The sequence below is a fragment of the Pongo abelii genome, chromosome 11, assembly GCF_028885655.2.
Source record: "Pongo abelii isolate AG06213 chromosome 11, NHGRI_mPonAbe1-v2.0_pri, whole genome shotgun sequence".
NCBI classification, from domain to species: domain Eukaryota; kingdom Metazoa; phylum Chordata; class Mammalia; order Primates; family Hominidae; genus Pongo; species Pongo abelii.
In genome coordinates this window covers 125,371,681-125,443,769 of record NC_071996.2, presented here as the reverse complement: position 1 = coordinate 125,443,769, position 72,089 = coordinate 125,371,681, and the positions used below count along the sequence as shown (strand labels likewise).

Here is a 72,089-nt window from a genome sequence, read left to right as displayed (position 1 = left end):
TGCATAAGATTAGATGAGGTTACCCATTAATTCATGCTATTCAGTGTTTAATGTAGATAAAGTATTTTGGAGCCATAAAAATTCTTTTTAAATAGTAAACCTAATTCAACCATCAGGATCGTTTCCTCTGCTGTGTTAAAAATCAACCTGACTATTCATGCATGCCTAAAGTCAGAATTTATGACATCCCAGATAAACATGGAGATACAGAGGAATCTGTTAAAGCCTTCCTTAGCTTGTACATAATAATATCAGAAATAAGTTTGTATAAATTTTAATTATATAAAGTTATATGAAGAGTGAGACTGTTTTTCATGTGAGAAATATATCTATATCCAAATAGAAGTATTTATATACTATTCTTAATTACTTTCTGATAAAGTCAGCCTAGCAGGTTTGCCTTACACAATAGTTTGCTGATCTCTTTTTATTTTTTTGAAAACATATTTAGTTTGCATACCCCTTCTTCCTCAAAAAGGCAAACACTTTGTGTGTAATGAAATTTCACTTGCTATGGGAAGCTAAAGTTCTATTAAAAAGCAAACTGGAGAAGATAACAAAATGTATTTTCTGAGACTACATTTCATTTCTAAAAGGAACATGATTTTATCAAAAGCTCCATAATCAATTTTGATAAAAATAAAACACTAGAGATTAATTCACCTGACACTTAAATCTGGAAATCAAATAAATTTTTCCTTTTTCATTAGGACTCTGCATAGCTCAACATGTTTGGGAATACTAAATACTACTAAGCATCAAGAGAATGAGAAGACAAACCATAGAGTGGGAGAAAATATTTGCGAAAGACACATCTGATAAAAAAAAAAATCTGTTATCCAAAATATGCAAAGAACATTTAAAACTCAACAATAAGAAAACGAACAACTTATTTAGAAAATGTGCAAAAGACCTGAGCAGGCACCTCGCTAAAGAAAATATACAAATGGCAAAGTGAGCATATGAAAAGATTTTCAATATCATATGTCATTAGGGAATTGCAAATTAAGACAATAATATGATATAACCACATATCTATTAGAATGGTCAAAATCCAAAACATTGACAATACTGTGATGGTTAATACCGAGTGTCAACTTGATTGGATTGAAGGATACAAAGTATTGATCCTGGGTGTGTCTGTGAGGGTGTTGCCAAAGGAGATTAACATTTGTGTCAATGGGCAATGCGAAAGGCAGACTAATCCTTAATCTGAGTGGGCACAATCTAATCAGCTGTCAGAGAGGCCAGGATATAAGTAGGCAGAAAAATGTGAAATGAGAAACTGGTCTAGCCTCCCAGCCTACATCTTTCTCCCATGCTGGATGCTTCCTGCCCTCGAACACTGGACTCCAGTTTCTTTAGTTTTGGAAGTTGGACTTGCTCTCCTTGCTCCTCAACCTGCAGATGGCCTATTGTTGGACCTTGTGATTGTGTGAGTTAATACTTAATAAATTCATATATATATATATATGAGTTTAATATATATAGATACATAAATCTATCTATATATATTAAATCTATCTATCTATCTATCTATCTATCTATCTATCTATTCCATTAGCTCTGTCCCTCTAGAGAACCCTGACTAATACAAATACCAAATGCTGTCAAGTAAGTAGAGCAATAGGAATTCTCATATTGCTGATGGGAACCTGGAATGGTGCAGCACTTTGGAAGACACTTTGGCAGTTTCTTACAAAACTAAACATAATCTTATTATACTGTCTAGCAATCATGCTCTCTGGTATTTACTCAAATGAATTGAAAACTTATGTCTACACAAAAACCTGTACATGCATGTTTATGGTATTTATAGCAGCTTAATTCATAATTGCTAAACTTAGAAGCAACCAAGATGTCCTTCCATAGGTGAATATAGAAACTGTGGTACATCCAGATAATGGAATATGATTTAGTGCTAAAAAGAAATGAGCTATCAAGTAATGAAAAGACATGACGGAGACTTAAATGCATATTACTAGATGACAGAAGCCAATCTAAAAAGGCTCTGTACTGTATGATTCCAACCATATGACATTCTAAAGAAGGCAAACCTGTGCAGATAGTAAAAAGATCAGTGTTTGCTAGGTTTGAGTTAGAGGAAGAAATGAATAGGCAGAGCACAGAGGTTTAGTGCCCCCAAAACATTAATTTTAGGGCAGTCAAACTGTTTTGTATGACATGACTATAGTGGATACATCACTATACATTTGTCCAAGTCTACAGACAGAACACCAAGAGTAAACCCTAATATAAACTACAGGCTTTGGATGATGATGTGTTAATGTAGGCTCATCAGTGGTGACAAATGTACCACTCTGGTGTGGAACGTCAATAGTGGGGGAGGTTATATGTGTATGCGGACAGGAATAGGGTATGTGGGAACTTCCTGTACTTTCTTCTCAGTTTTACTGTGAATCTAGACCATCCTGGCTAACATCGTGAAACCCCATCTCTACTAAAAATACAAAAATTAGCCAGCCGTGTTGGTGGGCGCCTGTAGTCCCAGCTACTCGGGAAGCTGAGGCAGGAGAATGGCGTGAACCCGGAAGGCAGAGCTTGCAGTGAGCCGAGATCGCGCCACTGCACTCCAGCCTGGGGGACAGAGCGAGACTCCATCTCAAAAAAAACAAAAAACAAAAAACAAAACTGCTCTACAAATAAAATGTATTAATTAAAAACAAAACTATTAAGCTGATTTTATTTAAAAACCTTCTCTTATGTACATCTATTATGTATCCATAATAATTAAAAATAAAAACGCCTTCTCTTGTTGAGAAAAAAGAGTTTATAAAACAAAGAGCAGTGTGTAAACATCATGAATTCTACTTGTAAGTTAAAAATAACATTTTTTTCTTTTTTTTATTATACTTTAAGTTTTAGGGTACATGTGCACAACGTGCAGGTTTGTTACATATGTATACGTGTGCCATGTTGGTGTGCTGCACCCATTAACTCGTCATTTAGCATTAGGTATATCTCCTAATGCTATCCCTTCCCCCTCCTCCCACCCCACAACAGGCCCCAGAGTGTGATGTTCCCCTTCCTGTGTCCATGTGTTCTCATTGTTCAATTCCCACCTATGAGTGAGTAAACTGATAGACTGGATTAAGAAAATGTGGCACATATACACCGTGGAATACTATGCAGCCGTAAAAAATGATGAGTTCATGTCCTTTGTAGGGACATGGATGAAACTGGAAATCAACATCTCAGTAAACTATCGCAAGGACAAAAAACCAAACACTGCATGTTCTCACTCATAGGTGGTTTTTCCTTTTAAATGGAGATAATGATACCTCAGTCATTGACTTGTGAGAATTTACTAGTGTGAAGAAATGCACAGAAAGCCTCCAGTCTGTGTCTGGCACACTAGCAAATCCATAGGTGAGTTGCTGCTGAGAGCAAATCTTGTCAGCAGGAAGCATGGCAGTCAGTAGTTACAGACGGTGCATCACGACCCCGGCGTCATCCAGCAACTTGCTGGATGGAGATGTGGATTAAGGGCTTTTGCTCATTTGCTAGTAACAGCAGACCCTTGGAGACCAGCTGTGTGTACTGTGACAAGCCATTCACTTTGCCGCAGGGACCCCAACGCTGAGAGGGCACTTTCTCAAGACATCTCATTTCAATGGCTGTGTTTATTGGAAGAGCCCATGGCACAGCCTGCTGAACTGAACCAGGATAAGACAGAGCCCTGGACACTTCAGTGACTTTCACTGCTTTCCTGCTGTTATCTTTCTTTGTTGACTGCCTGAGACCTTCACAAAACACAGGAATTAGGGACTCAGATGTAAGGCATAGTGGATAAAACCTCAGTTGCCTCCCTCTCTGTCTACACAGCAACACTCACCATCTTGTTTATAATGCTCCAGCCACATGTTTTTTTCCCATTCCTTGAACACCCCAGGTTTTTCCCTCCTGATATTTACTTTCACTCTTCCTTCCACATGAACACTCTTTTCTTGGCTGTTTGCACTCTCAAATCCTTCTATCCTATAAATCCCATTAGAGATGTCTTCCTAAGAACCTCAATTATGGGGCCAGTGCCCCTCATTTGTTATTCTCTAACATTTCACCCCTTTTAAATTTCTTTCTTTACCTTTGTTAATATCTGAAATTATCTTCATGAGGCCAGGGATTCATATCCGTTTTGTAAACCACCCCAAATGCCAGGGGGCAGTGTTTGGCAATTGATAATTGTTGTGTAAATGAATGAATGGATGGATGAATGTGTTGGTTTACCTAGACTCTACTCAACTTATTTTCTCTCACTTGAATGTAAGCTCCTTGGCAGCAGGACCTTATCTGTCCAGTTCACTGCTATCCCTGAAAGCCTAAAACAATGCCTACCACAAGGTAGAAATGTAATAAATATTTTTAATAAATCAATTAAGCTTGGACTCCAAAACCTAGCAGGCTTACAGTTCACATTATTGGGGTCCATGGTAAAAGTACAAATGGATACCTATGTATCATACATCTAAATATTTATAAATCAAGCTAACATATTAAATAAAGTATGGTTTATTCTCCTATCTTGAATGATAATCTTTTGTAATAATCTAGAAAAGCTGAATTTTGGATTTTGGGACTCCTCAGAGTTCCAAAGTTATGTGCTAGAATGCAGTGGCCGGGGCAGTGTTGGCCTAGCCTGCCATCCATGCTTGTAGCCCACACTCTCCACCCCCTGCTCCATCTCACACCTCACGGAGCTTAAATAAGCACACGTTTGCACATTTTAGCCTATATGTTTGAGCTCTGTGTCTATCCTTCCTGCAAATCGTTGCCTTTTGGATATTCCTCAGGCCTGAAGTTTTGCCAACAGAAGCATGGATGCAGAGAAGAATCCCTGCACAGATCCTGGAACTAGACTTAGGACTATGTTTGAGCGGTAAACTCTAGATTCCTGGACACCCGGAGCATGGTCTACAGGTAGTAGTTCCAGGCTCTGGGTGGGCAAAATCTCTTCACTCTATGGACTCTCCAGCTGGGCAGAGGGGCATAGCTGGAAGGACAGAGCAAGACTGCCTAAAACTCCTGGCTTTGATCATTGGGCAGCAATGTACGTGAGAGTAGAGGATGCACTGATCTAAATTTCAGCAGGTACAGAGAATGGAAGGGAGGGAAGAAAGAGGAGAGGCTGTCTAGGATGGATGTGTGGCTACTTAGGCTGCTATGCCCATCTCCGTGTGTTTATGATTCCTGTCTACGGCTGGAAGACAAATGTGAGGGAACGTAATCACCGAGAGCAGAAAGAGGCAAGATGACAGGTTGTGAGCTGAAAGGTGATTGGCTGGTTCAGGAGCATCATTCCATTAACATTATTCAAGTCATTCCAGAGAGGTGAGTAATGCTGGTGAATCTCCTCAGTTTATTTCTCACTAAAAAGAAATGGATGTTAAAAAGAACTCTGTATTATATGATGTTTAGTGAACACTTGAGGGAAGAAAGCTCATGTAAAAAATGAGCTATGCAATTGAATGTAAAACTGAAAACAAATATTCGTAGTGCACTTTTGCAGGCCCATTCTACTTAAGAGTTTTAATGAGAAGACTTTACACAAAGCTAATTCAGTATCTTAATTTAAGTCCACAGTTTTGTTTTGTTTTTTTTCATCTTCTAAGTGTCATCACATGCTGGGCACTGGAAGGCCAAAGAGGAACAACTGGGGAATCTAGCTTTTAAAGAAGGAATATTAAGATGATCTAAATTAAGATTTGCTGGCCGGGCGCAGTGTCTCAAGCCTATAATCCCAGCACTTTGGGAGGCCAAGGCGAGTGGATTGCTTGAGTCCAGGAGTTAGAGACCAGCCTGGGCAACATAGTGAAAACCCCGTCTCTACTAAGAATTAAAAAAATTAGCTGGGCATGGTGGCACATGCCTGTGATCCCAGCTACTCAGGAGGCTGAGGCAGGAGAATTGCTTGAAACCAGGAGGCCAAGGAGGCTGAGGTTGCGGTGAGCTGAGATTGCGCCCCTGAATTCCAGCCTGAGTGACAGAGTGAGACTCTGTCCCAAAACCAAAACAGATGTGCTGCATGCCCTTCTAGATGTATGCCTGCATCCTTTGCTACTTATTATTTTATAAATAAAATTTTAAAAACATTTTTCTTTACCTCCTAAAAGCTTTTAGATATCAAAGAATAGGTGGAAGTTTAGCGCAATGAAATAATTTAACTTTTTAAATAAAAGTCCTACCAATGCAAATATTGAGTCTCTTTCATTTTTATTAATTTGACTTAAAGGGTCTTAAAAAATGCATTAAGGTTCCACAACGTTTCACTCTAATTGTAATTTATATTTCTTTCCTTCTTTAACCTTTATCTTTTAGGCTTTCTTTTCACCCTTTATTTTCATTTTACCTCATCACAGTGTTACAAGCCATCACCTTTCTCAGTAACAGGGTCTGTGACAGTCAATAATTATGTGATTTTAAAAAATGATAAGTTCTTCTAATTGCTTTAGCTAATAAAATGGCATAGGACTGATAAGCTTGAATAATGCTACTTAATTGCTTTTGCTAAAGATAGAGTTGGCTGACATTAGTTATAGTCATTTAACTTTGAAGAAGCAATACATATATTAAAGAAAATGACTACACATCCTCGGGGAAAATGGTGGTTGAATTCTCTTTTTGTTGGTAGGAAAAAAATGTAAAAGAATCTTAGATACAACTCAGTGATATGACTCCATAGTTTCATAAGAGGTTATTCTTTTCTAAAAGATAATAAAACACAGCCATAAAATAAAAAATAGATAATCAGATATAATCAAAATGAAAAAAAGTCTTTTGTACTTTGAAGTACACCATCAAAAACGTGAAAAGACAACACACAGAATGGAAGAAAAAATTTGTAAATCATTTTTCTGATAACATACTTTCATCTAGAATGTAAAAAGAACACTTATAACAACAATAAAAGGCCAATAATCACATTTTAAAATGGGCAGTGGATCTGGACAGACATCTTCCTCTGAAGGAAATGTACAAATGGCTTGTTAGTGCATGGAAAGATACTCATCACCATTAGCCACCAGGGAAATGCAAATCAAAAACCAAAATGAGACACCAGTTCACACCCACTAGGCTGGCTAGAATTAAAACAAAAAAACAAAAAGACCCCAGGTAATAACAGGTGTTGATGAGAATGTGGAGAGATTGGAAACCTCATACACTGCTGATGGAAATGTGAAATGGAGAAGCTGCTTTGGGAAATAGTCTGGCAGTTCCTCAAATTACAAAGTAAGACAAATGATTAAACATGTAGTTAGCACGTGACCCAGCAATTCCACTCCTGGGAGTATATAACCAATAGAAATGAAAACAGATGTCCACGTTAAGTTCTACATAACTGTTTATAGTAGCATTATTCATAATGGCCAAAACCTGAAAACAACCTAAATGTCTATCAGCTGCTGAATGGATAAGTAGATGTGGTATATCCATACAATGGGGTGTTTCGTAATAGAAAGCAATGAAGTTCTGATATATGTAACAACATGGATCAACCTTGAAAACATTATGCTAAGTGAAAGATGCCAGTAACAGATGGTCAAAAATCATATGATTATATTTATTTATGTATTATTTATTTATTGAGACAGAGTTTCCCTGTGTCACCCAGGCTGGAGTGCAGTGGTAGGATCTCGACTCACTGCAACCTCCATCTCCCTGGTTCAAGTGATTCTTGTGCTTCAGCCTCCTAAGTAGCTGGGATTACAGATATGTGCCACCATGCCCAGTTAATTTTTGTATTTTTAGTAGAGATGGGGTTTCTCCATGTTGGCCAGGCTGGTCTCAAACTCCTGACCTCAAGTGACGCACCCACCTCGGCCCCCCGAAGTGTTGGGATTACAGGTGTGAGCCACCACACCTGGCTGTATGATTCTACTTAAATAAAATGTCCAGAGTAGGCATATTCATAGAAATATGAAGTAGATTAGTGGTTGCCCAGGCCTAGAGCAGTTGGGGAGAAAAAGGCAGTAATTAATAATGGGGATGGGGTTTCCTTTTGGAGTAATGAAAATGTTGTAGAATTGGATATGGCAATGATTACACAACTCTGTGAATAACTAAGAACTATCAAATTTCATATTTAATTGTGTAAGTTGTATAATACATAAAGTATATCCCCAAAAGCCATTACAAAATAAGACAATGATCTGCTGTTTAAATTTTGTAATCTTGATTTCTGTGATTCAGAGCCTCCTTGGAGCTTTCTAAGGTAACAGATGCTCTTTTAACTAGACAGCTTAACATAGTTTTACTGTTTCTACTGTAGTATATGTTTATATTTTTTACCCTTTTCTTTCTTCTAAATAGCAAAATATAATTGATTCCATTTTAACTACTTTATTTTACGATAAGCTCCATAAAGTAATCATAACTCTAAGATGACACCTTTTTAAATGCCACCTGAGTATTTAATGTGAGTGCTTATTCTGTTTGGTTTGTAGAAGTTCTGGTAAGAATTTCAATTTGAAGCCATCTAAATTCTCCCCATCTGCTCCGCCACTCCCTATTCTAGCTTGCATTATCTTTTTCCTGCATGTAATAGCCTCCTAATAGACCCCCACATCCTCTCTGGCCTCCTTCCAATCACTTTTCCACACTGACGCTAGAATTTTTTCAAAATGTAAATAGTATGTCATCCCCAGTGAGAAAGCTCTTCAATGCCTCTTGATTGTTCTTAACACAAAGACTGAAGTCTTCTGGGGGCCCACAGGCTCTGCACGCTGGTGTCCTACCTACCTTTCCAGCCACATCTCACACCATTTTCCTCCCTGCTCATCCACTCCAGCCACATGGGCCTCTTTCTGTTCTCAGAAAACATACACCCTGCCATGAAGCTGCTGTGCATGGCACTCCCTGCCCCGGGGGTCCTGTTCCTCCCTCCACTTCTCCTGCCGTGTGTCAGGTCTCAGTGCCATCTCATTTCGGTTTCTTGGCCCTGTGTTCCTTTCTTCCATAGTCCGTATCATGATTTGTAATTACACATTCATTACTGAACGAGTAGCTGGCAGTCCAAGACAGAGACTACACCCCACCCATCGCACTACACTACCTCCTCAGCACATCCAAGTATGCCCTAAACAACAGGAGATGGCAGAGTGGGTAGTGACTGACTTGGGTTGTGGAGAATGGGAAGGTTCCTTAGGGGAGAGGACATGTTGGCAGCATTCTGGAGGGTGGGTTTTGCTAACCGGGGAATGGGGTGAGAGAACCTGGGCCAACGGGCACCAGTACAGAAAACAAGTGTGTTTAGGGAAAAGCCAGAATTCATCATGGCTGCCACCTGGACACCAGGGCAATGGGTGAGCGCTTGGTGAGGTGAGAGACAGGGCAGAGCAGCAGTTGGAATCTGAGGTTAAGCCCACATTAGACCAAAAGGTCTTATGGACAATAGAAAGTCACTGAGTATTTCTAAGAAGAAAGTGATTTGAATAGGCCTTTGTGCTTGTAGGATGACTGTGGAAGAAGGGTAGGGGATAGATAAAAGAAAAAAAGCCCCAAAGTGGGGTGACTGGTTCCAACAGGGGAACAATTGGGAACCAAAAGACCCCAGCTAGGACTGCTGGTAGCCGTGGGAGGCAGGAACGATCAGGGCCTGGCTGTGCAAGAACAAAGTGAATTCACTTTCAGAGTGCAGTCAGACCTGTGGGTGAATGTCCAAATGCCTTTTAGCTATCCTATGAAAAAAGAAGGAAAATGTCTCCTTCTATTGTTAGGTTTTGGGAAATGTCTATCTTGATTTTTACAATGCAAAAACAGTATAGTACTTGCAGATAAAGATTAAATTATACAGTTCAATTTTCTTTATCATTTTATCTTTCTGTCCAAGAACACTGTAAGACAAGGTGATGGAATTAATCTATTAAATCTATGCAAAGGTTTTTTCACAAGTCACCTTGCTGGTGGTCATTACAATGATAATCTAATTCATATATGTATATAATTAATCTGTGTTCATTCATACCTGTATATATGAATCCATTAATATATGTATATAATAATTATTTTGAAAAGTCTCAAATCATAAGGTAAAGCATGAAATGTTTGTCCCCCTTAATAATTGCCTGCAATAGTCTTTGTTTAATCCACCTTTCCCACTGGGTAGAAAGTACTTCTAAGGTCAAATTAATATAATTCCATACTTTTAATCATTTCAATTATTAAAACAGTCTACTCTCAGATATTAACACTTGGTTCTGGTAAATTTCCAACCCTGTGCTCTGTTTTTCCAACACAGGCTGTATATGTGGTTACAGATGGCAGCTAAGGAGCCAGAGCTGGCGGCTAAGGAGCCAGAGTTGGTAAGTGGCCCTTCAGTCCTCATTTCACAACTCCTTTGGCTTTTCTGGTGCTGGAGACAAGAGAGCGAAAGGGATGGGGATCACCACTGATATACCTCATGGTCTATAGGCTCATTGTGGATGAGTGCAGGACCAAAGACTTCACAGAAGAGGGATGCAGCTCCAAGAATTTTCCCTGGGTTGCTTGTTGAACTCAGTCATATCTTTCTTTTGACACTCAAGTTGGCCTCCCACCACAGCCCTGAGCTGCCCTAAATTCTTTGATTCCAGGTTGTGGTGGTCCTTATCAAATTTACCCCATTTGGTCCAATTATGGAAGCTAAAGATGTCTCTGAAGTGAGAAGATGGCCCTGGATCCCTCTGTAACATACTGTACCCTAGCGCCATCTTGGCCTGTGATCTTCCGTTTTCTTCCATAGAGCCAGTGCAGGAGATGTAAGCCTGGTATTGAGTAAACTTCTCAAGAAACAAAAGGTCAAGTCCTTTTCTTGCAGGTACAAACAGATTTTAGAAAAGATGAGTGTGGGGGCCCTCTCTCCTGGCACTGGGTAAAGAAGTGTCCTCACCCTCCTGGGAGAGAGAAGTCTCATTGCAAGAGCCATTGTGTTTTGACATATTGTGGTCATTGTCTTATATCTCTCATGGTAAAGCTGTCAAATTGCGTGCCTCACACCAAGGCATGTGGGAATCTCAGGCAGAGAATGGGGATCTTTTTTGAATTAGATTCTGCAGAATTTAATAACTTCATTCATGATGGGAAGCATCCCCACTATAGCCCTACCATGTTTAGTAACCTCAGAGGAACAGATAAAGGTCTGAATCAATGTCTCACACTGTGTGTAGATGTACCCACTCCCACTCCTTTCTGTAGAGATGCCGTTTCTCTGATCTAATGTTAATCTTTCCAAATTGCTCTTTTGAGCGGGTGGATTCCTAAATATTTCAGAACTAGAGTGAGGTCTTGTTCCGTCTGTTAGTCCTTCCTCTTGTATTTTCAACTTCCATCTTTCCTACAGCTTATAGTATACTCAAGTCACTTTCAGCTTAAGAAGGAAAGAGAGAGAGAGAAAGTCCCTTTCTTCACTCTGCATCTCCTTCTACCTGCTTTTTATTTTATTTCTTCTCTTCAAAGCAGAGTTCCTAGAAATAACAATAGTCAGTATTTTCTGCCTTCACTTACTTCTCACTTGCTTTAAAAAACTGTATTGTTTAATATATTATGTTTTATTCTTTAATATATTTTCAGCTATATAAAATATACTTTCATTGAGAAGTTTTGAGAAATACAGAAAAGCATAAAGAAAAATAAAAATTTCCCAGAATTCCAGCATCATAGATCATCACTTTTTAACATTTTGAAATATTTCCTGCTAGTCTTTTTTGGGGTCACCTTCCAAGATTCACCCTCTCCAGGAAGTCTGTCTTTGAACCATTCCTTCTGGTCTCTGGCTTGATCCAGCACACATTGACCTGTACACATACCGACCTCACCTAGTTCTCTATCTACTTCCCTCACCTGTTTACAAACTTGTTTGGGGAAAAAACTATGTTTAACTCATCTTTGTATCCCCCTCATTTAGCACAGTGCCTGAAACACAACAAATGCTTAAATTTTCAAAATGTTAAAGATATGCTGATGTATTTATTATTTAATAAAATAAATGTGCTGATTTAATAAAAACATTCAATTTTAATAATTTTATTTGCAATTAAAAATTGTGTTCATTCTGATGTAGTAGGGAAGGAAGTATAGTCATCATTTTGTGATGCCTTCACGAGACAGCTGTGTTGAGAGGCACTGGTGCCAGTCTTTGAGAGTGATTAGCAGTCTGAATTCAGAGGGTTGGGAGATCTCAAATAGCAGCAAAGTAGAACTTAATACTATTCTTAAAAATATGCCATTTTGACCCATGCAGTGGCTAACTCCTGTAATCCCAGCACTTTGGGAGGCCAGGGCGGGCAGATCACTTGAGGTCAGGAGTTTGACACCAGTCTGGCCAACATGGTGAAACCCCATCTCTACTAAAAATACAAAAATTAGCCAGGCGTGGTAGTGCACGCCTGTAATCCTGGCTACTCAGGAGGCTGAGGCAGGAGAATCACTTGAGCCTGGGAGCCGGAGGTTGCAGTGAGCCAAGATCACACCACTGCACTTCAGTCTGGGCAACAGAGCAAGACTCTGTCTCAAAAAAAAAAAAAAGCCATTTTATTATTTCCAGGTGGACACTCTCCCTGTACATAGGCGAAGTGTGGCCCAGTAGAGGATCTCCTTCAATAGCTAGATGAACCATTTGTGCTGGGTATCCAAGTAGTGTTGGTCTTTACATGGATGGTAACTGGACTGTGTAGAAGTGGGTGTCTGCATGTTTTCTGGAGTGCTTAGGCACTCCTTTGGAAACCCTATGTGTACTGTCACTTCACAGATTTGTGAGTGTGTGTGTGTGTGTGTGTGTGTGTATAAATAGTAGAAAAGTCAACAATGGTCCAGCTCCTTCTTGAATTACAGCAAATTCTAAATAGAATTAATGAGGTTTATTATGTATCATTTATTTATAGAATTTCATCTCCTTTTGATTTGTTGAACAAATCTCTGTACTTGGTGCTTATTTTCTTCATAAATGCCTGTGCTAGTGTTTCTTGTTTTAGAGTGAAAATTCCTAGGAGTCACGAAGATCATTGTTTTAACTTTATACACTGCCATGGGAGGTGATTGACAGCAGTGGTTAAACACATGGGTTTGGGAGTTTCACTGGGTGTGAAACTCCACTCCATCCCTGACTACCTTGGGCAAGTCTTTTAATCTTTCCAAGCTTGATTCTTTTTTATCTATAAAAATGTTAGTAAGGGTGACTAAGATCAAATATGTGAGGTGTTTTTTCATCTTAAAAAATTATAGTACCAACATATAGTAAATGTTAGGCGTGTTTGAATAGCAGCATTAGGTCAACCTGTTATACTAATGTACATATAAGCACTTGCTAGGTATTGTATGATTAGGATGAAATAGAAGTAAAATAGCAATTCTCAACCGGGGTTGATTTTCCCCACAGGGGGACATTTGTCAATGTGGAGGAATTTTGATTGTCACAACTAGGAGGCTAGAGAGCTGCTACTCACATCTAGTAGATTAGAGGCCAAGGATCCTATTAAATAGCTTGCAATATACAGCATAGTGACCAATAACAAAGCATTGTCCTGCCCAAATGTAGATAGTGAGAAATGCGGTAGTGAAGGTATGGGATCACTTATAGGAGGCATATAGGAGTCCTGAAATATACAAATGTATCTAAAAGTAAGGTGTTTTGTTGTTCTTGATTAGTAATAAAGGTTAACAGATTATTACTGCAAATATGTATATATGTATATACTACATATATGCATATATGTATAGATATATACATATATACTGCATATACATATACTGCATATTATGTATATAGATATTTCTGCTAGTAGGCACTGTATATTTCTAGATGTCTCTGTACCAAAGACTCATTTTGTCCTATTGCTTTCTGGGTATACAATGTGTTTCTCAGCCATTCTGGTGGACTCAGCCATATGGAGCAATATTTTTAAATAAAGTCGCTAGGCCTAGAAAATTTACTTTATTTGATATTATTCATATTTGTTGTGAAATTTTGATAATTACCAAATTGCCCATTTCCAGGCAATCAAAGAAGAGAGAAAATTATTTGTTTATGCCTATTTGTTTTAAAGCAGGCCCAAGTCACATAAAAAGTAGAATCAGGTTTCTTAAAGTGTGAGGCAAAGGCTCCTTGCTCGGAATTACCAAAAATTCCAGTGCCAAGAGAATTCCTGTGTTCCACTTGAGATATAATGAGTCAGAATCTTCAGGGATAAGGACAGGGAATCGGAATCTGTATTTTCCAAGTGTTTCAAAGTGATTCAAAGCATTCTAAGGTTTGAGAAGCAGTGGAGTACAATATATAAGTGTCAAAGGGTAGCAGGCAAAGCTGTGGTCCTGGGGTTTTATATTTTGGATCAGATTGTCTGTGAACCTGGATTAGAATGGATAGATCCCCATAGCTGTTTGGTTTCGCATTTTCTTTTATTTTGCCTTGAAAAGGTCTTCAAAATACTCTGCACCCGAAGATATAGTTCCACTTTCAATAAAGGAACCTACTGTTTGCGCCCTTGGTAAAACTATTAGAATGGAACAGCTGTGAATAAAGGCAAGCAGATTCTATATTTAGAAGGTTTTGTGGGGCTGAGTCTATGACACATTCATTCTTGTTCCTTTTAGAATGGCCCTGGTTTGTAAAGGAGAGAGCGGTTTACAATATACTAGCTCTTCAAGCTGGGTAAAATTTAGGGTAATTTATGTGTCCCTTAGGAAGAACGATATATCTAAAAGCACATTTCTCTTCCTTCTTCACATATCAATTCTAAAGTTAAAATAACATCACACTTTTAGTTCTTATTTTATGAGTTGGTACACCTTTCCAAGTGCCAGTGTAAAGTCTACTGATGCTAATTGCTAATAGGAATTACATGTTTTGAGGGAAGAATGGGAGGAGGAAGCAAATTAATTCAAACCTAATTTGCGTTCCCTTGCCAAGTTTGAATTGGGACCAATTTGCAAACTGAATTATCTTTCTAGCCTTTATAGAGTTTATAATAATGCTGAAAGTTTCTTAACTCATGGTAGTGCCTTTTTAATAAAGACACATTCACAGCTGCAGTCTTGGTGCCTTGTAACATATTGCTAATAATTGGGCTAATAAGATTTTAAAGTTAATTAAAAGGAGAGGGAAACCCATAAAGTCTGATGCAGCTCAAACTGGTTGGTGTATAACAGGCTGACCAAGCAAAACTGCAAAGAGAGGATAATAAAACTTATTCATCAGTGATTTACTAATGATGATTTTTTGGGTAAAGTTTGCACTTTTGCATTTCTCTTAAAACAACTGATAACCTTTTAACAAGAATTATTTCGTGCCCTTTATCTTATTTCTTCTTATGGAGTTCCCTAAGACAGCTGAGGAGGTGACTCCTAGGAATTTTCATTTCGTAATGTTGATGGTCCATGGGAATCTGGGGTGGGTCCAGTACCATCTCCTAGGCCAGAGGGAACTTGAATGTTCTAGCCTGGCTCTCATGGAGCAGTTTCAGTGCTCACAGAATCTCTTCATACTAGAACTCCAGGAGAAACAAGAGCGATGTTATTGTGATTTCTGCCTGATTTTTCTAAGGCTCTTCAATCTTCTCCATTACAAGCCTGCCTTCTTGCATTTCTTGTGTGTCCTTTTTCAAAGAGCAATTCTTCCTGCAGCTTTATACAGAGTGGTAACCCTGGTCATGCTGGTGTGCTGAGGTGCAGGTGTTCTATAGCGTTAGGAGGTTAGAGCCTTTGCAATGTGTGCTGTTTTCAATATGGGATCTGGAAGCCGGATAACAGAAGGGACACATCCCAACTGCTGTGCTGCCTACCCATTTGTAAATGGTAAATTTCTGGTGCCTCTGCCTGGAGTTTGAGCTGATTTAAATGGATACTGGTCTTACAGTCCCTCAGAATATTATCTTTTAGTCTGTTATAAACGAGTATATGATATGGGATTTTGAAGTTCTTTTCTTTTTGGAATGTTCAAGGTAATTCTTCTGAGCACTACACCCAGGCTCTTCTCCCATGAGTCACACTAGATTCAGTTCTGATAATTTCTAGTTTTAGTATTCTTCTTTGATGACTGGTATCATCAAAAGACGCATACACATAACACAGTAGTATGAGCTTTACTTGAACTTAGAGATCATATACATGTAAAAATCCCAGCTTCATTCCCTGCCCCCATTGTCGTCCTATGACCATGAAATTGTTAGTGGGTCAATAAAGACATTTGCATGATAATCCATACCCACTTCTCACTTACTGTGTCCACATTCTGTTTCCTAACATCAGATTCTGATTTGGGCAGCTTTTGGTGCCATTCTAGTGACATAATAGTTGTGACAGAGGCAGCTAATTGTCTACCTATGACCATTCTCCTCTAATATAGAAATATTTGTGATAGAACCTCTAATTTTAACCTGGCTTAAGGCTGCCTGAAATAAAACCTCCCCTACAGCTAAGGATTGCCATGGCACTAAGTTCTAATCAATATAGTGTAAGTTGAGGCAGGCTGTTTAACTTCTGGAAAGTGTCTTTAAAGGGAAGCAGCATTCCTTCCCCTGTCTCTTTTTTTCTTCCTGCCACCTGGAATGTGGATGTGATGGCGTGGATCTGGAGCAATAAACTCAGATGGAGGTAACCGAGGGAATAGAATAAGGAACTGAGGAGCAACAAGGGAGAAGGAACCTGAGTTCCTGACACTGCAGAGTGGCCTACCAGCTGTGGACCAGCCAATGCCGGCTTTTTGGAAGAAATAAGTAGTATCTTGTTTATTTTGGGTCTTCTGTTACTGCCAGCCAAATTGAATACTAAGTAATTCATTAGTGTTCCTCAATTCTAAAAAATTCCTTCACAAACCTGCTCCTTAATGTTCAGGATTCGTTCAAAAGGCCTAAAGCCCACTGTCTCACAATTTGTTAAAAGAATTAGTGAAGAGGAGACTCTTAGGCATTATAGTAGATTGACTAAATATTCACTAAAGGGTGAATGATAACCCCAGATAGTGCGACCTTCTTCTTTATACCTGAGGCTGGGAAGAAAATGGATCAGAAATTTGTCAGGTTCTAGACCTGTTTTATGGGTACTAGGTATGAAGGGGAGAGAGGACAAAAGCAAAAGTGCTTAAATCTTTCTCAATTTTGGTCAAATCAAAAATTCTATTACTCAGTGGATTTCAGATAGTTATTGAGTATTTTCCCATTCAAGAGTCCATGCAAGGTTCTGTGTGGGGCAGGAAGACAGATGATCTGTTTTTGAGGAAGTAAAACTTTCATCAGGGAACGTCTTCACTTGAGTCCTCCAAAAAGCAGGCCCCAAGATAAGGATTTAGGTACTGGTAGTTTATTTCTGAGATAATCCTAGGAAACATGGAGAAGGAGGTATCTTAGTTTATTCCTGCAGATATAACAAAATATCATAAGCTGGGTAATTTACAAGTAATAGAAATTTATTTCTCACAGTTCTAGAGGCTGGAAAGTCTAAGATCAAGGCTCTGGCACATCTAGTGTCTGGCAAGGGCTTGCTCTCTGCTCCCAAGATGGTGCCTTGTTGCTGTGTCTACTGGAGAGGACAAATGCCATGTCCTCACATGGTGGTGGGGATAGAAGGGCAAAAAGGACTAGGGCACTAATAATAAGGTCACTAATACCATTCATAAAAGTTCCACTCTCCAGTCTTAATCACCTCCTAGAAGCCCCACCTCTTGATACTATCACATTTGTGATTACATTTCCACATACGAATTTTGGAGGGGACACATTCAGACCATAGCAGAAGGGAAGGGAGATGACCAAACAAGTCCTTATCTTGGGCAACTAGGCTCAATCCTGTTAAGGATTTTCTGGGTACTATGTGGAGCACAGCTCAGGATTTTTGCACCAAGAGGTGAGGAAGCTGGGGTATTAATCCACCAACTCTCATCCTTCATTGAGGTTTGCTTCTGAGGGTGTTAACTCACTGACATTTCCGTGCATAGGCTGAAAGATAAGAAACCATTAACATATGGGAACTGGCCTGTCAAGCTGAAAGTGGCGTCCAAAGTCAGTCAAAGGCCTATGAGGAAGGCACCAACATTTGATACAGACCATTCCTTGCACTGCTCAGATGTACTCCTGTGTTTAGCTCTCTTTGTCCTGTTACATGAAGAGATAGCTGCCCACCAAGGCCATATAACAAACACTTGATATTGGTATAATCTTAGACTCTCTGAGGAAGGACAGATCTCTGTGGGCCATAGTGGTGAAGGAAGAGCTTATATTTGAAATGAAAACCACTTTACCCTTGCAGGCTAGCCATGGTTTAAATAAGAGGAGAGAAGAAGAGAAAATGGATGCCAGGAGTGAGGCATACCATGGGCAAGGGCTTGGATGTAAAAACGTGAAAGGTACAATCTGGTAGTTGGTGGCGGAAATCAAAGGTCTACAGTGGGAGGTAAAATTGAAAAAGTATTAAGGGATTTTTTTTTTCAGGCACATTATAGTTCAGACGAAGTGTTCTGGCTTGACTTCCTGCCAAGGCATTCCTTTCTATTTAATGGGACTAAATTCATATATAATTAAAATTTTGAGTCCCAATTTAATGGAAAATATTACACGCTCTTACGGGATAATTTTAAAGTAACTGTTCTCAAACTTTTAAATTCTATCATTGTAGACATAAAAAATGATGTTAGCATGCAGGACACATCCCATAGATAGGATAGTTCTAATTTTCCATGTGTTAACTTTACCTTTTTTTCTCTCCAGTTCAAAGATCAAAGATGCATATCAGAATGCAAGTACACAACACTAAAGGCGTGATCACGATCAAAAGCAATGTAATTAGCTAAAAAGAAAATAATTGGCAAATGTTGGTCCTTTAATGTTTCTGGAATAACAAATCATTTGTGATACACTTCAAAACTGGTTGTGGCATAGCAGTGTCTCTAACAGATGGCTGACAGCTATTGCTTTAAACCCAAGCTTGCAAATGGGTGACCTTCAGGTGGAAGCCACAGGCTGACTTGTGATTGTCCCACTGTGTTAGCCTCAAAGGGTAAGGATGAGAGGAGCTCCCTGTGATACAGGCAAAGGACAGCAAACTCACTCCTTAGAATCAGTAGTCAAGAGATGAGTCAAAACCCAGGGAGTTTTGTCAGCTAAGCTGCCAATATGCTAATATCCCTTCACCCCAATATCCCCACATGGAAATGAGCTGGAGCTGAGTGGCTGCCCCCTTGGAAGGGGCCTGCTCTCTCCAGTTTATTCTTCCAGGCCTTCTTCCTGCTTTACTCTAATGGTCTGTAGGCATTTGAGTGTGAAATGCCACCTTCAGGGCATAAAAGGAACATGTGGCTGCTGGAGGTTCCCAAGGCCAGTTGGTGCTTGGCTTTGGAGTCTCAGAACCTGCCTCCTTTACTCAATTGCTGGCTAATCTTAATTATAGCTTTTCTAACTGCAATGGTGTTTGTCCCTTAGTGAAGACTAGTAAGTTTATATTCTTGTTGGAGCTAGTAAGTTTATATTCTTGTTGGAGAAGCGTGACAATGAGCATATCAATACTTAATGTGCAAATTGGTGAAAGTACTAGGAAGAAAACAAAGTAGGGTGAGAGGAGGGTGGGGAGATGAACTGCCTCATAGAGGATAGATGAAGGCTTTTTTTGAAAAGGTGATGGGTCAGAGCCCCAAAGGCTGAGGGAGAAGAGCATGCAGAGGTTTGAGAGAAGAATGTCTCAGGCACAGAAAGTGCAGTCTTGAATTGGGAGTGTGTGCATGGATTTTTTTTTTTTTTTTTTTTTTTTTTTTTTTTTGAGGTGGAGTCTCGCTATGTCACCCAGGCTGGAGTGCAGTGGCACGATCTCGGCTCACTGCAACCTCCGCCTCCCAGGTTCAAGCAATTCTTCTGCCTCAGCCTCCCAAGTAGCTGGGACTACCGGCACGTGCCACCACACCCAACTAATTTTTTGTATTTTTAGTAGAGATGGGGTTTCACCATGTTAGCCAGGGTGGTCTTGAGCTCCTGACTTTGTGATCCGCCCGCCTCGGCCTCCCAAACTGCTGAGAATACAGGCGCGAGCCACCGTCCCCGGCTGAATTTTTTTTTTTTTAAGAACTAGCAAGAAGGCCAGTGTGAGTGGGGCTCACTGAAAAATTAATAGGAAATTATATTGGAAAATTGCCTAAAGGTCAGATAACATAGGTTTTGAAGGCAAGAATAATGATTTTGGATTATATTCTAAGTGGGTGGGTTTTGAGTACAGGAATGACATACTCTGATTATTTAAAATGATTACTCAGACTTCTATAAGGGGATAGTTGGATGAGAGTGGATATAAAGGGACCAGCACAAAAGCAACTGCAATATGATGGCCTGGATTAGGGTAACAATGGAAGTGGTGGGAAGTGGGCAGATTGAACATAGAGGAAGAGCTGATTGATTTACTGATCTGAGGTGTGACATAGACACAAGCATCAAAGATGACTCCAAGTTTTTGGCTGAGTATCTGCATGGCTAGACTCTAAGACCAAAAGGACTGCAGGAGGAGTTTTAGGTGTGTGGGCAGTGGTAAAAAACAAAGAGATCATTTCAGATGCATTAACTTTGAGATGTCCATTCAACTTCCAAATGGAGATGTTAGGTGGACATTATGATATATGCATCTGATGCTCAGGAAAGAGTTTGGGCATGAAGAATTAAATTGGGGAGACTTTAACATATTTAGAGCCTACGGGCTAAACAAGATTATTTTTAAAGTGAGTACGCATAGAGAAGAAATCCAAATACTGCCCCGGAGTGCTTGAGATGTCAGGGAAATGACACCTCGATGTCATCTGAGCAAAGATGAGGATGCACGTCAGTGAGTGGGTTGAGAGTGGTGTCTTGGAGACTGAATGAAGAAAGCTCATTAAGAAAGAGAGAGGACCTATTGTGACAAATAGGGCTGAGATGGGAGGAAGGTAAGGACTGAGAAGTGACCATTGGGTTTGATCCATGGCTGGCTGAGATGGACAAGAGCAGTTTCAGTGGACAGAGACATCCTAATTGGAGAGGAAAATTGAGAATGGGAGAGGAGGATGTGGAAGCAGTGAGTATAGACCATTTTATAATAGGGACACAGAAATGGGAGAGAGAGAGAGATGGCCACATGTCCCATGATACAACTTCAGGGCTTCCCCCCTCCTTATGTTCTCTTGCAGACCCTAAGGTGTGGTTGGGGGAAGATGGTATGCTGCCTCATGTGGAAATCACACTTCTGCTTCCTTATTTGCCCCTTTTCTGCTGGTGGTCAGGCTTGTGCTTCTGAATCGAGGTCCATGTTCCTCAGCCAGCCTACTTGTGTCACCCACATGCTAGCACTGACTCCCCTTGGGCAGTGATACTCCGTGAGCATGTCTCTGTCTGTCTTTCCACCACTGCTGCCTAGAGCTTCCCATCATCAGCCTGTGCCTGCATTGCACATGCCAATTGTATTCTTATGCTATGACAAAATGACTGTTTTATCTTGCCTTCCATTCCTATGTGCCATATCTCACATCTTGCAGTGGGGTATTGTGTGTATGTAGAGGGGAAGGGACAATAGAAAGCAAAGAAGTTCCCCTTGCATATTACAAAATGTAACTGGATATGGGAGGTGGGGCATGTCGTCTACCCTTGGCAACATGCTGGTATATTAACTCTTGGCTCCATCCAAGCCAGTTCCCTTGAAAGAGTCGAAACTTGTTAGTTTTGTAAATTTAGCAAATCAAATCAGTTTAAAATACCAGTTAAAATGTTTGTATTTTGAGGCAAATAATTTTCTCTTGTTGGATTCATTAGGGACTCTGAGTCTTTTTGGTTTGGTTATGTAAGTCTTTAATTTCTGAAAAGGAGAAACATGCATATCTGTGAAATGACCTTGGGACAGATCATTTAACTTGTTTATCTTGGTCCTCCTTCCCTAGTTTTTAACTACGTCTGTTCTTGCAAATGAAGTCTTCTAAGCAAGAATATCAGAAGAAACACTGTTGGCTAACTCAGATGTCTAGTCTTTTTCTCTCTTCCCATTTCTTTCCTGTATTAGTCTGTTTTCATGCTGCTGATAAAGACATATCCCAGACTGGGCAATTTTTAAAGAAAGAGGTTTCTAGAAGAAAACCTAGGCAATACCATTCAGGACATAGGCATGGGCAAGGACTTCATGTCTAAAATACCAAAAGCAATGGCAACAAAAGCCAAAATTGACAAATGGGATCTAATTAAACTAAAGAGCTTCTGCACAGCAAAGGAAACTACCATCAGAGTGAACAGGCAACCTACAAAATGGGAGAAAATTTTCGCAACCTACTCATCTGACAAAGGGCTAATATCCAGAATCTACAATGAACTCCAACAAATTTACAAGAAAAAAACAAACAACCCCATCAAAAAGTGGGCGAAGGACATGAACAGACACTTCTCAAAAGAAGACATTTATGCAGCCAAAAAACACATGAAAAAATGCTCACCATCACTGGCCATCAGAGAAATGCAAATCAAAACCACAATGAGATACCATCTCACACCAGTTAGAATGGCAATCATTAAAAAGTCAGGAAACAACAGGTGCTGGAGAGGATGTGGAGAAATAGGAACACTTTTACACTGTTGGTGGGACTGTAAACTAGTTCAACCCTTGTGGAAGTCAGTGTGGCGATTCCTCAGGGATCTAGAACTAGAAATTCCATTTGACTCAGCCATCCCATTACTGGGTATATACCCAAAGGACTGTAAATCATGCTGCTATAAAGACACATGCACATGTATGTTTATTGCAGCATTATTCACAATAGCAAAGACTTGGAACCAACCCAAATGTCCAACAATGATAGACTGGATTAAGAAAATGTGGCACATATACACCATGGAATACTATGCAGCCATAAAAAATGATGAGTTCATGTCCTTTGTAGGGACATGGATGAAATTGGAAATCATCATTCTCAGTAAACTATCGCAAGAACAAAAAACCAAACACCGCATATTCTCACTCATAGGTGGGAATTGAACAATGAGAACACATGGACACAGGAAGGGGAACATCACACTTCGGGGACTGTTGTGGGTTGGGGGGAGGGGGGAGGGATAGCATTGGGAGATATACCTAATGCTAGATGACGAGTTGGTGGGTGCAGCGCACCAGCATGGCACATGTATACATATGTAACTTACCTGCACATTGGGCACATGTACCATAAAACCTAAAGTATAATAATAATAATAATAATAATAATAATAAAAGAAAAAAAACATAAAAAAAAAAGAAAATTATTTGTGTTGATGGATATAACTTTAGTGCATTCAGCCTTAAATGCTATTTAGTGTGCCCTTGAATAAATGTACACTATTTTATTTATTCAAAAAAAAAAAAAAAAAAGAAAGAGGTTTAACTGGACTTACAGTTCCACATGGCTGAAGAAGCCTCACAATCATGGCAGAAGGCAAGGAGGGGTAAGTTCTGTCTTACAGGGATGGCAGCAGGCAAAGAGAAAATGAGGAAGATGCAAAAGCGGAAAACCCCGATAAAACCTCACATCTTGTGAGACTTACTCACTACCGCGAGAACAATATGGGGGAAACTGCCCCATGATTCAATTTTCTCCTATTGGGTCCCTCCTACAACACATGGGAATTATGGGAGTACAATTCAAGATAAGATTTGGGTAGGGACACAGAGCCAAACCATATCACTTCCTCTCCAGATAATGTTCTTAGAAGGTAGTTCCAGGTTTCAGGCAGAAAACAGAGAGGATTTTCTCCATTTCTCATGTGGATCAGATTCACGGAAGTAATTTACTCTCAAAAGTGGTTGGGTCTTCAAGTGTAGAGAAAGTGGGTACTTTAGTAAGTGTAGCATTTTAGACTCTGTTAGGGGGCACAGGTAAGAGTTTTCAATGTAGTTCTTGTGCAATTTGCTGAATTCTGAATTTGAAGGTGGGGGAAGCTATATCTGTCACCCTTTCACTGTGATTTATAATTTATCTCTTAGGTCTCCTTGTTTTGAAGGTTCCTTTTGATCATTAGTTAAAATTTTGCCCCACCTGACAGAAGTGCCCTGATGAGTTAAGAAATCTGTAGCTTATTAATTAAAATTTATAGAGTCTTTAAATAATTTTTCTTAGTGACATTATGGTAATTTTGATTATAGCCTTTGGACAAAGAATATACAAAGAATCAGGTTATCAAGTTCCTTTCAGACTGTAGATTAAATCGTAAATTCAGCTACTCTTTGCAAGTTATAATAGTCCTTTTAAGGGCTATGTATGCAAGTAGTAGTTTAGCCTACTCATCAAAATTAAAAAAAAAAAACAAACAGAAAATTTAAGCAGTGGGCACTGTGTTCTAGAAGCAAATCAAAGCATAATTTTTTGCTTTTCAGAAACACTATTTCAACTTTTCTTTCCCTTTCATTTTCCTTTCAATTTCCCATTTATACTTAGAATGTTCTGTGATTATCATCCTTCTTACTGTTAGGCTACTGTTTACTTGAAATGTGCACATTAAGATTAACACTGTTACCTTTGTCTCTGGTTTCCCACTCACTTAAATTTAAAAACTAGCATTGCCAACGGAAAAATACACACAGAATATATATAATATCAAGACAAGTGAGCCAACCTAGGACAGATATACCAGGTCACCGTGCAGTGTCCGAGTGGAAAGGTGAGTGCCTTCAACGAGATGGTGAATCACGAGAGAGCCTGTTTTGACAGCAAAGTAAGGATGAGTTGGGTCACCCACTAAGGCAGAGGGTTTCCACAGCTCTAGAAGTTCTCCTCTCCACCCTTAGGAGGCTTTAGAGGATAATATCCTAAACCAGTGGAGAGGCGGTCACTACATACTGCTCAGGAAAAAAAGCATTAACATGTTTCTGAGGTTTTGATAAGAAACACAATTTAATAAACAGATAATAATTAAAGGAAAGCACCTACTCTCAACCCATACTTGAAGGAACTTGAACCAGTCTGGCCAGTTTACCATTATAATGTGTGTTGTAACCAGATGAGTGATTTATCAGAACTTTACAAAATCTAAGTGTTGGTTCAGAGGCTTAGGAAAGAGAAAATTTTCGAATCTTTGGACGACTGACTTAATTTTCCTTGCTGAATTTCATTTACGTTCTGGGCATGAACAAACAAAAATAATGTTTTCATTCTCTCCTTTCCAGATAAGTGATTAGTAAGGGATGAACCACATTTGGCTTTGATATAAATCAAAGGCATTGGAAACCAAGGTCATGGAGCTCATTGTATTTTCCTCATGTTTGCTTTGTTTTTAACTCTGTAGCCTGTGGGTCTGTGTAGAATTCCACCTTACCCGGCACCTCATTTTTAGTAACATTTTCATTACTCATGACAATTTTCTTTTCCTTTTTTGAAAATATACAGGTATTTTCTATTTAGTATTAAGAAAGAGTGCAAATATTTTATGCTAAATGCCACATTGAAGACACAGAAGATGGAAAAGCATAATGAAGTTAGATAATTGGTATGGGAGAGTGTTTAAGGCTTGAAACATTTTCCAGTTTGTAGTGTCTGTGGTATAAACTATTATTTTGGGTAATTCTTCAGGGCATTTCCAGGCACTTTATCAAGATGGACGGATTAGCTAATCAGTCTTCTTGGTATATGGGGGATGTGTGCCACAAACAATGTAGGAATGGGCAGGAAAATGGAGCAACATACATCCGGGATCTTAAACCCTCACTAACATCATGACAAAGATGGAATCCCTACAATAAAGAGTTCATACCCCACCGTGGGGAAGATTAGCCCTATTTTCAAATTCAAAACTAGGAAGATCTTATGAACAGATCAAAGTGGAAGTTAGGAACTGACGTGTACTAAGTGAAGTTCATTCTAATTGAATCTTATTTTAGCAAAGATGTCATATGAAATCTCTAAACATAATGTTAGATGCAAGTTTCATTCTAGGATAAGGGATTATTTTAAAATAATCTCAGTGAGACAATATAATAATATTAAAATGTAAAACACAACTTGTAAGTGAGGTGATTAACTTATAAGAATTAAATAACACGCCTTTGCTATGGGGACTCACGCAAAGTCTATTCACTGTACTTGTAAAGAGATTTGTCCAAACTATTTTTTAGGATTTCTCTTTTCTAGACTTTCTCTGTGACTTTTTTGGTAAATGTTTCTTTTCACCTAGAATGAATGCATTTATCTGCCTGCTGTAAATTCTGGGAAATACCAATAAAGTATAAAGCACAGATTCTGCCTTCCTGACATTCACATTTTGGTTGGAGAGACAAAACATATACACAAAAAGCACTTGAAGTGAGTGTGGGTGTCTGAATTGTTCCTATAGGGTCTAGGAGGTCAGAAGGGCATGTGCTTGGAATGCTTGAGAAATAATTTGTTGGATAAATAATTTTTCCTTCTTTCTTTCTTCCTTTTTTTTTTTTTTTTTTTTTGAGACAGAGTCTTTCTCTGTTGCCCAGGCTAGAGTCTGGAGTGCAGTGGCAAAATCTCGGCTCACTGCAGCCTCTGCCTCCTGGGTTCAAGTTATTCTCCTGCCTCAGCCTCCCAAATAGCTGGAATTACAGGCGCATGCCACCACCCTCAGCTAATTTTTGTATTTTTAGTAGAGACAGGGTTTCTCCATGTTGGCCAGACTGGTCTCAAACTCCTGGCCTCCGGTGATCCACATGCCTCGGCCTCCCAAAGTGCTGGGATTACAGGCATGAGCCACGGCACCCAGCTGGATAAATAATATCCAAAAAGGAGAAAAGGAGGAGAGAAGGCAAGGTGGATTGGAGATATGTCATAAATAAAAGTGAGAATAAGGAAATAAGCTCAGAACTTATTTACTTAATAATTATTTATTGAGTGTGTACTAGAAATATACAGCAGTAAATATCATGAGGGCCTGGCTCTCATAAAGCTTACATTCCAATATGATGAGGCAGATGATAGAAAGGAAAATAAATTAACAAGATAATTTTAGATTGTGAATGTAAAATTAAGGAAATACATAGATGATGTGAGAGAAAAACAGGGAGGTTGGGGGTGTATGTATTCTGTATTCCTTAAACTTTTACATGCTTATGAGTTTCCCAGGGATCTTGTTGAGATTTAGATTCTGATTCTGATTCAGAATTCTGGGGTGGAGCCTGGAAGTCTGCATTTTCAAAAAGATCCCGGCTAATGCCAATATCCCTTGATTCACAGACCACACTTTTGAGTTACAAGTCTTTAGTTGGCATGATCTGAGGATCTCACTGAAATAAAATTGCTTGGAACACAGGAATCCGGGCAGGGCAGGGTGGGAAAGAAGAATGAAAACAGGAAGATTTGGGCCTTAGAGCAATGAGGCCAGTGTTGAAGACGTCTGATTTGGCAGGTACATGCAGGGTGGAGTTGAGTGGGGCTTAGCAACCATTCTTACCTTGGGGCATACATAGAAAATGATGCTGTTGCACAGTGGGGAAAAGTGGGTTTCTGCCTGGGGAAGATGTGGATTAAAAGAGCAAAGGACTAAAGAGATGGCATTACCATGGTCCATGTATGCCACGAACAGTCCCTTGTGGACAGAAAGGAAGCAGTGAGCAGGAGAAACAGCTACACAAAAAACCGTCAGGATTTTGTGAGTGTTTGGTTATACATGGTGAAGAAGGAAGATGGTTTTAGGGATGGGACATCAAACATTCCAGCAGACAGCTGAACACTCGTCACTGGCGCTCAAATGAAAATTCTGCCCAGGAGTTAAAGATTTTTCAGTCAAACCCTAAGAGTTTAAGATGTGCAAAGAAAACAATTCCTTTGAAGGCAAAAGTATGAGGAGAGAAGAGCAGAGAGACTATGCTTTGAAAAATATTTACAGCTTATGGAAGAATGAAGGGGGGCCTGTGTCCCCCATGAAGAAGGCAGAAGGCGAGCCGGTGAGAAATTTCGGAAGATCAGGAAGCTGTCATGAGTAGTCCATGTTGTATGGGCACTGGACACTGTATGATAATAGGACCAGGACTATTGTTACTGTTATTGTAGACAGGCTGATTGGGAAGGCAGGTCCTTTATCCTCACCTCTTTGTCCCTCTCTAAAGCTCCCAACTAGACCACAGGCATGGTCAAGCAGGCGTGTGGTCAAGCATTTCCACCTGAGAAAGTGTTTTCCATCTCCAGGAGAAGGGGTGAGATGAAGGGGAGGGTGACCAGGAAGAGGCCAAGTTTGCAAGCAATCCCATATCCGACCTTACACAGCTCCTACGGCCCCAGAAGCATACAGTCCTCTCTGAGATGCACCACTAACCTGCACACTTGCAGAGTGCGAGGAACAAGACAGCTTTCCTTTGTCTTCCTTACATTTTATGGAAAAATGGAGTCCTGAGGAGGCTCTTTGTGCTGTGAAAGATCACTACATCTGTGAGCAGTAAGTTTTGAATGAGGACCCAAGTTTTCTTGACTTTCAGAGTAGTGTTCTTATTTCAGTTAAGGTAAACAGTGACAAGTGTTAAATATAGAGGATATGTATATATGGAATACCTTGTCCCTGAGTCTATGGGAGTCCTAGTTTTTGCATTCATTGACATTAGTTTTTAGCCTTTCTGGATTCAGGACATAAGGTGACATTTTTGTGTTTACTGTATTCAATATGTTCTGAATATGAGAAAACCTTCGATGGGTGTTTTGGGCTGTTCCACACTGAAATGCTAGGTGGCAGCCTAACACTATCTTAAGATATTTCAAATGCCTGTCTGGTGCTCTCAATGGCATTTTAACAGAAAATTTTTAGAGATATTTTAAAAGGAATAACTTTAAGGAGAAGATTTAAATAAATAAATGACGGTGATGACATATATATTTGCAAACTTCCTTTCACTGCAACCTATTTTAAATTACAAATTACACATGCAATCGAATGTGGTATTAAAAACCTAAGACTTAGAAATATAAGCAAAAGATGTAAATAGGTATTTCACAAGAGAAGAAATACATAGGGCAAAGACTGTACGAACAATTTTTAACCTCTAATAAGAAGGAAAATTCAAATTAAAATAAGGACATTTTTACTATCTCTCAATTTGACAGCATTATTTTCAAAAGTTCTATCCTGAAGAAAAATTAATTAGAGATGTGGTCAAAGATTTATGCACAAGCACCTTCCTTGATGTTTTATTTATGATAGTCTAAAGACATTAATGCTTAGAAGATGGTGTTTCTTAAGATGAAATACTATGCATTCTTAATTGATAAGGCTTTTTATTTTAGTTAGCCTCTAACAAAATTATATTAATTATAGCCACTTAATGCAAAAGTGCAGATACATAATGTATAAAAACACACAGAGAAGAGGCGAAGGTTAACCCTTGTTGGAGGAACTGGATTTGTTGTGCACATTTTAGATATTTAGGAGAATTGACTAGATCTGAATTTCTACAACTAGGTCAATGCTTGGATTGATGATGAAGCAGAAGAATCATAACCAAATGGATGGCAAGTGGCTGTGCTCAGCCGCCACTGTTTAACTAAACTTCAGGAGTGCAAAGGGATGAAAATCCAGGTCCCTTCTTTGAGACATTTTCTAGAATCACATGAGTGTCTGTGGGCCTAAATGTCACACACAGGGCTGCTGTCAGCACAAAGATTTCTGTGGCAACTAAAAAGGGAAAAATTCAGTAAACTAGAAAGAAACCCACATCTCTCTCTCAAGCGATTATTAAATGATCATCTGTAAATATTGTGAAAGTTGTCAGAATCAAAATGGGGTTACTTGTGTTAAAAACCCTGACAAATAGAGTTGGGAAAGGCCAGGAAGAGAGTGTTCTCATCATGAGTGTCTGATAACAAGAACTACCACAAAAGACTGCAAAAAAGGCCATTGCAACCTTATACACACACACACAAACACACACACACACACACACAAATGCTTCTGCGGGGACATCTGCTCAGCAACTGCCAGTCTAACCTCATACTGGTGCCACCCTTGTTATTGATCCTTGCAGCCAAGGATAATTATCTCAAAACAATTATGCAATCCTCATTTTTTCTTTAAAAACCTTTGTCTTCCTTTACCTCCCTGCAGATGCACACAGTTTATTATGGCATGCATATTCCTCATTGCAATGCCCATTCCAGAGTAAATATTACTTTATTTTAGAGAGTCTCCTTCTCTGTTACTTGGTTTGACAATATTTTGCTACATTGATAAATGTATTAATCTGCTATTAATTTCTTTCTTAACATATTCTTTCCTATGTAGGATTTTTTTTTTTTTTTTGGTCAATAACAGAAGGTTATAACTGCTTGATTTGCTATTTGGTTTAAGTAATAACATGGAATAAATAAGACTAAGAAAAAATCAATAGAATTGTCTGGTCCAAGAGGTTGCTTGTTGCATTCTGCCAGAAATATATGAATCAAATATTCAATTTATTTATTCATTTAATTTATTGATTCAATTACTCATTGCCTTCATTGTGGAAATAGCAGATAAAACATGGTCTTACACCTTGGCAATGGTAAAGTATAGGAAACGTATGGAATCCTATCTTGGAATCCAGTACCCAATAAGAATTTTTTAAAGGACTTAATTTTTAGATGAACATATTGTTAAATAGTGACCAGATATGGCCCCAAATTTAAAACATAATTATAGGCCAAGCATGGTGGCTCACGCCTGTAATCCCAGCACTTTAGGAGGCTGAGCTGGGGGGATCATGAGATCAAGAGATTGAGACCATCCTGGCCAACATGGTGAAACCCCATCTCTACTAAAAATACAAAAATTAGCTGGGCATGGCAGCACGTGCCTGTAGTCCCAGCTACTTGGGAGGCTGAGGCAAGGGAATCACTTGAACCTGGGAGGTGGAGGTTGCAGTGAGCCTCTGAGATTGTGCCACTGCACTCCAGCCTGGCGACAGAGTGAGACTCTGTTTCAAAAAAAAAACAAACAAACAAAAAAACGAAGAAAAACATAATTAACATAATTATAATCTACACATAATCAAAGTCTTTGTGCTTTCATTTCATGCCTGCAATATAACCTGTTGAAAAGATGATTGAGAGGTAACTTCTGCAATGTCTCTCTTCTTTCAGCAATATGTATTTTCTTTTAACAACAGAAAAGCTACATCAAGATATTTGGTAATAGCATTTTTCTAGATCCCGTACTTTGGGAAGGAAACAGACTGTGAGACCTCTAAGTTCTTTCTTAAAATTTTATCATGATTAGGAGAACATATTAACCATGAGAAAATTTTTCAGTATTTATCAAGATATTTCCAATTTCTAGGCTTCCAGCCTGCCGATGAGGTCCTACCCTCTGTGTAAAACCACAGTGCTGCTGATCTATTATAATCATTTCCATGGAGAATCATATAATATTCATTGGGAGAGAAAACAGTGGAGATTGTCCTTCTGAGGCCCCTCATTTGGCAGATGAGCTTGAACATTTGAGTGTTTTTTTTCAGTATAGGTCAAAACCTACTCTAATGAGACTGATGGATGGAACAATAGATTTTATTACAATAGAACACTAAAGAAGCATAGAATGTTCATTATTTTTAAAATTTGCATACTTAAATGTTTAGTGTGCCCCTTATTTGTACAATTAATAAGGTGGAGGAAAGAAGGAAGCAAATGCAAATTTGGGGGGAACCTGGAGCATTGGGAAGAATAAATGTTTGTATTTCCTTTATAATTTTATTTTGGTGCAAGTTGAGGTCATCTTAACAAAAATCTTCATGTTTTGCAAAGGGTTGCAGAATTTCTCTTTTGTTTGTTTGAATTTACTTACTTATGTAATCCATGTATCAAAGGTTCCTGTAGCATGAATGGCCTGGGCTATCTACTGTTGTTTAGGAATATTTCTTGCCTTTAAGTCTATTCCTTCAGAAACAAAGGAGAGGAGCTGAATTTTACTTCCTGGTGTCTCAGTCACTCCAGAGGCTGTGAGAGCCTGCAGGGACCACTTGTTCCAGTCCTCTCATGTTACAAATAAGAAAACCAAAGTCTGAGGATGTTGTGTCTGCCCAAGGTCAATGGCAGAGCTGCCACAAGGAGCAGGGTCTCTTGCCTGCCAAGTGTGGCAATTTTTCTACAACATCTCTTTTGTCTTGTGGGCATATCCTCTTAGCAATTTAATAAAGATCCTCACTACCTTTCTCAAAGACAGAAACTGAGTCAAGTGTTGATGATTTTCCTCTAGCACTGAGCTCTCTGTCAGCACCCACTGTACCTTTCTAGGGTGACTGGGACCTTGCCTCAATTCATTTGTGCTTCTTACCTTCTTTCAACAAATGGTGACAAATCATGCTCACCACTCACTAGACACTACTTAGGAACTGCTGAACCCACTGATGACTGTTAATGATAGTTCCTGGTCATCACTCTTTCCCCAGGGAAAGCTGTGCTAGAGACTCCCAGAACTACCTAACACAGGGGGCCAGGTGGGGACAGGCTGCCTTCAACAAGTGACATGTGAGTGTGAGGAAGGAGGAGCATAAGGTTCAGGATACTTGTTTCAAATCTGGGCTCTACAACGTGGGCACGCTACCTATCCCTGTGTCTCAGTTTTCTTATTTATAAAGTGGGAGAATAATAGCAACATTTCCTTAATAGGATTATGGTGAGGATTTAATGACTTAATACATATAAAATATTTTAAATACGGACTAGTACATAGTAAATGCCCCATTAATAGTGACCAATATTATCAGTATGGGTTTTACTCTATGAACTGGATCATATTCATTTTGGGTTAACATAGTGGTCTGATGAATAAGGGGATTATTTCTGCACAGAGTTTTCTGTGTTCCAGCCATAGTGGCCTTCAGTTCAAGGAGCAAGTTGTCTTTTTTTTTCCCCCTGCGTTACGGCCTTTGTGTATATCATTCCCTTTGACTGTAAGGTTTTCTTTCTTTGCTTTTATCTTATTAGGTCCTATTTGTCCTTCAGATCTTAGAACCAGCCTTACTTTTTCAGGGAAATGTTCCATGACCTGCTAATACTTTACTACATATTCTCATAGCACAAAAATCTTCATAATTCTTATAACTGACATAATTTTACAGGTAAGAGTGATCATTTGATCAATGCCAGTCTTTCTCACTAGACTCTACACTGCATTAGCATAGGGATTTTGTCTGTTTTTGCTGACCATTCGGTCCCCCATGCCTACACAGTATAATCCATGTTGCAGACATTCAATAGTTGTTTGTAGAATTAATATATAAATGAATGAATGAATGACGGTGAGTCCAATAGAGTTTTCATCCCAAGATGAAACTGGGTGACAGTTGGGTACAATATTGAGCTCTGAGGGAAGGACAGGACAAGTAGATTGATGGAATGAGATGAACGCCATCCCAGTATTATGTACAATGTGCCATGGTGATATGGTTTGGCTGTGTCCCCACCCAGATCTAATCCTGAAATCCCATGTGTTGTGGGAGACAGGTTGCTCTTCAAACTCACGAAGCCAGAAGTCATTTCTTCTTTTTATAAAAGAGAAAAATCTAACTTCATAATTTTATTTTTATTTTTTGCTTTTCATATTTATTAAAAAAAAATCCAGAATGGGTAAGAGAACAATCATCAGGGGTGTAGGTGCCAGACACAGGGCAGAAGATAGCTAGAAAAGCATGCCTTAGGGAAGTTAAGGGCCTAGCCTCATTCCTACATTGTTTTAATAGCTGTACCTAGCATAAATGACTAAGCTTTCCATTGTTCTAGATTCCTCTGCCCCATCTACAAACATAGCACAGCTGGCTTGCCTTGCAAGGCCTCAGTTGAAGGACCCCATGTATACACAGGCCAGTACAGCAGTTCTAGGCTAACTAGAAGGATCTCATCCCCATATGTGGTCTCATTTCAAGTCTATGGCTGACTACCTTCATGGTTGTGTGCGAGATGGTTTCACTCCTTGAAAATATGGCCACTTCAGCATAAAATAGTTAAATCTTTATAATGATCAATTCATCCTACCTCCTTTTACATGCAGCTGAAAAATGACAGGCTAGGGACATCGAACATTGTGAACTTTAAGCTGTTAGAATCACCATCCATTAAATGATCACTAGCTAATAGTAACTAAATTTACAAATTAAGGAAATTATATATAGAATACTGCAAAAACACAGTAAAAAGACTGAAGTTTGCCCATTTCTGCTCAGGAAGTCTCTTTACTCCTAAGCTTCATATGTGGTCCTTCTGGCTTCAAAATTTCTGCTATTATTACTGTTTTTCCTCCTTTTGATCTTCCTTTTGTTCCCCAGTGCCAGAACTTCCAGAGCCTTCTCGCTCAGATGCCATCTTTTTGTATGCCATTTTGAAGAGCTTCAGTGATGCCTGCTGAAGAGAGGATGCTGCCTGTCTAATATTTTCTCCTGTTTCACTGTCTTTTTAGCTAGGAGCTCTCTCACTTAGGAAATCTCTTCTTTCAGCTTGTTGCACTATCAGCAGGTAATTGGTCCTTGAATTCTTCCATCTTGGTTTCTGTGTCATGAATGATTCCTTCAGCCATATTAACTGCTCCAACTCGTTCCTTCTTTCGCTGGTCTTCTTTAGCATATTTCTCTGCATTTTTTTTAAATTAAGTATTTATTGATCATTCTTGGGTGTTTCTCGGAGAGGGGATGTGGCAGGGTCATAGGATGATAGTGGAGAGAAGGTCAGCAGATAAACACATGAACAAAGGTCTCTGGTTTTCCTAGGCAGAGGTCTTCCACAGTGTTTGTGTCCCTGGGTACTTGAGATTAGGGAGTGGTGATGACTCTTAAAGAGCATGCTGCCTTCAAGCATCTGTTTAACAAAGCACATCTTGCACCGCCCTTAATCCATTTAACCCTGAGTTGACACAGCACATGTTTCAGAGAGCACGGGGCTGGGACCAAGGGCATAGATCAACAGCATCCCAAGGCAGAAGAATTTCTCCTCCCAGACGGGGCGGCGGGGCAGAGGTGCTCCTCACTTCCCTGACGGGGCGGCCGGGCAGAGGTGCTCCTCACTTCCCAGATGGGGCAGCCAGGCAGAGGCGCTCCTCGCTTCCCAGATGGGGCGGCCGGGCAGAGACGCTCCTCACTTCCCAGACAGGGCGGCCGGGCAGAGGCGCTCCTCACTTCCTCCCAGACGGGGTGGCAGTCAGGCAGAGGCGCTCCTCACCTCCCAGACAAGGCGCCTGGGCAGAGGCGCTCTTCACCTCCCAGACGGGGCGCCGGGCAGAGGCGCTCCTCACTTCCCTCCCGGATGGGGCGGCCGGGCAGAGGCGCTCCTCACTTCCCAGACGGGGCAGCCGGGCAGAGGCGCTCCTCACTTCCCAGACGGGGCAGCCGGTTGGAGGTGCTCCTCACTTCCCAGACGGGGCGGCCAGGCAGAGGTGCTCCTCACCTCCCAGACGGGGCGGCCTGGCAGAGACGTTCCTCAATTCCCAGACGGGGCGGCCAGGCAGAGGCGCTCCTCACTTCCTCCCAGACGGGGTGGCGGCCAGGCAGAGGCGCTCCTCACCTCCCAGACGGGGCGGCCAGGCAGAGGCGCTCCTCACTTCCTCCTAGACGGGGTGGTGGCCGGGCAGAGGCGCTCCTCGCTTCCCAGACGGGGCGGCCAGGTAGAGGCGCTCCTCACTTCCTCCCAGACGGGATGACGGCTGGGCAGAGGCGCTCCTCACATCCCAGACGATGGGCGGCCGGGCAGAGGTGCTCCTCACTTCCCAGATGGGGCGGCTGGGCAGAGGGGCTCCTCACATCCCAGACGATGGGTGGCCAGGCAGAGACGCTCCTCACTTCTTAGACGGGGTCGCGGCTGGGCAGAAGCTGTAATCTTAGCACTTTGGGAGGCCAAGGCAGGAGGCTGGGAGGTGGAGGTTGTAGCGAGCCGGGATCACGCCACTGCACTCCAGCCTGGGCAAACTGAGCATTGAGTGAGCGAGACTCCGTCTGCAATCCCAGCACCTCGGGAGGCCGAGGCAGGCAGATCACTCCAGGCCAGGAGCTGGAGACCAGCCCGGTCAACATGGCGAAACCCCGTCTTCACCAAAAATACAAAAACCAGTCAGGCGTGGCGGCGGGCCTGCAATCCCAGGCACTCCGCAGGCCGAGGCAGGAGAATCACAGGAGCCAGAGGCAGGGAGGTTGCAGCGAGCTGAGATCACGGCAGCACAGTCCAGCTTCGGCAACACAGGGAGACGGAAAAAAGTAGGAGAGGGAGACCGAAGAGGGGAGAGGGAGGGGGAGGGGGAGGGGGAGAGGTTCTCTGCATTTTTAACCATATTTTCAATATCATCTTTGCTTAACCCACCAGAAGACTGGATTATAATCTGCTGCTCACGTCCTGTGCCTTTATCTTTAGCTGAAACACGTATGGTCCCATTGGCATCAATGTCAAATGTAACTTCAATCTGAGGAACTCCACGAGGGGCTGGTGGAATTCCAATCAAAGTAAACTGTCCAAGGAGTTTGTTGTCTCCAGCCATCTCTCTCTCACCCTGACACACTTTAATTTCCACTTGTGTCTGCCCATCAGCAGCAGTAGAGAATACCTGGCTCTTCTTGGTTGGAATAGTGGTATTCCTATTAATAAGTTTGGTAAAGACACCTCGCAGAATTTCAATACCCAGAGACAGGGGAGTGACATCAAGGAGCAGCATATCTGTGACATCGCCAGCCAACACATCTCCCTGAATGGCAGCTCCGATGGCCACAGCCTCATCAGGATTGACAGCTCTACTTGGGGGCTCTGCCAAAAAAAATCCTGCACAGTCTGTTGAACCTTGGGCATCCTAGTCATGCCACCCACAAGAATCACTTCTCCTATATCACTCTTGCTGACTTCTGCATCTTGCATAGCTTTTTGGCATGGAGCGATAGTCCTCCTGATCAGATCAGTGACAATCCCTTCAAATTGAGCATGGGTCAACTTCATATTCAAATGCTTGGGTCCAGAAGAATCCATTGTAAGATAGGGCAAATTGATGTCAGTCTGCACAGATGAGGAGAGTTCACATTTAGCCTTTTCAGCAGCTTCCCGCACCCTCTGAAATGCCACGTTGTCTTTGGTCAAATTGACTCCCGTCTCTCTCTTGAACTCCTTCACAATGTGCTGTAGCAAGGCCTGGTCAAAGTCTTCCCCACCTAAGAAAGTGTCCCCATTTGTGGATTTCACCTCGAATACTCCTTTCTGAATTTCCAGGATAGAAATATCAAAAGTTCCACCACCTAAATCATATACAGCAATGACTTTGTCTTCTGATTTTTCTAGACCATAGGCAAGAGCAGCAGCTGTGGGTTCATTAATCACCCGAAGCACATTGAGTCCAGATATCTGGCCAGCATCTTTAGTGGCCTGTCTCCGCAAGTCATTGAAATAAGCTGGGACTGTGATCACAGCATTTTTTGCTGTGTGCCCCAAGTAATTTTCTGCAGTCTCTTTCACCTTCATTGACACAAATGCTCCAATCTGGCTTGGAGAATACAGTTTCCCATGAGCCTCAACCCAGGCATCACCATCGGAGGCACAGACAATTTTAAAGGGAACATTTTTAATGTCTTTCTGTACTTCAGGATCATCATATTGCCGGACGATGAGACATTTGGTAGCATAGAATGTATTGTTTGGCTTGGTGACAGCCTGTTGCTTGACTGGCATGCCAACAAGTCACTCACCATCTGCTGTAAAGGCCACAACTGAAGGGGTAGTTCTGGCACCTTCGGCATTCTCCAGCACCTTTGCTTGTTTACTTTCTGTAACTGCCACACAGGAGTTGGTAGTACCCAAATAAACACCACCAACTGCTCCCTTGATTGCTTCCAATGCATAATCCTGCCTTGAAACAATTCTAAAAGCCTCATGACTAAGGCCATTCCAGCCATCCTGGTGGCGGGCGGCCGTAGGGCCCCGGGAGGCTGCGGTGCTCCTGAGACCGGCTGCTGCAGCTCGGCTGGCGCTTATTATGGCGGCTGGATGGAGGAGTACGAGGCACCAAACAGGCACTCGGGCGGCTGGGAGCTGTGCGGTGCGGTCATAATTTTATAATATTTAAAAAGTTGCATGCAATCAAGTGCATAATATTAAGCATACAGTTCCAGTTTTGATAAACAGTAACCTTTATGACTAGCACTATAATCAACTGGGCTACTTCTGTCCTTATCTGCTGCCATCGTCTTGAATAGTTTGGCATCAGTCCTCATTGGTCCTCTCACTTCCATTTATGTTCCACTTTGACTCATTCTCCTCCAGCAGCCAAACTAATTCAATTATTACATGAGCTAGATTATTTGATAATAACCTCTACTGCTTAAATTTGCTTAGATTACTTGATACTTGATTCTACTGCTTATTTGGTAAAAATCTCTTAAAAGCCTCAACTAGCTCCCAGTTGTAATAGGATGAACTCAAATTCTTTAACATGGCCTAAAAGGCCCTGTTTGTTCTGGCCCCTACCCTGCTCCCAGCCTTGTCTTGCACCATTCTCCCCCTTGCATTCTGTACTACTGTAACATGGATCTTCCTTCAGTTCCTTGAATTTGCCAAGTTCTTTCTTGCTCTAAAGTCTAGATAGAAACACTCTTTTTCCACTCTTTTGTATCCCGCAGGTCTGTGGCAGGCAAATGGTGGCCTCCCAAAGATGTTCATGTCCTAATCTCCAGGAACCTGTGAATAAATTACCTTACATGGCAAAAGGAACTTTGTAGATATGATTAAGTCAAGGATATTGAGATGAAAAGGTATGCTTGGATTATCCGGCTGGGGCCAGTTTAATCATAATAGTCATTATGAGCAAAAGAGGGAGGCAGGAGAGTCAGTCAGCAAAGGAGATGTGAAAATAGAAGCTGGGTTGAGGAGCTTTTAGGCTTTGAGGACAAAGGTGGTGATGAGCTGAGGACTGCAGGCAGCCTCTAGACACTGAAAAGGAAAGGAATGGATTCTCTTCTAGAGCCTCCAAAGAAACACAGCCCTGCCAGCATCTTGACTTCAGCCCCATAAGACCCATTTCAGACTTCGAGCTTCTAGTACTGTAAGGTAATCCGTTTGTGTGGTTTTAAGCCATGAGGTTTCTAGTTATTTCTTACAACAGCAATAGAAAACTACTGCAAGTTCTCTGCAATTGAAAATAGATCTAGATGGCAAATGTGATGAGTTAGACATGCTCGTACTCTTTAAACGCTATCTTTTCAGAGACACCTTCCCGTATCCACTCCATTTAAAATAGAGCCTGATATGGTTATGGTTTGGCTCTGTGTCCCCACCAAAATCTCATGTAGAATTGTAATTCCCAATAGTGGGAGAGGGACCTGGTGGGAGGTGATTGGATCATGGGGACGGATTTCTCCCTTGCCATTATAGTGATAGTGAGTGAGTTCTCACAAGATCTGATTATTTAAGTGTGTGTGGCACTTTCCCCATTGCTCTCTCTCTCCCGTCACCATGTGAAGATGTGCTTGCTTCCCCTTTGCCTTCTGCCATAATTGTAAGTTTACTGAGGCCTCCCCCACTCTGCCTCCTGTACAGCCTGCAGTTCTGTGAGTCAGTTAAACCTCTTTTCTTCATAAATTACCCAGTCTCAGGTATGCCTTTTTAGCAGCATGAGAATGGACTAATACAGAACCCTTTACCCCATCCCTTAACAGGCTCTCAACCCCATTCCCACCGAGCAGTCTCTACGCCACTCCTGGGCTTGTTTCCTGTAACACTCACCATTTGTATTATAATTATCTTTTACTTATTCTTTGTCATCATTTGCCAGAATGTGTGCTCTGTGAGTACACGGATAACATCTCATTTACCACTGTATCTTCAGGAACTGGTATTGCAGCTGCAATTTTTAAATTATGTGCTTAATCAGTATTTATTAATGATTCATTTCTGTGCTGTCCAATATAGTAACCACTAGTCACATGCGGCTTTTGATCATTTGTAACACGGCTAGTCCAAATGAGATGTATTGCAAGTGTAAAATACGTTTTGAAGTCTCACTATAATAAAAGAATGTAAAATGTCTTAATGATCCTTTTTCTTGATTATATGTTGAAATGATGACATTTTGGACATACTGGGTTAAATAAATATATTATTGAAATTAATGCCGAATTATTAAAATTAATGTTACTTCTTTTTCCTTTTATTAATATGGCTATCAAGATATTTAAAATTATGTATGTGATTTACATTCTATTTCTGTTTCACAGGGCTTAGATTGTGGATATCTTGAAAGAAAACCCCACTTTTTATTTCACTTTGTATGAACCAAAATTATTTGCACATAGTAGCTTCTCAATAGTTTGCTGCATGAATGGAATGTTTGTTAACTTATTTTATTAAGAATATGTAACATTGGCCAGGTGTGGTGGCTCACGCCTGTAATACCAGCACTTTGGGAGGCTGAGGCGGGCACATCACCTGAGGTCAAGAGTTCGAGACCAGCCTGGCCAATATGGTGAAACCCTGTCTCTACTAAAAATACAAAAAATTTAGCCAGGTATGGTGGCAGGTACCTGTAATTCCAGCTACTTGGGAGGCTGAGGCTGGAGAATTGCTTGAACCTGAGAGGCAGAGGTTGCAGTGAGCTGAGAATGCACCATTGCACTCCAGCCTGGGCGACAAGAGTGAAACTCCATCTAAAAAAACCAAAAAAACAAAAAAACAAAAAAAACCCATGTAACATTGTACCAATGCATAAAATTTGGCCAAAAGAGAAGATTTGCATTCAGCAATTTTTACCAATTAGATATTTGTGGTTACATGTGATATTTTTTACCGGATAGACTTTCTAGTTGCTTTAAAATTAATGCTATTAATATATGTTATCAATCTGCAATTGAAAATAGATCTAGATGGCAAATGTGATGAATTAGACATGCTTGTACTGTTTAGCACGATGGGATTCTACCTTCAGGGGCACAGCTTTTTCCTTAGAACACCCACTTTCTTATGAAACATTTAGAAGTCTATCTAAGAAAATGTGCTAGGCACTGCTTCTCAGTCTTTGTCTGAAAATTACTCTGAATGACCAAGGGAAGGAAGTATGTATACTCATGAGTTGGGAAATGGGGGCATTTAGGACCTAGCCTTGGGTTCTGCCCTCTCTCAGTTTGCTTGAATTTTCTTTAACATCCATTATTTTGTCTGAAAAATTCATGACATTATTACATTCTACTCCATAATATGTCTGTATTTGTCTTAGTGTAAAGATATTCCTCTGTAGTCCAAATCCTCAAATAAAATAGATACTCCACGCTTTTGTCTGAGGCTCTTTGTACTCACCATGTAGTGGTCCACCTGGGAGCACTGGTACCGCACTCTGAGAAGAACAGAATTAAGAGTGATGTCCTGAGCCTTGGCTTTCTGGGGAGTCCTTATATGGCTGTAATGATGATTGGTTAAGCAGTGAGTTGGGCAGCAGCTGGTGGGGAGGGGATGAATTGGTTCTCCCAGTTGATGTAGGGCTGCAGAGTGAGGGGAAACAAGAACAAAAAAGCATTAGCAAAAATATGGAGGCCATTCCAAGGCCCGTGTTTATGGCCAAGACAAATTGACAGATGGGCCTTGTCTCTATCCACCTTTCATTTCCTTCTGGCTTCAGGCTGCCTTTTGGGATTGTTGTACGTGCGTGTGCCCATGTGTGTGTTTTGTGTTTGTGTGCCTTTTAAAACAACAATTGGAATCCACTTGCCTATATAAAAGTTAGAAGAAGGGGCAGGGCGCGGTGGCTCATGTCTGTAATCCCAGCACTGTGCGAGGCTGAGGCAGGTGGATCACTTGAGGTTAGGAGTTCAAGACCAGCCTGGCCAATGTGGTAAAACCACATATCTATTAAAAATACAAAAATTAGCTGGGCATGGTGGCATAAGCCTGTAATCCCAGCTACTCAGGAGGCTGAGGCAGGAGAATCGCTTGGGTCCGGGAGGCAATGGTTGCAGTGAGCTGAGATCGCACCACTGCACTCCAGCCTGGGTGACAGAGAGAGACTCTGTCTCGAAAAAAAAGTTAGAAGAATGGAAAGACAGAATGTCATTTTTCTAGACCATTCTCTTCCTTGGAGATGGCCCCTTACCTAAACCTAGTGATAGCCTGACCCATCCTCCTTGTTTTGGTAACTGGCAATTTACATGCACTGTGTTATTTAATCCCTATTTCAGCCCTATAAGGTAGAAACTGGTTATTACCATTTGACAGGTGAACAAACTGAGTCTGCCAATAGTCTACCCAGCCTGTAAGTGCTCAAGTCAGGATTATGAGATTGTGGTTCTTTGCTTCCCCATCACAGTTTGCTGCCTATCCAGCAGGTTTAGAGGCCATTTCAACTTGATTCTACAATTTCTTTTTAGTGCCTCCTACATCCTAGAGATCATGCTGGACTTAAAAGAATATACAAAGATGAATACAATTTGTTCCCCACTGGCTCCCAGGCCAGAAACTTTTCCCATATATGATACTCAAAGCAGGATGTAAGAAAGATAGGAACTATTCAATTACTTTCTTGGGGCCATTCATCCTGAATAGCCTAGAGTTAAACATTTCTTATTCAACATAGGTAGGTGAATGAGGCAACAATGTCTCCACTAGAAACAAAACAAAAGTAATAAAAAAAATTGGCACTTGAACAGAAAAGATGAACCACCACTGCTGCAGGTCCTTTGTGTCAATCATTCAGTAGAATGGAAAAAAATCACTTCATAAATCAGTCGAACCTGGTCTCATTCTGCCATTCACAAAACATGGAATTACTTGCTTCGACTGATAAATGGATGTCTTTGCCAGAGTACTGTCACTGAGGCTTATATAACTTACATTGCAATTATTACTTATGTCTCAGAAATAACTTATTTATTTTAGCTTATATCATCTTTTCATTCTTGAAACAAGTCCTTTATGTATTTGCTTTTGAAAACTGGAGTAGATGCCAGTATAGAAAGAAGCTTTTCTATTACCATATCTGAAATATAGTTTTGGAAGTGGGTAATATGAAACAGTATGTTGATTTTTTGTATTTTATCATAATAAGCCAGAGCAAAAGGAAAATAACAACTGCATTTTAATAAAATTAAGGTTATTTATGATTTGATTCCAGTAAGTGCTAAAACCACAGTGTGTGGAGTAGTCAAGCCTTAAATTAGTTAGTGCACAAAAGGTTGATTTATTACATTTTAGTTGTTAGGGTCCAAAGGAGATAGGCACAACTTATCTACATATAAAAATATACATAGAGATACATACTTGTATGTACCCAATATATACACGCAGATACATAATACACATACAAGCTTATTAAAAACAACCAAATTCTATTTTAATCCTCTTAAAAAGGTAAAAAGCTGAATCTTCAATTTTGCTATGCATCTCCTATAATCTCAATTAATGCCTCTGGGGAAGACAGCTGAATTTCGGCAACAGTATGTAACTTGGTAATTGGACACAACTCCAAGTCATTTGCTAGGACTCCAAGTTTTTCAATGAAAGTTGAAAATCAGTAAACCATTCATTTATATATATATATATACACACACATATATATACATATATACATACATATATACACATATATATATATATTTTTTTTTTTTGAGACAGAGTTTCACTTTTGTTGCCCAGGCTGGAGTGCAGTGGCGTAATCTTGGCTAACCGCAACCTCTGCCTCCCGGGTTCAAGCAATTCTCCTCCCTCAGCCTCCTGAGTAGCTGGGATTACAGGCATACACCATGCACGTCTAATTTTTGTATTTTTAGGAGAGACAGGGTTTCTCCTTGTTGGTCAGGCTTGTGTATTTGTATTTTATTTGTATTATGATGATAAAATACAAATACTCCCGACCTCAGGTGATCCACCCACCCCGGCCTCTCAAAGTGCTGGGATTGCAGGTATGAGCCACGGTAACTGGCGTCATTTTTATATTTTTAATATGTGCATCGTGAATCTTTTTCTTCTTCTTAGCTTATGTCTGTCTTTCAGATTGGAATTAGGATGGTAAATTTTAATTGGTAATCATCCCACTTTTGATATGTAACCTGGGATTACCCAGTGTCTTTCTGATTCTCAAAATCAACAATAAATTCCCTAAATTATTACCACATATAAATACCTATTTAGTTTGCAGCCAAGCAGGCATATTTGCAACAACTTGAAACTAGAAGAATTTTTGATGCTTTTGCACGTAATATGCTCCCCCACACATCTCTGCAGAAACAACTCTCCATGTTTCTCTCCTAAATAACAAATAAATACAATTCTTTAGTAAAATGTAGGCTATTTCCCCTCAGTCCCCATTTTATATTATGTTATCATTTAGAAAGTCATATTTACAGTTATTTTAGAAACATTTTCTAATAAGGAAGATCAGTTTGGAAGAGGAAATTGCCCAGTTTACTGTACAGGTAGACTATCGCCCTTACACCTAATTTCCCAACCCCATGCTCCACCAGCCAAGACATGATTGCTTAACTCAGTTGTCCTTTTTTTTCTACTTACCTTTTAAAAAAGGTTTCTACTTGATAAGTGTGAAGGATGTTAGATAACACCTGAAAGACCAGAGGGGGAAGTTGCTGTTGCTTTTTCTTTGTAACTCAAACTTACCTTTGTCACATACATTTTTCAGGTTTCTGCAAGTAGCCACTACCTTGCCCCTTTTGGCCTCCTCTTTTTCTCTAAGTTTTATTCTCCTTCTTATTTCTGTGAAATGGACTATTATGGAAACAATACTACTGAGAAAGAGAAGGCCAGACACTAACCGAAATCCACATTTTGACTTTTTAAAATTATACACTCTAAATTATGTTTGGATTTTTTCATTGATTTCAATGTTTACAATTCAGCTAATTTAATAAATTACCTTTTTTCCCCTTTTCTAAACTCTCTTATCCTCCCTTTTCCTCTCACTTCCTTGATCGCGTGTCTTGTCGTAATTGTCTTACCTGGCCTCATAGGCCTCATAAAAGCCTGGAAGTAGGCTGGTAAAAAGGAAACTCCGGGGGGGGTGGAAAATGTACAGGTAAAGCCGAGTGGGCAAAGACAATTTTTTTTTAATATATGGAGTGGAAGGAGCATGGGTCAAGGTTGACAACATCAATATATTAATTTTTATCTTCATTCCACCGAAATTGAGGCATATAATTTCGCTTTCCTATGTAGACTTTTCTTTCCTCACTGTCAAACTTTCTGTCTTATTTCCAATTCTGGAATTGAAAACGATAGCTTCAAATCTCCTAAAAGGAATTAACCTATAGCATTTGAACAGAGACACCAAATACTTACATATACCAATGTAGTATATGTAAATATTACTAATTGGTATATATTTATGCTAATTATTTGCATTATTACTGGTCATTTGTTGAGGCAAATGTTCAACAGAAAGTAGAGCTACCTATCCTGTGGACATAGTCTTGGAAGGTAAGCTTTTTAGAAAGAGGGATATTCTTTACATTCTGCACAGCATCTTGGAGTGCAGGATGGTTGTTCTATGAATATTGTATAATGAGAAATATGATGAAGCCACATTTTTTGGTAAGTCTATTCAGGCCTAAATGAAATAGATTTTTTTTAATCTAAACAGAGGGCTAAACATCTTCCAACGTTGAGGCTGATATCTGATGTCTCTTTAAAAGGTGTAAACATTTCAGAGATTATGCTTGAAAAAATACAGCCACACACAGAGAAATAGAAATAAGACTGAAATATATTTCTTAAATATTTGGAAATCTTACAAATTTTATAAAATCTGAGACCTTGTCAATTGAAAAGTGTACCTTATTTTGTATCTCTCACACACACGTGTGCACACACCCACGATGCTTGTTAGGATTTTTATTTTATACATTGTGGAGGATTATTTTAAGACTTAATTATAAAAATATTTTTAGAATTGATACTTCATTCTGTGTGCACATCAAAAGGAGAAGGAAAATAAAGTAAAAGTGGCTAAGGCATTCCTAAAATTTGTTCACATCCAGACTCCAATTCTCTGGAAATCCTGTTGGCTCAGTTGATGGTGTTCATGATTTTCCTCACACTGCCATCCTCTGTGCCATTCAGAGTGTTAATGATGCAGAACTTCTTAAAAGAATGCTCCAGTATTGTCTCTGGGATTTTCTTTGAAGCAGTTGATCCTTAGTTGCAAGATTTGATGCCTGTACTTACTTGACTATCTGAGGTACCAACAGAATATTTTCACTTAATAGCCAGGACTCATATTTTTTCCTTAAGTGGGCCTGAAATGGTTTGTTGATAGAAATATTTATGGGTTGTGATTGTCCAGTTCAGTCACTAGAATGACAACTGAGCTCAAAGATGTGCAGGTGATGATAACTACTTTGCAATTTTACCTGGCTGATAGCAATTGTGAGATGCATTCTGATTTTATAATGCAAAAACACAAAATCCGGCTCATCTCAGAATTAATAAAAAATGATGGACATTTTATTAGATACCAGACATCATATTAGGTTGATTATTCTACAATGTAATTTGAATTAATCACTCATTTTACCATTATGTATCGTCAAACATAGTGTATTAGTTCATTCTCAAGCTGCTATGAAGAAATACCCAAGGCTGGGTAATTTATAAAGAAAGTGGTTTAATTGACTCACAGTTCCACATGGCTAGGGAGGCCTCAGGAAACTTACAATTATGGCAGACGGCACCTCTTCACAGGGCAGCAGGAGAGAGAATGAGTGCCGATTGAAGGGGGAGGCCCCTTATAAAACCATCATATCTCATGAGTACTCATTCACCTCCACGAGAACAGCACAGGGAGAACCGCCCCCATGATTCAACTATCTCTGCCTGGTCCCGCCCTTGACACGTGTGGATTATTACACTTCAAGGTGAGATTTGGGTGGGGACACAGTGCCAAGCCACACCACACAGCTTCATTCTAAAGTTCATTGACTATATTTTCACTCATCTTCCTTTTTTGTTGATTCCTGATCTTAGGGAAATTATGAAGTATTGAAACATTTTGTGATTAGATTTCAAACTTGTTTCTTAAATAAAAGGTGGCATAAGCACCTGATAATTATCAATGCTTAGGTCCACTCTCTGGGTTTTGATGCATAATCTTGTGGGGGTGGGTAACTTGCAGTGTGACAATGGCATGGACTTTAAAGCCTGTTTTTGGATCTAAATCTTGATCCTACAAGCAGTAACTGAAAGACCTTGAGAGAGTCTCTTAATTTCTCTTAAATTTAGCTTCCTTTCCTACATAAAGCTTGATATTAATATCTATTTGTAGGATTATTTTAAGGATTAGGATTGCTGAAACTTAGTGGACACTCAACAAAAGGTTAGATGTTATTATACGTAGCCTACCCCAATCTGGGTATCAGAATGACACCTTCAACTATCATTTGGGTACGTTTAATTCAGTACTTTTGTTTAATTTTTACTTACAGTAATCTTTAGCTTGTGATTTTATGAAGACTAAAAAACTAAAAAATCAGATAAATAGGTGATATAGTTTGGCTGTGTCCCCACCCAAATCTCATTTGAATTGTAGTTCCCATAATCCCCATGTGTCCTAGGAGGGACTCAGTGGGAGGTAATTGAATCCTGGGGGTAGTTTCTCTCATACTGTTCTTGTGGTAGTGATTAAGTCTCATGAGATCTGATGGTTTTACAAATGGAAGTTCCCCTGCACAAGCTCTCTTGCCTGCTTCCATGTAAGGCGTGACTTTGCTCCTCATTCACCTTCTGCCATGATTGTGAGGCCTCCCTAGCCATGTGGAACTTGTGGGTCAATTAAATCTCTTTCCTTTATAAATTACTCAGTGTTGGGTATGTCTTTATTAGTAGCATGAGAACAGACTAATACAACAGGTTAAACCATGTAAAGTTTTGAAAATGACTTATACTCAAATATACATATATACATGAACTTCTGTATTAATCAGGGTTCTCTAGAGGGACAGAGCTAATAGGATAGATGTATATATGAAGGGGAGTTTATTAGGAGAATTGACTCAGATGGTCACAAGGTGAAGTTCCATGATAGGCTGTCTGCAAGCTGAGGAGCAAGAAAGCCAGTCTGAATCCCAAAACCTCAAAAGTAGGGAAGCCAACAGTGCAGCCTTCAGTCTGTGGCCAAAGGCCCAAGAGTCCCTGGCAAATCACTGGTGTAAGTCCAAGAATCCAAAAGCTGAAGAACTTGGAGTCTGATGATTGAGGGCAGGAAGCATCCAGTGCGGGAGAAAGACGGAAGCCAGAAGACTCAGCAAGTCCGCTTTTTCCAACTTCTGCCTGCTTTATTCTAGCCGCACCAGCAGCTGATTAGATGGTGCCCACACAGATTGAGTTGGTGGGCACCAGTGCAGCTTTATTCTAGCCACACTGGCAGCTGAGTATATGGTGCCCACCTGGATTGAGTGGGTGGTGTACCCATTATATGGTGGGCACCATCTAATCAGCTACCAGTGTGGCTAGAATAAAGCAGACAGAAGAAGTAGGTCTGCCTCTCCCAGTCCACTAACTCAAATGTTAATCTCCTTGGCAACACCCTCACAGACACACCCAGGAACAATACTTTTCATCCTTCAATCTAATCAAGTTGACACTCAATATTAACTATCACAACTTCCAATGATATTATAGATCAATTAGGATGTAGTTTTGGCACATTAATTCCCAGTTCCTTCTCATGAGATGGGATTGGTTGAGTCTTTAGACAAGAATGTCTGGGTTTCAGTCGTTGAAGAATGGCTGGGCTTCACATTTGGTCCTGCTCTGAGTCCCCTTGTATCAGTATCTGGCTCAGCAGCATCTTCTGCTCCACTGTAGTGACTCCATGCGGATCCGTGTCAAACTCTGATGGACTGGTCATTTTCTTCTATCTTGGTTATGTACCAATGACTGAGAGCTTTCAGTCTCATGTGCAAAGCAAGGTCTTGAACTTGTCAAGATGAATCAAGTATATTTCTATTGTGCTAATGCTCCTAGCCTTACAGATTACGACACAGTTCTTCTAAGGCTTACATGGTCTACAACTCCTCTGTTAAAATGAATGCAAACTGCCTTCTGGTACTGCGTGACCAGGGTTTTTATAAGACTATCTCTTTTCATTGATTTTTGCTCAGAAGTCTTTTTTTCCAAGTTTGCTTCCTTCTCACTCTTAAAAGTCTCCATTGGCTGCAGCAGCTAGGATCACATCCAGCTTGTCTCTTCGGCTTTTCTCTTAAAATTCACTTACATTTGGATCACACTTCCATAGAACTTCTTTTTGATAAGTGCCACATTGCTGAAATAGTTGTCTCCACAAGTCCCAGAGGACAGGATAGTGCCTATTAACTATTATTTCAAGCAGTATTATATAGTGAAAGGGGCATGTAGATGGGATTTAGGTAACCTGAGTTTGAATTTTCACTCTGCCACTTGCTAGGAAGGTGACCTTGACCATTTCATATAATATGTCTGAATCTCAGTCTTCTCATTTATAAAATGGAGATATTCTTGCCTTGCTGAGTTAACATGGGGACTAAATCAGATGAGAGAGGTAAAGTGCTTGTCACAGACAAAGCCTTCAATAAATAATTGTAATTATTAAGTGCATCATCATCCTGCATTCATTGAATGAACTACCTGGCATTCAGATCTCCCCTTTGGAAGTTATTTTACCTCCCTTAGACTGATGCAGTTTCTGGACGCTGCCTTGGGATATCTCATTGCTGGTGGGGAAGAAAGGATTGCCTTTCCTAGTATAAACAGTGTAGCCACAGTACCTAAATTTTTGAAAAAGTGAAACCCTACTAAATCTTAACGATCCATTTGCTCCTACTGCTTGAAATTAAATTTGCTTTCAGTGAGAAGGACACTTCTGAAATATTCATTCTAACCTTTTTTCTAAGTTGCACAGAAGACCAGCATTTTACCACATGGACTGTCGGTCACAGTCCTCAGATTCCTTCATGTCACCAGAGCTAGATGTTCTGATTTAATGAAGTCTTCGTTGTCTTTGCCTCTGTTTAATGCTCAGCGTGTTTCTAACATGCATTCCCTTTACCATCCACTGGTGTTTGAAATCTCTACTTTGGATAGTGCTTTCATTCATGGAACTGTTAAAAAGATTAACAGGAAAGAGTGAATTTACGTTTTCTCATACTTTCTTACAAAGATGGAAGAAACATGTCAGGAAAAAATCTACTTTTAAAAGATAAAACATTATATCATATATGTAAAAATGTTGGTACTTCATTTAGGAACTAATATTATTTACAGTGTCTGCTAGGTGTTATTTAAGGAATTGTTTATTCTGTCAAGTATTCAAAACATGCACCCTCCTCCATTCCAACATGTAAAGACCTCAGCAAATAATGTAGAGTTTATAGTACCAGGAGCTTCACTTTTTAGAACTAATTTCGCTGATATATAATTGCTGATGTAAATGTTGGCACTTCCTTAACTAAAGTTGTGGTAACGAGCCTTGCTATAATGAAAACAAATGAGATTAATGGGCTTTTCCAGGTTTTTATCGGGCAGTGGCTGTGAGATTGAAATTCTTTTTGCTTTGCCTCAGATAGGGTTGTTTTTTCCCCTAATCCAAATGAAATAATACAGAATTTACCTGCTCAGTCTTTTTTAGAATATACAAATGCTCTCAGGAGCATCAGAATGTGTATTCCTGTTGAGAAGAACTGTGCAAATGTAAAGTAGTCTTTAAAAAAAGTAGATGCAAATTCAATAAAAAAGCATACATTTCTGCTTGTAAAATGAGCATTATTTGATGTAAATAATAAATTGGTAAAAAAAAATCCCTTTCTCTAAATATGGTGTGCAGTATAGCCCAGATAATTCAGAGTTTTAATGTCAAAGCATAAAGTTATTTTAGAAATGTATCTTGATTGACAAGCCTTTTTGCAGCAACCTAGATGATAAAATTACAGTGTATAGCTGATATTATAGCTTCATTAAAGAACTACACTTTGTGTATTATACTACTGCTTATTTATACTATTACTGCAGCTATTTTGTATATTAGATATTAGCCTCCCACTAAGCAGTAGAAGTTGTCTACCTAAAGGATTTATTTAACCAGAGTTTTAATCAAATAATAGAGAGTTTCTAATGAAGAGTTATGATTCTCCTGTGCTAAGGAATGGTACCGTCCATCGGTTTCTTCCAAGAACATATCAAGAGATTAAACATACTTTCATTATTGTATTCAAGAACAATATTGTTGAGTAAATATTTGCACTAATATGTTGCCATTTTAGTATTTCCTGAGGTGTACATAGTCTCACAAGGTGAATAATTAAAGGATCTGCCGCCTTGGGTAGCACAAAGCAGTGCTTGATATAGGTTTGATTATTTCACTTGTCTCAAATAATTCATAACTGTCTCCTGTAATTATTTTCATCATCCAGCCAAGCAAAGATAAAAGATGGAACATTTTTTTTTGCCTACTCCCAAGGAAACCCCATTATCCTTGAAACACCACATGACCACGTAAAGCCAAATCAGGGTCCAAAGAAGTGGTCGGCAAGGACAAGCTGAGTGTGAGCCGAAAATGAAGTTGTTACCAAACAGCAAACCGCAGACCTCGCTTCTTATGAATATTTGAATGAGTAACTAAAAACAGCTCAGTAAACTCTAAGCAAATGTGACAGCTGAAACTGCCTGGAAACCAGGAGTCCACCAGGACTGTGATGAAAAGATCACCAGTTACTTTGTACCTCATGCTGCCATGGGTCTACAGAGGGACAGTATCGGATCTCTTTTCCTCAAATATAAGTTATGGAAAATCTGATTTATCTCTGCACTTTCAGAAGCCAAACAGCCCCAAAAATCTCTTGTGTTATTTTGAATTCATTAAAATGCCATGATTTCTAACAATCTTTTCAAGGAAAGAGAATAGCCATGTTTTTTTTCCAGATCCTGAAATATTGATGTTGCTGTTGTTTTTACTCATAGAAAGTTGGACCTAGTCAATTTTTCATGAATATCTTTCTGCTCATTCCATGTAGCAAGAAAGATAGTGAGAACAGAGGCCCTAAAGCCCGAATTACAGATTTTGCCATATAGAAGAGTTCCAGAAAATATTTGTAGGAGATACATTTCAAAAGAAAACTAAAAAACAATTCATTTTCCCTGGGTCTTCTTTAATATATAGACAAAAGATTGCTACTATGATTATTATCTCCAATTTACTGGAAAATACAATAGTACATAATTTTCAAGTTGGTGCTTTTAACTGGAAGGAAAGGGTCAGTTATTTAGTTCCTCTTAGTGTGTACAGTAAATTCTACTTAAACCCACTTAGTTTTGTTCATTTGATGAATGCTTTAAATATAATGAGAGCTCTCTTATAGTCCTTAAATTCCTAGTAAAGATAAAAGCTATGCAGTATGTGGATCTAATGTAGAGATTGCAACAGCTCAAATCTAGTAGCTAACTGAAGATACAATCAAACTAAGGGGAACTTTGGTGAAGTTATTGTTTATTCAGTGGTTATTTGTAAAAAGTCTGTGAAACATGAAGTTTCAGTCAGTCTCTTCAGAAGTTCCAGAAGATAGCAGCCACAGACTTTATTGCTGAAGAGTTTATGAGTATTTTTAATGACAATGGGGACTGCAATGATTTCCTAAGTGGCCACTACAGGGACCTGTCTCTTCATCATTGAAACTGAGAGCCCTAATTCCATCTCAGCTGTAAAATTACTATTCCAGTTCCTTGGAGTATCTGAGCAATGTCAGCCACAACATGCTGTTCAATTTCTCCTTTCTCTTTGGCCATGTGTGGATTTAAGATTGGTGTTACATATTGCCGGATTTTAAATTCTACAGTAAAAATGGGAAGAAATACACAAAATGCAATTGTGGTTTATGCTCATACCATGGAGAAATGGAGAGCTTTAGAGAGAAAGTAACTAGACAGAAGGAATGTTTGTGACGTCCACATTAGAAACCCAGGCCCTGGAGACAAGTAGGAACATAGTGACTCTGAAGCAGCAGGAGGAGACAGAAACCTATTTTAATATTGAGTGTTAGGCAGGATTAAGGCCATTTGCAAAATCACACTAAACCCATCAATCTCACTGGATGTCATGTTGGATTGGAAGTTAGAACTGTTGCTAGCTATGCAGGCTTCAGAAAAAACACTTACATTCTCTCACCTATATGGTGTAGATCAGGGGTCCCCAACACCTGGGCCATGGACTGGTACTCGTCCATGGACTGTTAGGAACTGGGCCGCACAGCAGGAGGTGAGGGGCAGGTGAGCAAAGCTTCATCTGTATTTATAGCTGCTCCCCATTGCTTGCATTATTGCCTGAGCTCCACCTCCTGTCAGATTAGTGGTGGCATTAGATTCTCACAGGAGCATGAACCCTATTGTAAACTGTGCCTGTGAGGGATCTAAGTTGCTTGCTCCTTATGAGAATCTAATGCCTGATGATCTGTCACTGTCTCTCATCACCCCCAGATGGGACCGTCTAGTTGCAGGAAAACAAGCTTGGGGCTCCCACTGATTCCACATTATGGTGAGTTGAATAATCATTTTATTATATATTATCATGTAATAACAAAAGAAATAAAGTGCACAATAAATGTAATGTGCTTAAATCACCCCAAAACCATCCTCCACCCCCAGTCTGTGGAAAAATTGTCTTCCACAAAAGTGGTCCCTGGTGTTAAAAAGTTTGGAGACTGCTGGTATAGATGAGAACATTTATTCCAAATGGACAATTACAAAGGCAGTTCCAGGAACAGAATGAACATAGATTTTAGAGTCAGAAGATCTGGATTTGCATTCCCGATGCATCATTTACCAGTTGTGTAAGCTTCCTTGAACAATCTTTATTTAGGATCCATGGATAGTTCCCCTGTGAGAAGGCTGTGAAAAACAGAAGAGGTGATCTCCAAGGAGTGTCTACACATGCAGGTGTTCTGGTAAAAGTTAGCTTTCTTCATCTCTTTATTCTAAAGTCTTTTCCAATTTTAAATTCTACAAAGTACTAATGGACTAAGATCAAGTTTTTCTGCAGCATGCTTGAATAGGTTTGTAACTGCTGCTGTCTCAGGGGTATATGTGATACCTGGCACATGTGAAGGATTTTAAAATTTAATGTTAGGGATGCCTAGCAAATATCAAGAGAGTAGTGAGAGGTGAAGAAGGACCAGTTGATATCATCAAATATGCTATCTTTAATACTTGCTCTTTTGTTTTAGAGTCTGTGATGTAAAGCTGTTTTGTATCACAATGTAGTAGTATAACTTTGAAGGTCATAAGTAGGTCAGAGTTTGAAAATGAAAGTTATTTCCAAACGTGTACTGTGGGACATGAATATTCATGGACTTGTACTCATTTTTCATTCATTATATTGCTTTTCAAGATAAATTAAAAAAAATCTTATAATTAAGAGATCTTAAAAGTGGACTCAGAAAACAAGAGAATACACACTAGGGGTGTAATTCAGCATCTAGTTGAAGTAGTTTCTCAAAGGTTTTACTTAAATGTGTGGGAAAAATCCCCTCTGAAAACAAAAACCCCGAACACCTGTGTTACAAGTCTTGTTAAAATAATTCAGCAATAAGACCCAGCAATCCCATTTTTAGATATTTGACCTGAAGAAATAGGATCACAATTGGGGTTCATATGTTTAACACAGCATTTTCTTTAAGAGTAACTAATTGGAACTGACCTACTTTTCCCTCAATAGGAGAATAAACGACAGTACATACATACTATGAAATATGATATTGCCATTAAAAAGAACGAGGCAGATCTATGCATGCTGCCATAGGAAGACATCTCTGATTTATTGTTAGGTGAAAAACAGCAAATTACTGAGCAATTTGCCTAGTATGTACCCATTTTGACACAAAAAACATTTTTGTTTATATATGTGCATAAATGTATCATACAAATGAGTGTGTGTGCATGCGTATTAGGCTAACGTAGAAAAAGATTTGAAATAGTACTTGCATAGCTATTTACAGTGACAACTCTTTTTTTTTGTATCAAAGAAAATATTTTATTCAAGTTCCCAAAACAAATTTGAGGAGTTATGCTGGATTTGAATTGAAGAGAAAAGGCCAAGTTAAAATAGGAAAACAAATGGTTTTCATTTGGTGGCAGTTGAAATCAAAGAATACATGTGTATACATTCTAATCCGTCATCTATCCCATGTGGCATTTTCCAAGGTTTTAAGAGTCTACCAGGCCAAACCCTTTGCCACTTTCACTGCTTTTGCTTTGCTTTTCCCCTTTCTTTTCTCTTGCTTTGCCTTCAGCCTTTTTCTTTGCGTTTGGTTCATCCATATTGGGTACTGTCCATGCTGGTCTAGAAGAGTCTTTTTGTTTCTCTTAATATCAGTCTCCATTTTCATGTCATCTTTTTCATCTTTCACCTCACATTGCATTTTCTCTTGGCAATGTTTGGGTTTGGGTACCACCACAGTTGCTATCTCTTGAACATCTTTCATTAAAACATCACCGTCTAGTTTGAGAATACTTCTAAGCCTGCTGACCTCCTTTGGGGCATTCTTTTTTCTCTTTTCAGCACGCATCTTTCTTTTCCACTTACTCCTTAAGCTTTTAGCTATGTTTTACCTGAGAAACGAACACACACACCTCAGGATCACGCTGACTGGTGACAACTCTTGAGGTTAGTGGTTTTTGTCTTTATAATGTAATTCTATAGTGGTGTAACTTATTACCACAAATGTAATAATCAAAAATAAAATGTAAATATGAGTCTTGGTCTTGAAATGACTCGGCAAATCAACACATTTCTTCTGCTTCTATCCCCTTTCCCACCTCCCCAGCTATTTAACACTGAAATATTAATACTTCAAAGACCTAAGGACTAAATATAAAATAAATTAGTTCTTGGTGTTAGCTCTTGTGTTATTCTGCGCTGAATCCAATCCTGACACTTCCACTAGCTACTTGTGTATTTCAGAAAATATACAAGTTCCAATGCTCAGCTTCCTCACCTATTAAATAATAAAAAAATAATTGACATAAAGGAGTTGGGCAGAGAAATTTTCTTCCATTTCTGAGATACTGTGTTTTCTGTTGAAACAAAATAAATTTCATGGTCCTTTGCAGCATAATACTTTCTCCCATGTACTTCACATTTTATAGTAAATAACTCATTACTTTACTGGAGCAATGACTAACAATGATATCATAATGCTCAATTTAGTCCTGATTTTTTTGTTGTTGTTCTGAGTATCTTGAATGTGAATCTGTGGACCACTAACACACCTTCAGACCTTCAAAACTTCTGCACAAGGAAGGTTCAGAGGTTCTGACCTTCCTTTTGGAAAATGGTGACCAAGTGCATCCCCATGTTAGGGTTGACAAGTATTGAGGGTACACTGTGCTCTTCTCATTCTCTCCTGGGCTTGCTTGCATTTGAAGCTAGCTGCCCTTTTCCTACCCTACAGAAGGCTCAGGAACGTGGCTGGCAGACTTCCTGAACATTGTGTCACAAACCCTTGTTCTTTTTATTGCTCAGCTGGTCCAGGGCATATATTTGCAGCAAGCTGGCCTTTCAAGAGAATGCATTATGAATAAAGGCCACTGCGATTTGTTTGACACCATTAAAGTTATTTTGCTTTCTCTGACCAGAGTGAGATCATCAATTACTTTCCTTCTCTGAAGAACTGAGTAAACACGACTCTAAGAATCACCCATTACTTACAGAGGAATGAGAGGCACAGAAGACGCTTTGCCTGCCCTTGGAAGTTTAAATTTGTATTGTGGGAGACAGAACGGCTAAAAAATAAATCACAAATGTAGAACATGATGTGCCATTTAAAAAAGCAGCAAAGATAAATGTACTGAACAAAGAGATATGAAACTATGTTCTGAGGAAGTACTGAAGTGGCTTCTTGAGGACTTTAGAAAAGCACTTTCCCCAGAAACACATCAGGGAGAAAAGTCAGAGATTTGTATGTTATCACTATGATAAAGGAATTTCTAGAACAATTTTTATAATAATAGTTTAGGCCACATTGGACTGATTTGTATTTATCAAGCTAAAATAAAGTTATCACTTTTATATTTCCAGTAGATTAATACTCGATAGGAGTTCAGATGGCCAGAAATTGAAGGGGTGCTCTCTATGACAGTCTTCCCCTACATGGGGTCTAAACAAGATCACCTATTGTGGAATAAAGAAAGAATACTAGATCTTTCAAAATTTATTTTTTACACTGTTCTCTAAAATGTTCTACCTTTGTATTTGTTTTATAACAGTCATGACACATTAGTAAATATTACAAGAATATAATTTCTAAATATACACTCATGGTTAGGGTTGCATACTTAAAGACATTTTAATTTGTGAAATATGTATTTGTTAAATTTTACTTTAACTCAGTTATTTTGAACATTTTGATTAGTGGTTTAAATGACACTTGTAGAAATATGATAGTCAAAAAATTTAGAAATCAGTGCTTTTGAGAAAAATAACTCCTAATTTAATTTGTACAATAAAATATAATCTTTTTTATAAAGGAATCTTACTCTTTTAAAGGCATATCTAGTGTTTCTTCTGAATTTCTTACATATCAGAAAAATCTTTAGTCTGAAAAAGTTGGCAGAAAAATCCATGATTAATAGATAAATAGTATTGTTTTCAAATGCTTCTGGCTTTTAAGCTAAGCCACCAGGGATTTGCATGTGGGGAAAGAGTTTTGAAGGTAAGAGGTTTTTCTTCTTATGATTTGAATGCAATGCTTTTGGGATTTCTGTGATTTATTGGTAGTAAAGTGACTTCGGTAGGATGAGCTACTGGAAGCTTTTCTTGTCACTGTGCTGTTACTAATACCTGGAATCTACCCTATCTCCAGAGTCCATCCCCTGCACCAGGTAGACTGTGGTCATTTGGTGCCACCAGCTCTGTCTTTCCATTTTATTCTCTGTTAGGTTCCCTCTCACATCCTGCAGCAGGTGGATTATTCTTATTGAATTCATGTGTAATTATGGAAAATTTCTTGAATACCAATATGACATTTGGTTTTGATCAAGGGATTCCCTACCAATTCCGTGGCTCATGGAAGGGGTGGAGATTTCTATCTTCTTTCAAGAGCACCTTTTCAAGAAAGGGTAAATTGGTATTTGGACAAAACTGTTGTAAACTGGCACATCCTCTTGATTTATAAAATGATTTTCTCTCCTTCAAATAAAAAATGAGAATGGAATTTTATTAATGGAATAATCATGGTGCAAGATATTCTTAATATCTCTATTAGCCTGGGTTCTCCAGAGAAATAGAACCAAAAGAGAGAGAGAGAGAGTGTGTGTGTGTGTGTGTGTGTGTACACACACAGAGAGAGGTTTTAAGCAATTGGCTTACATGATTGTGGAGGCTGTCAAGTTCAAAGTCTGCAAGGTAGGCTGGCAGGCTGGAGACCCAGGAAAGAGGTGATGTTGCAGCTGGAGAACAAAGGCCGTCTGCTGGCAGAATTCTCTCTCCTGGGGACATCAGGCTTTATTATTGTTGTTATTATTATTATTATTATTAAGGCCTTCAACTAACTGAGTAAGGCCCACCTACATTACGGAGGGTAATCTGCTTTACTCTAAGTCTACTGATTGAAGTGTTAATCTTATCTAAAAAGATGCCTTCACAGAAACATCTAGAATAATGTTGGACCAAATATCTGGGGACTGTGGCCTAGCAAAGTTGACACATAAAGTTAACTATCACAATATCTTGAAAAACCTCTACTCTGAACTTACTTTCTTTCTTTCTTTCTTTCCTTTCCTTCCTTCCTTCCTTCCTTCCTTCTCTCTTTCTTTCTTTCTTTCTCTTTCTTTCTTTCTTCTTTCCTTCCTTCCTCTCTCTCTCTCTCTCTCTTCTTTTTTTTTGTTTTGACGGAGTTTCACTCTGTCACCCAGGCTAGAGTGCAGTGGCTTGATCTCAGCTCACTGCAACCTCCACCTTCCAGGTTCAAGCAATTCTCTGCCTCAGCCTGCCGAGTAGCTGGGATTACTACTGCACATTACATATTCTACAAAATTCCTCCTTACACACCCCTCTGTACTAGAAAATAATTATAGTTCAGTGATGGCACTTTAACAAAAGCATTATGGTTATTTCTTTTACAGAGAAGTCAGAATAAGCTTTCCCTATTAAAGGCATTATTATATCCTTTTCAGAGAAGTTAGAAATAAGCTTTCCTTGTTACTAAAGGCATGAACTTGCTGTCTAAAACCAAACTGTTTACCAGTTTTTCTCTCAAGAGCCAAACGGAAGGAGGGTGTGGTATGGATTATTGTACTAGATGCCCGCCCATGTGTGGAGTTCAGAAAAGACCAGCAGGTGACATGAGGCAGAGGAAGTCTCCTCCAAGCACCTCTCCAGTGGGCAAAGCAATCATTTTCTCTTTTACCAGATTCATACCTTTCTAAAGAAATACATTTTTGTAAATGTCAGCCCTTTTTAAATTGGAAAACACCCAACTACTGTGAGAAATTAATATTATTAAAAGTCGCAGTTAGCACTCACATCCAAAATATCTTCCAGAGTTCAATTCCAAAACTTCATCTCCCAAAGAGCTCACATTTCCTTTCCCTGAATTGGATATGCCTATAGATAAGCATTAGAAAAAGAATATTTTGGCTGGGTGTGTTGGCTCATGCCTGTAATCCCCGCACTTTGGGAGGCTGAGGCGGGTGGATCACCTGAGGTCAGGAGTTAGAGACCATATGGCCAACATGGTGAAACCCCATCTCTACCAAAAATAAAAAAATTAGCCAGGTATGGTGGCGGGCACCTGTAATCCCAGCTACTCAGGAGGCTGAGGCAGGAGAATCGCTTGAATCTGGGAGGTGAGGTGGTGGATGCAGTGAGCTGAGATCCGTCACTGCACCCCAGCCTGGGTGACAGTGCGAGACTTCATCTAAAAATAAATAAATAAATAAATAAAAAAGTCCAGGCACAGTAGCCCACACCTGTATTCCCAGCACTTTGGGAGGCCGAGGCGAGTGGATCACGAGGTCAGGAGTTCAAGACCAACCTGGCCAAGATGGTGAAACCCCGTCTCTACTGAAAATACAAAAATTAGCCAGGCATTGTGGCAGGCACCTGTAATCCCAGCTACTCGGGAGGCTGAGGCAGAGAATTGCTTGAACATGGAAGGCGGAAGTTGCAGTGAGCCGAGATCATGCCACTGCACTCTAGCCTGAGCGACAGAGCGAGACTCCGTCTAAAAAAAAAAAAATGCGGGTGGGGGGGAAGAAAAAGAATATTTCTTTTCCTTTATTTCACAATACTATAACACAATGTCCTTTATTGTTGAGTTGACATTGCTGATGCATCTGAGGTGCCCAATGCCATTTGATTCTTCCACCAGGAATAAGCCAAGCCTCTGCCTTCCACCCGCTTCGAGGGTCACCTCCTTTGGTATATATTGGGGCATAGAGTTGGACTCCTATCCCTCCCGAGTCATCTCTGGCTCTATATCACTGACTTTGGCTCCACGGGGACGACTGCTCAGTCCTGTCCACTGCCTTTGATGGCCTAGAACTCCTGGCAGTGTCCCTTACTGTCGGGTTGCATCCTTCTTGGGCCCAGCAAAGGAAGAATATGGGGCAGAACCCGTCTGCTTTTACCACCTTGTTCTTTGTCCTCCACACTGCATTGTACACAAGTGGTTATATGACCTTCTCAAATGCTGTTAGGTGAGGGTTAGGGGTCAGAAGGAATGAAAATGAAGATGAGAGAATATGTGAGGGAAACTGAGCCCCTAGCAAACCAAAGTCCACTGCAGTGGGTCCACTGCAGTTCCTAGCTTTCCTTTCTTCCCCAGTGTTCAAATTTGTTTTCTGTTGAAAGAGAGCTCCCTTCTACTTCATCTATCTTTTGAAAATGCTGCCTACTCACCACAGAGTCATCTCATTCCATCAGTCTCTAAGTCTAAACTAATATCCTGGAGGCTCCAATAGGGCATTGCTACCCTGAGCCTCACCTCCAGTCCAGTCCAGGGGTGAATATTTAAGTTTAGCCTCTTCTATGGTTTCCCACCAGTGTGAGTTGCAGATGGGTCTCCTAATTCTTCTGGTGTCCAAGTAGGTAATCATTAGGTAATCACACACACACACACACACACACGCACACACACACACATCAAGAACGACTGAACTCTCAGAGATAGTGAAATCGAAATATATATGGAAATGACATTTTTCTAGCTGTTCCTTAGCACAGCCTTGCTCACAAAGGATGCCAAATGTTTACATATCATGCAGAACAGACACCGTTACTTTTTCTTTTCAATTTCACACTGTGCAACCAGGCTTGTGAGTGTAAAGACTGGCTAAAAGATTGTGGCCATCACTGAGCCGTTTGCCCAGTGAGGAATCTCCTTAGGACACAAATGTCCAGCTTTAAAATTACCCTTGTTTTAAGCTAGCTCAAATCAATTTTTAAAAAATGCATTGCCATTCTATTTTTGTTTGTCAACAGAAGGAATATAATACAAGAAAATTGTCTGTTATTAAAATATCATCATGGTGGTGGCAATGGTGATGGTGAGACCCATGATGGTTTTCCACTTGAGCAGGAAAGTGAGAGGTTACATTGAGGTGGTCACAATTTTATCTAAAATAAATGAGATATTTTAAAGTTTCTTTATATAGAGAAGTTAGAAAAATATTTTACTGACTGATAATTTATTCCCCCTGAGGGAAAGAATTATATTTGGGGAAAAACCTTGATACACTCCTTGAAAGTGGAAGGTAAGGCATTTAGAAATATATTAGAAGGAGGAAATAAACCCTGGCCAAACTTCTTTTTCAAAAAAAAAAATAGAATTGATAGGGAGAGTGGGCAATGAAGAACAGAGGAGATTTAATGAGGTAGAAGGGAAGGTAGGAGGTGCTGGGTCAACTTATAAAAATTTGGATCTTGAGTTGACAATAATCATTAAGGTTAAGATTAGAGAAGAGTGATGTCCAATTTTCAATTGTCCATTGACAATTTCTCTAAGGTGAGGCACAGTGGCTCACACCTGCAATCCCAAGCACTTTGGGAGACTGAGGTGGGAAGATTACTTGAACCCAAGAGTTCAAGAATAGCCTGGGCAACAGAGGGAGACCCTGCCTCTATAAGTAATCAAAAAATTAGCTGGGCATGGCAGCGCATGCCTGTGGTCCCGGCTACTTGGGAAGCTGAGGCAGGAGGATGGCTTGAGTCTGGGAGGTCAAGGCTGCAGTGAGCTATGATCGTGCCACTGCATTTCAGCATGGGGTAGGTGACAAAGTGAGACCCTTTCTAAAAAAAAAAATGGAAAGAAAAGAAAAAGATCTCTAGCATTTTCTCATTTTCTTCAGCAAGTGTTTATCTGTAAGAGCTGCCTTGTATAGATGAGATGGAGAAGTGTGTGTTAGTATGGAGAGGTTGGCAATGTGTAAATAGAAGGCACCCAAAAAAGAATAAAGGGCCCAGTCACAAGACACAAAATGCAGGAGAGTATTGAATAGAGCTGGAAATCAGAGCCAGGGCTAACAAAAGAATAATAGAAACCCCAAGAAATTCTAAATATGCCCATGAAAACCTTCAGATTTCCCGCAGTATACAAGCTCATAGTTGAAAATCATCTTATACAGATTTTAAGTGGCAGAGGTGAACCAAGATGACACCTTGGTTGAATTGTTGTAACTTAAAAGGATGACTCAGGAGCACTCATTGAAATAAATGCCTAGTCTCATTAGCAATATAGGACAAAATAGGTGGTTTGGAGGCAATGAGGCAATAAATTGGGTGTACACTTTAAGTTCATTCAATTGAATGGAACAAAGATGTACCCAGGTAATCATAAGTCTGTGTTTTTTTCAGAAATTTCTATCAAATTACCATTAGCTACAGAGAACAGTAAATTTTTTTAAAATTTATTATTATTATTATTATTATTTTTTTTTAAGACAGAGTCTCGCTCTGTCGCCCAGACTGGAGTGCAATGGCATGATCTCGGCTCCTGCAAGCTCTGCCTCCCAGGTTCACACCATTCTCCTGCCTCAGCCTCCCGAGTAGCTGGGACTACAGGTGCCCACCACCATGCCCAGCTAATTTTTTTTTGTATTTTCAGTAGAGACGGGGTTTCACTGTGCTAGCCAGGATGGTCTTGATCTCCTGACCTCGTGATCCACCCACCTCGGCCTCCCAAAGTGCTGGGATTACAGGCCTGAGCCACCGCGCCCAGCCGAGTAAATGTTTTTTCTCTGGAGTCTGGAACTCAGCCTCTTATAGAGTGTTGCAGTTCCCCCAACACTTCTCCATCATCAAGTCTTTGAAGGCTCGTTAGAAAAAAAATCCTAAACAGTCATTAGATGTTTGTATAACACAATATAATCCATTCTTTAGTTCTTACATTGAAATTTCTACACACAGTATTTATGGGTAAAACCAACACTCGAAGAAAATTCTCCACTCCCTGTATCCAAGCCTACTCTATATTCTCCTCTCAGCTTTAAAAGTACATATTTTAACCTATTTATTGACTGTCTTCCCAGGTAGTATGTAAGATCCAGAAGAAGAGGGCATCTTCATTTTATTTATTGCTATAAACAGAGCAGGAGTTTAATACACATTTATTGAACACATGCATAATCTTTGGCTTGCATATTCCTGCCACACTTCCCTTTATATCCCCAAAGTTATAAGCAAACTAGCCAGATAAGTCTTGGGTAGTAGAAGTATCAAAAAAAAAATCCCAACTCTTCTGTTTCAGTGCTCAGCCATTCTGTTTTCTCTCCCAGGCCATAGGCGGCACATAAGGAGCCTTGGTGCAAACTAGAAAAGGTGCTTATGGCTAGGGGGAGCTGAGCTAGGTCTACCTGGTACTACCCAATGATCTGGTCTGTCTGGATCTCCAAGGTGTCTCTGATGGTCTCTGCCTCCTACCTCAGCTCCTCAAGCAAGGAGAGATTGGACTGGCCTACACAGCCACTATCTGATAAAGCACCTCTTTTTTTTTTTTTTTTTTTTTTTTTGGAGACAGAGTCTTGCTCTCTCTCCTAGACTAGAGTGCAGTGGCGTGATCTCAGCTCCCTGCAACCTCTGCCTCCCAGGTTCAAGCGATTCTCCTGCCTCAGCCTCCTGAGTAGCTGGGACTACAGGTGCCTGCCAGCACGCCTGGCTAATTTTTATATTTTTAGTAGAGATGGGGTTTTACCATATTGGCCAGGCTGGTCTCAAACTCTTGACCTCAGGTGATCCACTTGCCTTGGCCTCCCAAAGTGCTAGGATTCCAGGCTTGAGCCACTGCACCTGGCCAATAAAGCACCTCTTTATTGGGCTGCTCCTGGCCCAGGCTTCAATCCTTGGTCCTATCAACGAAGGCCACGTGGCAGGATTTCCTGGTTTTCTCAGAAGAAGATGACAGTAGACTATGTAATTTACAGGCTTGGTCTGCCTTGGCTTTCTGAAATAAGAGGGCTACAGATTTTTAATAGCAAACCTATGTCTACGGTTGAGAGAAACAACCATAGATACTGTCACATTTTGCAAGTGAGAAGGCAAAAAAAAAAAAAAACCTTGTCATGGAGTTAATATCAAAAATGTCTGGAAACTTACTGTGGACTGCTTTTCTATGTTATACTTGAAGTATGTCTGTAACTGTCACTTTCATTTTATGTTCACAAACCCTCTGTTGTGTTGTTATCTTATCTGATGGCTGAGGAAACTGAGGCTCAGAAAGATCAACTCTTCTAAAGTCACATAACTATCACGATAGACTCAAGAATCAGAACACAGATGTTTTGTTTTCTCCTTGTCTGCTATTTTTCATTTTTTTATTTTTTACCACAGCACTTTTATTTCCAGGATAGCCCCACAGGATGAGGTTGTTAGAGACGGTGACTTAGATGTTATAGTTTTCTTTTATCTCCAGTTGTGTTTTGTTTTTAAAACACATGAACAACTGCCTAAAATTATTTAATGGGACAAGCATGACTCAAATTGTAGTATTCACTTATTTTTATCACTTTAGTATTCACCCAATCCCTTCATTGTGATGGTTCATCCTTGTAGAGGATCTTCCAAAATCATTGGATTGGTTAAAAAAAAAAAATCCTTGCCGGGAGTGGTGGCTCACGCCTGTAATCCCAGCACTTTGGGAGGCCGAGGTGGGTAGATCACCTGAGGTCAGGAGTTCCAGACCAGCCCGGCCAACATGGCGAAACCCTGTCTCTGCTAAAAATAGAAAAAAAATCAGCTGGGTGTGGTAGTGGATACCTGTAATCCCAGCTACTCAGGAGGCTAAGGCAGGAGAATTGCTTGAACCTGGGAGGGGGAGGTTGCAGTGAGCTGAGATCACACCATTGCTCCAGCCTAGGCGACAAAAATGAGACTTCATCAAAAAAAAAAAAAAAAAAAAGAAAAGAAAATAAATCCTCTCTAAAAAAACAAAATTTTAACTGGGTTGATATTTATATATTGTGCTATCTTTTTCTCCTTTTGACTCCTAATATCAGAGCAACCTCTAAATAGAAATACTCTGTTAGGTATCTCTCAATCTTAGTTCTCTAAAACAAAAGTAAAGTCAAATATGACTGATGTCTTTTTTAAAGATCTGCTGACAGATTTTCAGTATTCCTGTAAAAATCTCTTTTTAACCCTGGGTGCAAAAGTCCAGCTCTTCATTTAAAGCCATTTGTCTAGGAGATGCCAGATCCAGTAAATAGTTCTGGCCATATAGTTTGTAGACTCCTTAAATAATATGTATATCACATTCATACTGTGTATATCATATGTCTTTTTGTTTTTATTCACTATTTTGTTCATAAGCTGCTTTCATATTTTCAGTTTGACCTTTGCCTCATTAAAAAAAGAAAAGTCAGTTTGTCTCAGGTACACAACATAATAAAAGGCCTATATTCTGCTTCAGATTTATGTAATCATATTCTTTCATACCCCACATGACTAGAAGGAAAGTTGCAAAAATAACAGATAATGTTTCTAGAATGCTTTTAGGTCCTCTGAAGGAAGAGCTGTGAAAATGCAAAGTGATGATGATGATGATAATGTGCTCATCATTAATGATGTGATTGAAGAAGAAAAACCATTTTGGTTTTCAGAAAAATAAGCGAATATCCTTAGATAATAGTGACAGACAAAAAAGAAACGTAATATTCTTATAAAACCGTATAATGTAATATTTCTTCACAATTGCTGAACTTTGAGTTTTCATTTTCAGTAAGTCAAGGCATCTTCTGATTTGTCAACCTAGCATTATGAAAAGACTTCATGTAGCTGCTATAGGGAGTAAATTCTTTTCTATGTGTCTGCTTGTTAGGGGGCTACCATTTTAGAGAATGTTTAGTTTAGGTTGCTCAATAAAGCCAACCAGAAAATCAGCCAATGCATCCTGTTTTCCTTCAGATAATTTCTGCAGTTCCAAGGCCTGATGGGAATGTTGCATATAAATGAATTCAGAGTCGGAGGGGATAAGGAAACAAAGACTTACTGAGAGTCTGTATTATGGACTAAATGTTGTGCCTCCCCCAGATTTGCATGTTGGAACTTGAAGCTGCAGTGTGTCTATAATTGGAGATGGGGACTCTAAAGAAGTAATTAAGGTTAAATGAAGTCATAAGGGTGGAACATTGTTCCTATAAGATCAGTGTCCTTCTAAGAAGAGACACCAGAGAGCACTGGCTGCTTCTCTCACACTTCCCCCTGTGCACAGTGAGAAGAAGGTGGAATAGAGACCTCACCAGAAACTGAATCCTGTGGGAAACTTGGTCTTGGACTTTTCAGCTTTCAGAGCTGTAAGAAAATAGATTTATGTTGTTTAGGCCATCTAAGTTGTGGTATTTTGTTAGGGCAGCCCCAGCTGACTTCTGTAGTCTGCTACTGCTAATACTTAAGGACTGAAATGAGGTGTTCTCAAGAACATGGAGGTGATGGAAACAAGACTCTGTCTGTGGCTCCAAGACCAGCAACACTGGACTGAAAGAAGATTGACAGCATTAATCATATCGTTATTCTATTTATTTTGTACCTACTATATGCCAGGCATGTGCCAGGCACTTTCTTTAATGTGTAAGTCATTCATTATACCCACTAGACATTTACAATGATTAAAGAATTACTTATTCATCAAAAGCAGTGGCCATTGCCTAGTGAAACTCTCATGGATTATATTTCACTTAAAATGTACAGGGTGGCCTTTTTTAGTGGCCGTTTTTATCCTTTCTCCAGAATCTGCATACATGGCGTGTCATATTTTCCATCTGGTGTTTTATTGTCACTCTTCTTTAACTCCAATTCTGCCTTTTCTTTCTTCAGAACAGTAATATGTACAAAATATTGCCAGTATCAAAACCCTAAGGGAGAGCAGGATTGGGGGAAAAAATCTCAACTAAGCAAGTAATTAACTTCTTAAATAAAAAAAAGATTTATAATGTCAAAAAAGATCCCTTATCATGTATCATTTTAGAGTAGGTAGTTAGATTTTTATTTATCAGAAATGTATAATATACATGAATTTGGTGATACTCATGCTTGCCATTCTCACATTTTCATAGCATTTTTAAACTGTATTTTCTTTTTAATTAATTTTTTTTTTATTGTACTTTAAGTTCCGGGATATATTTGCAGAATGTGCATGTTTGTTACATAGGTATACATGTACCATGGTGGTTTGCTGCACCTGTCAACCCATCAAGTAGACTTTAAGCCCTGCATGCATTAGGTATTTGTCCTAATGATGAGCCAGGCACTTAACAAGCATTAAATCGTTTAATCATTCGACAGCTCTATTAATAAGTCTCCCTTTTTATTTGTGCCTTTTAAGTGCAGTCATAGAGTGCCAGGCAGTTCAGTAATGCTCAAGCTCATGCAGAGATAAAGGGATTCAAACTTGGGCTGTCTAACCCCAAAACCCGAGTGCTTAATGACCTTGTCCACACTGCAACTCGAGTGACTGCATTTAATACCTAAGGAAAGAGTGTGGCTATCAGAAGAGTGGTGTCAGCAATAAAGCATAGACAATGAAAATTACAGACACCAAAGCTGGTATAGCTCATCTCGGGATTTCCTCTGAGTGATAAATCCACTCTTGGTGCTGCTCAAATCAGCTTCCAAAATTACAATACTTAGAGCCTACCTCATTCATGTTCATGAGCCTCCTTCACTCACACTCATGGGTGTCTTCAACTGGACAGACCATGAAGACATAAGCTTAAAGACATGAGCTGTTGAAGACCTGGAGTAATGAATTTCTTCAAGATTGTGCTTAGCATGAAGCAATGTCAGGTATATAGCTAGTGCTAATAGATGCTGGTTGAATCCTATTAATCTGAGAGCTCACCTCATTAAGTATGTGGTAAGAGATACAAAGATTAACTTGGAAACTGCTCATTGTATTTGTGCCTCCCCTCCCTGGTCTGTAGCTCAGCCCAATAATGTCAACAGTGGCTATCTTATACTGACCATTTCCTGTGTTTCTGCGGCAAATCATAAGTAAGAAATAAGCAATTTAAATCCAAAGTGTCTTATATGTTCTATTTCCATGTAGCATCAAAAGTACTATAAATTTACTAAAATTACAATAAGTAAATTTCAAGTCTTTAAAAAATGTGTCCACAAAGATCTATTTTAGCATCCTGTTTTTACCACCTCTTTTTTATCATCCCACACTTTCTAAGTGACCCTTTCTCCTCATTTCTTCACTCCTAACCAGAATACCGATCCCCATAGGCATTGCTTTGTTCAGACTCTCCATTTTCAAAGGTCAAATGCATCTATTTCTTTTATTTATTAGGCTTTTAAGTAAATATGCCCATGACTCGATTCTGATAAGTAAAGTGAGTCTTGGAAAGATATGGCAGAAATGTGCAAAGCAATCTCAAAAGTGGGAGGTTTACTATGTCAAGAAAATTTGAGGATGGCACATACTCATTTTCGTGAAAGCTTGGGAGTGTGGATAGCAAGGACAATTTTCTACTACCTGTAGACTGAAGTCTAGTCTAGAATATTAATGTGACAGTCCTTATTTGCTTCACTGGAGAGAGGAGTTTGTGGGCAAGTATGTGGATAAACTTAATCTCCCCCTAGGAAGCAGGTCTGCTATTTTACTATGTTGCCATCACCTGGATGGAAGATCCTGGCAGAAAAAAATCAGGTTTTCTATGGCTGAACTAGTGGGTGAAAGAGATTATGCCCAGATCCTTGATAATGGAACATTGATTGTTAATGCCTGGCTCATATCCCCTTGGACGATTTCTGTCTTCATTTTGCCACCATGGTGGATGGTTCCTGTGCATACTGACTGCTTTCACCTCCAAGTGCTGGTATGTCTCCTTTCCTCTGCCAGAAGCTCTTTCCAGCACTACAGGACCCGCCCAGTCCTTGTGTGGCCAACGACACCAATGAGGATGGAAGTCATTGCTTCACCGGGGGATAATTCTGCAATGTGAAATGCGTGATACCTCAGCGGGTCCTGGAGCATTGAGCCTCAGTTTTCCACAGCTGCCACACCCTCACTAATATACCCTTCCTTGGCTTCTCTGTCTTGAAGACTAGTTAGAACAATAGAGATAACACAATGCTGGATACAGGTTTTGGTCTATTTCTAAGGGAAACTCTTGTAATTGTCTCTTAACTATGTAACCACTTTGCTCTTTGTTGCCATTACTCTTTGTATTCTCCTTTGGAAAACCAAACACACCTTGCCTTTGGTACTGTATGCTTCATGAAGGCAGGAGCCACACCTGTTTTGTTTGTATCTGTACCTTCAGCAGGTAACACAAGACTTAGTACACGGTAGGCGCTTAATAAGAATTCTAAATGGAATTTTATCAATCTTCTATCTATCTATCTATCTATCTATCTATCTATCTATCTTCTATCTATCTATCTATCTATCTATCTATCTATCTATCTATCTATCTACTATCTATCCATGCTTATCTATTCACCCATTTATCTATTCAGTGTACAATTTAGCGGATTTTACTGTATTCACAAAGTTATGAACCATCACTGCTATTTAATTCCAGAACATTTCTATCACCCTAAAAAGAAACCCTGTACTTCACAGCCCTGCCCCCAAACCACTGACAATCATGAATGTACTTTCTGTTTCTATGGATTTACTTATTCTAGATAATTTAATATAGATGGAATCATACAATATATACCCTCTTATGTCTGGTTTCTTTCACTTAGCATGTTTTCAAGGTGCAGCATGTGTCAATATTTCATTTCTTTTTACAGTTGAATAATATTCCTTCGTGTGGATATGGAACATTTTGTTTATCTATGTATCAGTTGATGGACATTTGGGTTGTTTCCACTTTTTGGCTATTATGAGTAATGCTGCTATGAAGATTCATGTACACACAGATGCACCATTTCACATTCCCATCAGCAGTGGATGAAGGTTCCAGTTGCTCTACACTCTCACCGCATGTTATCATCTTCTTTTTATTATATCCACCTGAGTGTCAGATTCAATTTGATTTGAGAAGAATGTTCTTTGGAGAACCTCTCAGCTTCCTTTTTATCTAGCAATTTTCTTTTTCTTGAGTTTGCCCTCATGTTACCTCAATACAGAAAAGAAACTTTATAAAGCAGCTGATATTGTTGACTTATGTAAAAGCTGTGATTGTCTTAATTTTCCTTGGCAATCCCCTTTCCAAGCCCAAGAAAATCAGAGGTGTTTCAACATCTTAGAATGTGCAGCTCTGACCACCGTCAAGTTGTGTGGCCATAAGAAAGTCACTTCTCGATGGATGTTAGATATTTTGTCTGTATATTGAATAAGTCATGTTCAATAAATTATTAGAATAAACTTTCAAAGTTCACTTTTATTTTTAAAGTTCAAGGCAAGCAGTAGTAGATAACTTTTCTTTTTCATCTCTATACCCCTTCCTTTTGGAAATTGTTACTCATCTGTGGCAACTGATTTTGATGTAAATCTTAGAGTTAACATCTCTCACTCCAGAAGTGTAATCAACTGAAATACCTCTTCCTCCTGGGCAGAATGATCAGTTCAAGGATAGGTACATGACTCATGCTGGGAAAATCAGGGCCTTTCCTGTGATTTCTCAACTACAGCTGTCAGGGAAGATGCCATCTGCTACTGGGGCTACTATGCTGAAGAAACGTGAATCCTGTACAGCTAATGGCTATTATGCCCATCACAGAGAAAGGACCTGTCTTAGAAATAGTGAGATAGATAGCATTGTTTGAACTCCTGGTTCCAACTGGGCCTGAAATCAGACATACGCCTCCATTTTTCAGTCAATTTATTTATTTATTTATTTATTTATTTATGTGTTTATTTATTTATTTTTGAGACAGAGTCTCACTCTGTTGCCCAGGCTGCAGTGCAGTGGTGCGATCTCAGCTTACTGCAACCTCTGCCTCCCGATTCAAGTGATTCTCCTGCCTCAGCTTCCCAAGTAGCTGGGACTACAAGTGCATGCCACTGTGCCTGGCTAATTTTTGTATGTTTGGTAGAGATGGGGGTCTCATCATGTTGGCCAAGCTGGTCTCGAACTCCTGACCTCAAATGATCCACCCACCTCGGCCTCCCAAAGTGCTGGGATTACAAGCATGAGCCACCATGCCAGACACATTTTTTATTTAAGTTGAGTTTCAGTGACTCCTATTAATCAGAAGCCACACGCAAATATTTACTGAATGCTTTGTGATAGATACTTTGAAGTAACAAAGAAGTGTAAGTCCATACTTTCAAAGAGTTCATAGACTAGTTTAATGGTCACAATGCAGAAATAACAAGAATAAAATAAGAAATAAGAAAGCCAGCTTTGCAATCGCCCTTTTCTGTATGAGGAAAATGCTTTGGCTGTCTACTTTACTGATCAGTTTCTTAACCAACACACCATTTCAGAGACTCTGCAGTTTCAAAGCATAGCCTCTCACATTGTTTTGGTGTCTGATGGCCCTGAATGCTCTACCGCATATTAGCTGCACGACTTTGGATATGTTTTCTTAATGTTCAGAGCCCCATATTTTTTGTCATCCATAAAATAGGGGTAATATTATTTAGTTAATGGATTGTTTTGAAGATTAAATGAAATAATTCAGACAATTCAGTGCCTAATATATCATAGTAAAATAGATCTCATATCTTTTTTCTGTGTAGAAACATCCTCCATCTTAAAGAATCAAACTACTGCAAAATTTTTAAAAACACATTTAAGCAAAATAAAGCTTTTTTCCCCTTGAAACAGTGATATGAAATAGTTCTTCAGCTACATCTTAAAACAGTAATCATTTATG

At 39.6% G+C, this 72,089-nt stretch overlaps 1 protein-coding gene and 1 pseudogene across 1 annotated transcript; both read right to left on the bottom strand.

The window, feature by feature from the left end:
* Nucleotides 1-33,843: 33,843 nt before the first annotated feature.
* LOC100460108 (stress-70 protein, mitochondrial-like) lies at nucleotides 33,844-37,803 on the bottom strand (annotated as a pseudogene).
* A 17,022-nt stretch (nucleotides 37,804-54,825) lies between these two features.
* LOC100460469 (protein LLP homolog) lies at nucleotides 54,826-55,425 on the bottom strand (the record flags this gene model as incomplete). The annotated part of the gene is made up of 1 exon (XM_054549897.2): nucleotides 54,826-55,425. A coding segment is annotated over one exon (393 nt), but the record flags the coding sequence as incomplete, so codon positions are not given.
* Between the last annotated feature and the right edge of the window lie 16,664 nt (nucleotides 55,426-72,089).